The 72,089-nt window shown below is 37.4% G+C and overlaps 1 protein-coding gene across 1 annotated transcript; it reads right to left on the bottom strand.

The window, feature by feature from the left end:
• Nucleotides 1-28,647: 28,647 nt before the first annotated feature.
• On the bottom strand, nucleotides 28,648-32,096 carry LOC140866777 (endo-1,4-beta-xylanase 5-like). Its single transcript, XM_073271824.1, has 6 exons — nucleotides 32,024-32,096; nucleotides 31,674-31,720; nucleotides 31,317-31,539; nucleotides 30,504-30,667; nucleotides 29,145-30,023; nucleotides 28,648-29,061 (listed from the first exon to the last, which is right to left on the bottom strand). The coding sequence occupies exons 1-6, from the start codon at nucleotides 32,079-32,081 to the stop codon at nucleotides 28,696-28,698; spliced, it is 1,737 nt and encodes a 578-aa protein (XP_073127925.1). The 5' UTR covers nucleotides 32,082-32,096; the 3' UTR covers nucleotides 28,648-28,695.
• Between the last annotated feature and the right edge of the window lie 39,993 nt (nucleotides 32,097-72,089).

Raw genomic sequence — 72,089 nt, 5'->3', positions numbered from 1 at the left:
GACCACTGCGGAGGAGCTGGATAAGGCACAACAGTAGGCGGATAATTCTGGGCAAGAGCGGCAGTGAAGTCATGCATATATGTCATGTGTGCTCGCATCATCTTCCACTGCTTCTTCATCTGAGCAAGCACGGCCGTAGAATCATCACGAGTAGAATACTTAGGGGCCGGATGTGTCGGTAGTGACATAGGTGCTTCCAAATGGGAAGCTGCTGGCTCAAAGTGTGGTAATGGCTCAGAGTCCTGTGGTGGTTCAGCTGCCTGTTCAGAAGTACTAGCCATTTTTTTCTTCGTGTCCCATCTCAGTGCACCAGTAATTCTTATAGGACCTCGAATTGGATGCTGGTTTCCATGGATTGCAACACAGCACCCATGTTGGCCATGCACGTCTCCAAGCTGTCAAGGCGAGACTCAGTTCTTGCCATCCTCTTACCTGATTCCTGCACAAAGGTACTAACCACATCCTCCAAAGACAACTTACCATCACCCTTATTAGTATTTTTAGCATAAGAAAAATTTTCATGATTTCGAAAGCTAGGATGGTAAGTATTAGGGACAGGATTACCTCTGAAAGCTCCATAAACTCTTTGATTTATGTACTGGGCTTGTTCATGATAGTGAGATTCCTCCATAGCACTCCGCACACCTGCTGGTTCTGCAACACTCACTTTATTCAATGCAGCTACCTGTGTAGTCAGTGCCGATAATTAAGCAGTGATGGACGTGAGAGGATCCACTGCATACACTCCAGCTGGCTTTTTGACTCCCATACGCTCAGATGGCCATTGAAAGCTATTGACCGTCATCTGCTCTAACATATCATAAGCCTGAACATGATCCTTCGCAAATATAGTACCTCCAGCAGCAGAATCGACATTCATCCTTGTAGGCGCATTCAGTCCATTGTAAAACCACTCGATCTGTTCCCAATCTGCAAAATTGTGGTTAGGACAACGTCTTAATAATTCTTAATTTATACCTTTCCCACGCCTCGTATAACTGTTCAGTGTCCATCTGCCGGAAGGTGCTGATCTCGATCTTCAGTTGGGTGGTTTTGGCAGGTGGAAAATATTTTGCAAGAAATTGTTTTGCCATCCCCTCCCATGTAGTGATTCTTCCAAGTGGCAGTGACTGCAACCAACTTCTGGCTTGATCCCTGAGAGAAAACGGAAACAAGCGTAAGCGAATAATATCCTCAGACACACCATTTATTTTTACCGTATCCGTTATCTCCAAGAAGGTGTGTAGGTGTAGGTGAGGATCAGCAGTGGCGCTCCCATTAAATTGGTTCTGTTGAACCATGTTGATCAAGGACGGCTTTAGCTCAAAATTGTTTGCATTGATAGTTCCACGAGCGATTCCAGAATAGTGAGCCTGGATCGTCGGCCGAAAGTGATCTCTAATTGGCACTAGGGGAGCATGATTTGCTTCTTGTTCAGCCATTCTTTCAATTTCTTCTCTTCTAGCTCGTCTTAAAGCACGTGCAGTGCGCTCGATCTCCGGATCAAACAGTAGAAAATTAGCACTTTGAGATCGTCGCATAAACTGCAATTAAAAGATAAGAAGAAATTAATTAGTAACTAAAAAAAAAAACTCTAAATTAAAATCTAGACTAATTGGTAACAAGACTAAAAATAATCAAAATTTACTCCCCGACAACGGCGCCAAAAACTTGTTGTAAATATTACTCGCAAGCGTACGAGTGTCAAGTTTTAATATAGTGAATAATTCAGATATCGATACCACATGGAGTAAAATGAAAATCTTAGTGCTTGTAATTAAAATAGTCCAAACTTTATCTAAAAAATTAATAATCAAGAATTTTGCAATAAAAATAAATAATCAATGAAGTTTCGATAGCACACACACAACTTTCAGGAATAATCAATCAGAGAAAATGGTCTAGAGGTATAGATTTCACCTGGTTTCAACAACAATCAATCCTAATTAATTAATCTTCATGAATTTCAAAGAATTAATAGCCAAGAACACTTACGTGTATTATTCCCTCTCCTGAGTGCCGAATAAAATATATCAACTACAATTCAATTCCAATATCCCTATTAAGAATCTACTTGCAGTGATCAATTCAAAACTATGTTCTCTTTAAAAGCTCTGTTAAAATTATACACTCTCCCGAGCGAAATAAATAATTAACAGTGTATTTTCTATTTGTCTTATTCAAAATCTCCTCTCCCGAGTGCCAGATTTCAAATAAATATTACAAATCAATTATTGATCAGATAATTGAAAAGACAATCAATTCTAGAAAAAATAATTAATTTAGAAGAAACTTAATTCAATAAAATCAAGAATTCATGAAGGTGTCTACACCAGGTTCCATCCGACCTCTAGACTCTAAAAATTTAGTTCATAATAAAATTATGAAAACAATAAATCATAAATCCAAACATATTCAGAATTAAATAAATAAAAGATTAAAAAAACAAATCCGTCCTCGATGCCGTGTCCGGACTATCAAACTCCGTCTTTTTTCTTCAGTTAAGCTCCAAAAATCCTTTAAGAATATCTCTCGATCAAACCCTCTGATTCCTGTGTAATTGTTGTGGCGGCTCCCCTCCTAAATCAGATGAAAAAATTCCCTTTTATAGTGTCTCACAAAGCCCACTCAAAAGTCCAAGAAATTATAAAAATTTCCTTCCGATTAAAATTTCCAAACTCAGACTTCGCGACAAGCGCCCGCTCCACAATCCATGCGCCCGCGTATAACCTTCTGATCTCGATTCTTTCTCTCGCTTTCCACACTTGCGCGTTAGCTCTTCACTTAGCGCTAAAGACAAGCGCTGACTTCTTCAAATCAAGGCCCAATAACAAAAGCCCAATTTACACTTCCTTGTCTGATCGTTGTTTTCTTTTCTTCTCTTCTTTTCTTCTATTCTTATAATTCCTCATTTTTCTTCTTCAATTTCTTCTTTTTCACATAAAATCAATAATTCTCTGTAACCACAAAAACACTAAAATACCCACATAAATCTGCTCGGAACAAAAAATTAATAATTAAAATCATATATAAATTAAGTGTATAAAATACACTTATCAGCCCAATTATATCATATGGGGCATGCAATCTCGCTGTAAGGCCCAATTATATCATATCGGACATGCAATCTCGCTGTAAGGCCCAATTATATCATATCGGACATGCAATCTCGCTGTAAGGCCCAATTATATCATATCGGGCATGCAATCTATCTGTAAGGCCCAATTATATCATATCGGGCATGCAATCTCGCTCTAAGGTCCAATTATATCATATCGGGCATGCAATCTAGCAATAAGACCCAATTTATGGTTCAACACTTTATAAAGCCCAGGCAGGTCTGGCACTCAAAGTTCACTTCAGTGGTATTCAAAACTCAGACAGGTCTGTCACTCAAAGCCCACGCCAGTGGCCCACATCAGTGGTATTCAAAGCCCAGACAGGTCTGGCACTCAAAGCCCACGCCAGTGGCCCACATCAGTGGTATTCAAAGCCCAGACAGGTATGACACTCAAAGCCCACGTCAGTGGCCCACATCAGTGGTATTCAAAGCCCAGGAAGGTCTGGAACTCAAAGCCCACGTCAGTGGCCCACATCAGTGGTATTCAAAGCCCGGGTAGGTCCGACGTCAAAAGCCCATATCAGTGACATCAAAAGCCCACATTAGTGGCATCAAAAAGTCCACTTCAGTGGCCCACATCAGTGGTATCAAAATCCCGGGCAGGTCCGGCGTCAAAAGCCCACATCAGTGGCATCAAAAGCCCACATTAGTGGCATCAAAAAGTCCACTTCAATGGCCCACATCAGTGGTATCAAAAGCCCGGGCATGTCCGGCGTCAAAAGCCCACATAAGTGGAATATTTGAAAGCTTATCTCTATCTCGTGAATATTTGAAAGCCCGGGCAGGTCCGGTGTCAAAAGCCCACATCAGTGGCCCACATCAGAGGTATTCAAAGCTCAGGCAGGTCTTCATCCATTGGTCCCTTTGTAAGCTTATCTCTATCTCGTGAATATTTGAAAATATTCAGACTTATCTCATATATATCAGAGTCCTACTTGAACTAGAAAATAATACTTGCGGCCCATTAGAAATAGCCTAGGTCAGCCCATAATGACCAGCCATGGTCAAAGTCCAACAGAACCCGAACTGATCTGGACCTTGACATATTGGGCCATATCGGGTAGATCCACTATAAACGGGCTCGGGTTGAAATATTTTCTCGGGGTAACAATAGTACCTCCTTAACTGGACTAAAAGAAGAATGAGTTTAGACCAAGAATGTAGACCGGACCCCGAACTACCTGTGCCTCCCTTGGACGGCCCATATTTGAATCTGTGTGATATGTTTTCAACTAACGGTCTAGATGAAGGTTTGATTAGAACCGAGCTCGAATAAAGAGTAATATACGAAAACCTGATGAAACCGAGCTCAAATAAAGAGCTAAAGATAACAATTGATGTTGCAGAGTAGATCGGACTATTAAGATAACCACGAGTTGCGTGGGATTACATGATGCCGAGCTTGGTCGGGCTTTGGATAATACCACTGACGTGGATTTATGACGCTGCTGATGTGGACTTTTTTATGCCACTAATGTGGGCTTTTGATACCACTGATGTGGGCTTTTGATGCCGAACCTGCCCGGGCTTTTGATACCACTGATGTGGGCCACTGAAGTGGACTTTTTGATGCCACTAATGTGGGCTTTTGATGTCACTGATATGGGCTTTTGACGTCGGACCTACCCGGGCTTTTGATACCACTGATGTGGGCCACTGAAGTGGACTTTTTGATGCCACTAATGTGGGCTTTTGATGCCACTAATGTGGGCTTTTTGACGCTGGACCTGCCCGGGCTTTTGATACCACTGATGTGGGTCACTGAAGTGGAATTTGAGTGTCAGATATGCTTGGGATTTGAATATCACTGATGTGGGCCACTGACGTGGGCTTTGAGTGCCAGACCTGCTTGGGCTTTGAATACCACTGATGTGGGCTTTGAGTGCCATACCTGTCTGGGCTTTGAATACCACTGATTTGGGCCACTGGCGTGGGCTTTGAGTGTCAGGCCTGTCTGGGCTTTGAATACCACTGATGTGGGCTTTGAGTGACAGACCTGCCTGGGCTTTGAATACCACTGACGTGGGCCACTGAAGTGGACTTTGAGTGCCAGACCTGCCTGGGTTTTATAAAGTGTTGAACCATAAATTGGGTCTTATTGCTAGATTGCATGCCCAATATGATATAATTGTGCCTTAGAGCGAGATTGCATGCTCAATATGATATAATTGGGCCTTACAGATAGATTGCATGTTCGATATGATATAATTGGGCCTTACAGCGAGATTGCATGCCCGATATGATATAATTGAGCCTTATAGCGAGATTGCATGTCATATATCTGTAAAAAGATCCAAACAAAAATACAAGGCAATAGAAGTCCAATACATTTAATAACAAGAAAAAAAAAACATATAATTTTGATACTTGGAGATGCATCAGAATATTATTTAAAAAATAATAATAAATTTCAAAATAAAACTTTGATAATTTAATTCCAACATAAAAATAATTGAAATACTTATCTCTCGTTCAAGGGTTTTTCCACGATTTGCATTTGGTGAGTCCTTGTTAAAATATGTGTCTCACGGCCATAATGTTTTGGTCTTTCCCATTGCCTTTCTTCCACCAATTTGATGAGTCAATGTCATTAATTAAATTAAAAGAACTTGAATACTTTAAAATTTCCATATGGAATCTCCTGGTCTTTTCCACTTTGGATAACCCAAATTAAATTTCTTCTTGATTTTGATTGGGCTGCAGAGAGTCCATTGCAAACCTCGGAAAATAGATTAATCGGCAATATTATGAGGGAGAGACCGAGAAGATCACGATTGAGGAGTGCAGGCATCGGATGGTGGGCTTCTTCGAAGCGGTCGAACGGCGGAGGATCAATCATCCGATACTTTTATTTCTAACACCCATCAATCTTGCGGAATATGAGATATAATAACACATAAAAGGCCTCGAACTTGAATAGTTCGATATTCCCTATATCTCGAGACGACGATGGCTCCAATTATAACCCAACAAAAAACTCTTTTTTTTTCGTAAATCAAAAATCAATACGAGCTTCATTCAACATGAAGAAACAAATTGCCCCTTTTTTCCGTTTTTCTTTCAACCGTAGAAAATAATCATGGGAACAAATTGCCCCTATTTTTAAAAAAATTCTTATTACACAAAAAAAAAATGATTGTGATAACGAACCAATTATAACATTTAAAAGAAGAATAGAATCACCATAGTACCTGCTCGAGACAAAGAACAAGAAAGAAGAACAAACACTTTTTCAAGATTTTCACCATAGATAGGACCTTAACAATTTTTTTTCGCTATTTTTATCGACATTGCCATGCAGAATTTATAGTATTAATTATTTCCTGTAAAATTAACTGTAATAATTAATCTGTCCCAAAGATTTAATTCCAAAATTAATTTGTGGAAATTTAAATTGACTGTAGGCATGCACTTAAATACATAAAATGATTCATTCGAAATAATTACGTGATGTTTAAATTAAATTTGATGCCCCTAAAAAATATATACGAGTCTAATCCGACCGAGCCCAATAATCCATATTTTTGGAAATATACTTTGAGGCCGTTCTAGTCTTATTTTATGAGAAGCCCAGGAAGGACCCAATATCTAGAACCTTCCAGTACTCTCGGATACATGAAGATCTGCAACAGATAAGAACAATATCTTATGAATTCAAGATTTGATATGATTTCAGACTCATCAATTAGAGTCCTACTCTAACACATGTTCTACCTTGACAAGGTAACCTACCCTTCCAAGCCCCTATAAATACAGGTATGGTTCATGGTTTATGGAGGATCTATTTGATTCACTTCTTGTTCACACCCTCACGCACGCATATTCTCTTGTTTTTACTTTTTGTCAAGCTCTTTCACTTTCGAGCACTGACTTAAGCATCGGAGGGGTCACGCCGAAACACCTTCGGCGCCCCCTAATTTAGTTTCTGTCTGTGCAGAGCTTCGTCGTGCCCGACCCGACCCGATTTATTGAAGATTTGAAGATCCACTCTACCAGACCGAACCCGGAGGAAAAAATCGACATCATCAATTGGCGCCGTCCATGGAAATTTGAAGAAACAGAATTAAGATGTGAGAATGGAACGAAAAAAGGAGGATTCAAATAAAAAAAAAAATTTGCAACAAAGCTTTTGTTGATCTAAGATGGAGATAAACATTATCACGAGAACAATATTCAAACATCTTAAACTTTCTGGGCAACACCGCGGTCGATCCTCCATGGCTATTTCCTTTCTGCCGCTGCACTCAACATTTACTGCACCTCCCACGAACGAACCCGAAACAAAGTCCCCAAACTACATATTATCCCGGCTTCACAATAAAGATGAAGATCAATTTTGAGGATTTCCAACCTTCAAAACCCCCAAACCAAACTCCACCCACATCTTTTCCCCATAGAGCCCACGTAGTTGCTCCTTGACAATGGGTTGCCTTCACTATTATGTTCACTGTCGAGGAATATGGTCCGACCATCCCATGAATATGCTTCACTAAGGGATTATCGACCACCATCATCTATGCCTTGTGCGCTTACACAAGCTCCGAGTTGCGCCGCCACCGGCCCGACTACTACAACTATATTTAGCTGCTCGATAATTCTCCTTCTGACGAATGCATCATCTCGCGCACCTTTTGTACCATGCCATCCGACCCTTGTGCTTCTGTACTATCAATCGTTGCATCTGTCTTCAATACCTCGCCGAGGAAGTCGGGTTCGTGCAATCGAACTTGTTTTGGGTTCTACACCAGCCTTCGCCCCTTTTTGCCATTTGAGTTTCTGGGAATCTGAGTACTAAAACCACCACTGTTCTTGAGCGTGAAACAGTATCTTGGGTTTTGAACGTTTCGTGTTCGCTTTCAATCTTGGAAGGATTTGATTGATATCTTCTTACACCGTTTGAAAACATTCTCCAACGGTTGTTCTTCTTCAAGAGATAAGTTTCGGTTCTTTATCTTGATTTATATACCAGCGCTCAAGTTTAGATAATTCTCGGCATATATTTCTCTTCGCACGAATTTTCTTGAATCGTTTGTTATATTTTCTTATGCGATCATGCTTATGACCAGATTAATATGATTATTGGTTCATGTTTAGATTTCAAATTGGTTTGTGTGTCTTGATAGGGCTCGATTGTTTCACCCCGTTTCCAGTTATATCGCACATGTTCGATGAATTCCTTGAGCCAACGTTTTCTATGCATACTTTACTATATGCTTCCTGTGAGTTTCAAGCTTCAACTGAGTTTAGTCATTAGACGAGGAAGAATTAATCTACATTCATGCTTCTCAACATTCCTATCCCTATCACATACTACTGTTTCGCATAGGTTAATTGGCGAACATTTTTTTTTCTTTTGACAAAACACAGGTGAAATCGTAAGAATCGGCCAAATCTGTTGATCATCTCATAACACCTGATTTATTTTCTTAAAAGTGTTTAGTCCGTACAATTTGACTTTGAGATAGATTACTATTCAAGATTTAACTCCAAGCTTTTTATCATCTTGTTTAAATATCTGAGTGAGGTAGTATTTTAAGCTTGAATCACATGCTCCATACCGATGTTTTTTATGTGTCCTTCCTTGTACAGAAAGAATGAAATAAGCTCTACATGTTTACCAAATTACTCGGAATTAGCAAAATTCACCCCTACATGTATTACACATGTTTTTGTCTAAAATAAAAATACAAATTGTCTCATGCCATCTCCATTACCTTGGGCAAACGAGAATGAGCAAAATCATGGTATCACTGTCATGAGCTTACCATATAGATTTACATTAGTATAAATCAAGAATTTATTTAATTTCATGGTGGATTTTTCACCTAGACATGCACCTTGGTTACTTTTTGTTTTGTTTTCTCTTTTTCCTTTTCCGTAATGGGTTATGTATTTTTATATAATTATGCACACTATAAGTGCTCATGTTAATTATTTGTTTATTCGTATTGATCCATGATAGTAATATTATCTCGAACCACATAAGCTCAATTTTTAAATCCTTGATAGATGGCTTTATCACTTTCGATTTCATCAATCATTAGTTTTCCACTTACTAGGATATTTTATTGGCATATCTTATGTGGCAGGTTTCAAAAGTTCTAGATTTCACCATTTCATGAATTTGGATATTATAATTTTTTCTTGATATGTTAATGTCATACATTCAAAATATTAGTGTTTTGGATTCCTTCTGCAATGGTTTTGTCGTTTAATGCAGAACTCAAAATATGTTACGCTTGGCTACATGGATTTTGCGTGGACTTAGCCCATGTCACTTTTACCATCGAGTATCTTAGCTTGATACTTTGTGGCAATTTAGTCAAGCCTATTCAACAACTCCTCAAGAAAAAAAAAAAAGAAAGATAAGTTTTCTAATTATTTTTAGCAAAACTATTTTTGTTGTGACAAATTTTGAGATATCTCATAATAAATTTTTATGTAGAGTCATGTGTTTAATTAACTTAATATTATATTATGTTTCTATTGCTTGGTATTTTTGTTTGGCTTATTTAACAGAAATCGCCATGCAATCTAGCAAAAAGGCACAATCCATGACTCAACACTTTATAAGTTCGGGCAGGGCCGGCATCATAAACCCACTCCGGTGGTGCGAAACCAAAATCCTCTCCGGGGGTGTTAAACCAAAATCCTCTCCGGGGGTGCTAAACCCAAACCCACTCCGGTGGTACTCAAAAGCCCGACCAGCTCGGCACTCACCACGCCACTCGTGGTCAAATCAAAGCCCGATCAGTTCGGCACCCACCACGCCACTCGTGGTCAAATCAAAGCCCGATCAGTTCGGCACCCACCACGCCATTCGTGGTCAGAATCCAAGCCCGACCAGCTCGGCACACACCACGCCATTCGTGGTCAGAATCCAAGCCCGACCAGCTCGGCACACACCACGCCATTCGTGGTCAGAATCCAAGCCCGATCAGTTCGGCACCCACCACGCCATTCGTGGTCAAATCAAAGCCCGATCAGTTCGGCACTCACCACGCCATTCGTGGTCAAATCAAAGCCCGATCAGTTCGGCACTCACCACGCCATTCGTGGTCAAATCAAAGCCCGACTAGCTCGGCAATATGTAAAACCATGTCACTCATGGTTATCTCAAAAGCCCGACTAGCTCGGAAATATGTAAACCCACGCCACTCGTGGTTATCTCAAAAGCCCGATTAGCTCGGCAATATGTAAACTCACGCCACTCGTGGTTATCTCAAAAGCCCGATTAGCTCGGCAATATGTAAACTCACGCCACTCGTGGTTATCTCAAAATCTCGACCAAGCTCGACACCTACCACACCACTCGTGGCCTCCATCAAAAGCCCATCCGGTTGGGAAATGTTACTTGTACTTGGTTAATACAAGAGTTCTTACATGGGCTCGGGATCCGACTAGACCACATGGTCTAAACTTCATACTTTTTTTAGACCAGTAGTGGGAGGTACTATTGATGCCCCTAAAAAATATATACGAGTCTAATCCGACCGAGCCCAATAATACATATTTTTGGAAATATACTTTGAGGCCGTTCTAGTCTTATTTTATGAGAAGCCCAGGAAGGGCCCAATATCTAGAACCTTCCAGTACTCTCGGACACATGAAGATCTGCAACAAATAAGAACAATATCTTATGAATCCAAGATTTGATATGATTTCAGACTCATCAATTAGAGTCCTACTCTAACACATATTCTACCTTGACAAGGTAACCTACCCTTCCAAGCCCCTATAAATACAGGTATGGTTCATGGTTTATGGAGGATCTATTTGATTCACTTCTTGTTCACACCCTCACGCACGCATATTCTCTTGTTTTTACTTTTTGTCAAGCTCTTTCACTTTCGAGCACTGACTTAGGCATCGGAGGGGTCACGCCGAAACACCTTCGGCGCCCCCTAATTTAGTTTTTGTCTGTGCAGAGCTTCGTCGTGCCCGACCCAACCCGATTTATTGAAGATTTGAAGATCCACTCTACCAGACCGAACCCGGAGGAAAAAATCGACATCATCAAAATTTATCACAAATAAATAAAAATCCGTAATTAGTATGAGAGAATTATATGAGTCAATATAAATGTTAGGATCAAAACATTTAGCACAGAAAAAAATAAAAAGAAATATACGAGTCCATATAAATTAAATGTTATATGGATCAAAAGATTTTTGGCCTTGCATGTTTAAAAAAACACTCACTCTCAAAATATTTTAATTTGAATGACAGTCGTGGTCAGCAACATGGATAAATGAAAGGACGGTTTGAAAATTGATGATACGTAAAATATCATAATATATTTCATTATATTTTAAAGAGATATTTCATAATATTATACGAAGATCAAGGATCTAGTTGCTTTATATATATATTATACTTACAATTTACAAATTTTCTATAATGACTTAAACTCTAACTATAAACCTTTTCATTTAATTAAAGTTGATGCTCTTAAGTCTTATATCAACTAACTTCTAATTGATTTGGTGAAGTTTTATTTAAAATTGGCTGTTCGATGAATTACAGCAGCAACGAGAAAATTTCTTCATTGGAGCCACTGTCTTCCTCTCTCATGTTCTCTGAAATAAAATATGGTATTATTGATCAACCGGCGTTCAACCACCTCGAAGAAACCCGAAATTCGATGATTGCGCTCGTATGTCCGGTCCGGTATAGAAAGAGCAGCACAAGCTATGTTATCAACCTTCTAGTATAATTATAGATACCGTTTGGTATCATGGATAAGATGTACGATAAATGAATAAAAACACGATGAAATGTGAATAAGCAAGACATAGATATGAATAACATTTTGTTTTGTATGTTTTTTATTTTGTAGGATTATTGTGTTTATTCTCTTAATTATCATTGTCCATTTCATACAATTTTACTTATATGACATTCATCCTCCTTAATATCATGTGTTGAAAGTTATTTGTCATCAAATCTACAACGTTAGTTTTACTTACAACTCGCAAGGTAAATAAACAATACACACAGTCACACACATACTTCCTACTTCATATAGTAAATTGATAAAACTTGAAACACAAAATAATAAGTGAGATGCAATTAAAAATTGGCTAAAAGGAGAACGAATGTTAGCACCTACCTGCGAAAACTCGGCCACTCCGGCTCGGGCTCCTAACTTTCATCTCATGTACCAAACGGTATCACATGAGAAAATTGGTGTGAAATATCATGTGAATAATTTCATGGCATATTCCTACAGTGATGTGTTAATGGTGTAGCGATGACGCTGAATATTATTTTTCTATCCCATTAAATAATTATTATTTTTAAGCATAATAAAATTACACATAACTATAACAAATTAAAAATAAACACAATTAAATTTAAAACTTATTTAAAATAGAAAAACACACGAAATAACAAAAAAAGTGAAATAAAAAAATATAGAAGAAATATAAAAGATTACAACCAATTAAAATACAATGAAATAGGAACGAATGAAATTAAATTTTTTTCGAATATTTTGTTCCTACATCTTCATGTAGAACTGAACTTTAGATCCTATCGTTGACATCTTTCTACATAAATATGATTGTTTGTAGTTTTCCAAAAGTTTAAAAAAAAATCAGATTTTTTTAATTTTTTTTTCGGGTTTTAATAAAAAAATTAAGACTATGGTTATTTATTTTTCCCATTTTTTTTTAAAAAAAATTAACTCAAGACAAACAGAAAAATATGGCCGTCGAAATTTTTCAAAAAAATTTAATGTTTGGTAGGTTTCACCGTGCGGACCCACCAGAAGACTTCCGTGTGCAAGATACTCAGTCCCTTGAATAGGCAAAGAAACAAAATTACAACAATATAATGAAATTGAACACACAATCGACGGGATTTGAGTATTGACCCGAGACTTTGCTTATCTCGGACAAAAAAACTACTTACTTCTACCTAAATAAATTAGAAAAATACTACTTAAATCTACCTAAACAAATTAAAAAACTACTCGCAATCAGCAGAAATCGAACCTGAGAGTAATTGGCCTCAAGTCCTCACCCTTAACCATTGGGCTCAGAGCTTGGCTGCATGGTCGATTCTTGCATACATTGAACCCCGTGGCTTTCCGCCCATTGATTTCTTGGACCGGGCTCTTCCTCGAAATCGATTGAATAATTTGTATTTTTTATTATTAGTCTATCAAACAACAACAATAAAACATGTCATAATCTTAGTCGTGTACTCATTTAGAGTTCATAAATAATTCGAACAAGTTGTGTAACAAATAAATTCTATATCGCTAATAGAATTCGTAAGAAAATTATTTCTCGAATATCAAATAGGGTGAATGAGAAATTAATTAATTTACTAATTCAATTTTATCATGTTGGAGATATATATATATATATATATATATAGATATATGTAATTGAGGCGCCATTTTGTTCCAAGATACACGGCCGAATGACCGTGTGTAGATGAATTGGTGGAATCTCAAAGATTGCATCATTTTGTGAAAATATATGTTTTTTCATCAAAGTTTTTCAACATCTATAAATTGGGTCATTCACATTTGCATTTCACACACCATCTCTTCTTATTCTCGATCTCTTGTTTAATTTTCCTGCGAATTCATAAGTTTTTATTGGGGTTTTCTAAGCTTTTTGCGTTAAATTCGATCTTTAGAATTAAATCGAGAACTGTTTTGAATTTTAAGCAAAACACTTATATGCAAATTTTGTAACACATAAAATATTGGATTTGAATTTTTAAGTTGAACGATTAAAATTCAAATTCATAGAGTTCTATACATTTCAAAGTCCGCGTGACTTTAAAATTTGTAGCGTTACTATTTTAAAGTCGATAGTTATTGTATCTTGGGAAGCGTATTGCCAATATCCGTAAGCACCAGGAAGGGACAATAATGTTTTAAGGAAAAAGAGTCAAACTTTTGCCTCGACTATTTTTCCTTAGTCATTTTTTTCACTCGCATATAGTCCATTTATCCCAAAATTAGTATATATTTAATATTTTACCCAAAAATTATGGCTCTTTCCTACTATTGAATCAATTGAGCTTTGATATTGATAATTCAATATATTGGCTAGATTGCATTAGACATTATAGAATAAATTGCCCAAGGGTAGCTTCACAGCTCGAAATATATTTCACTATTTTTTATTATATAAATTGGCAGTTGAAGACGCGGTGTCAGTTTGTTAATAAAACAGGCAGTGTTGTACTTGGTGTTATAACACCAGAGACAACACAGTGCAGCGAAAATTAGAGCGTAAATAAATAACACAAATAAATAATTTTGCACAAGTATAAAAACTTGTGCAGATGCCTTATGGGTAAATATCACTAGAAAAGATAATATCAGTCTTACAAATCAATACTAGTGATTTTACGAAAAATCAATAAATCATAAACTTCTCAACAAGTTTAGAAATAAAACTTGCATCTTAAATAATCAGAGTGTAAAACAAATCAGATGCAACTCCTGAAGCCTAAATTTGAAGAAACAGAAAAGATCTTCGAACAATACTATGCACTAAGTGTTGTCTCCGATATCTTCAACACCAACGACAACACGAGTAAAATAGTAATGGTGACTACAAAACTTGGCTTTAGAAACCTTCAACTTCATGAATGGAATTCTTCAGTAGATGCTCTGGAAGTCGACGTCTGAAACTCTCTTAACTTGTGCGTGAAAATTCCCTTTAAATAAATTTGAATCCAATGTAAGTTGATTTTCATGAATAGAGTCCTACATGAATAAGTAAACAATTGTAAGTATGAATAAAATTCTATTAATCATATCAAATCATATCTTGATAATATCATATAAAATATAACTCTAAATTTTCTTATCAAGATATATTTGAACATGGTAAATATAATTATCATATATTTCGAATTATACACAATATATTTACCAAATATTTTAACTTGTCTAGAAAGCAAAATCAAATAATATGAGATATTCACAAGGACGAGAATTTCAAGGAATAAAAATTTCTTTCAATCCCCCAATTTTTGCTTTCTGAACAAAACTTAGCACAAGCAAGAATAAACATAAACTCCCTCTGAGTTTAAAATACTTATTCCCCTGAATTAGTATGTCTTCCCCTAAAATGTTATCCCTCTTGTTGGTAACACTGAGGATAACATTAACATTCACACTTAGGGATTCTCATTTGAGCACAAGTGGGGTAGAAGGGTTGGTATATATATATATATATATATATATAGGTTATTAAAGCACACAACTAGAGCAAAACAAAAACACAATTATATTACTCATAAACTCAAAGACTAAGACATAAAGGAGATAATGAAAGAAAATTGGTTTGACACTTGATCAAAATTGATCACTGTCAGAGCCTTTCTAAGCATCTACAAATTCAGCATCATCTTCATCATCTTCATTAGTCCCAAATGGACCAGGTTGTGCACTATCTCCCCTCTTTTTGGCTAGAAATGCCAAGTTGATGTCTACAATCAGCTGACAAAGTGTTGTAACATGTAATATCTTCCTATGTTTGGGCAATATTTTCCTTAGCACGAGCCATCAGCAACTGGAGAGTAGTCATCAAAAATTCCATATGGGATGGAGTAGGCACAGTTTCTTCAGTGTTGTCACCCGTGTTTTAATAGTCCGACTCCTTTTTACTAGATTAATTAAGTAAAAATATTTAAGCATGTATTAAGGGCTTAATTTGGAATTAATTGGACAATTTTTTGGAAATTTGGTCAATGTGAGTTCGGAGCGTCCGAACCATAATCGGAGGATCCAAACCTCTTCGGAGGCATGACCAAGGATCGGAGGCTACGGAAGGATCGGACCGTCCGAACTCAGTTAGGCCATGCAAGGGTTGAGGTGTCAAGACTGGCCAAACACGTAGTAGTTTGGAGAGTTCAAAGTCAAGATCGGAGCGTCCGAACTGTGCATGCAATGACGTGATCCGCATGCAGAGATCATAGCATCCGAACCCTCCGATCGGAGCATCTGAACTCCGCCTATAAATAGGCCATCCGAGGCCTCATTTCCTCACAAAAAATTCCCAACTTACCTCGGTTCTTAGAGTTTTCTAAGTGTTTTGAGGGTGTTTACAACCTTCCTAGGCTTGGTCCGGGAGTGAACGAGGTGCTCAGAGGTTGTAACGGAGAGGTGCCCAAGTTCTGGGGCAGTCGTCATCAGAGGGCTGACGATGGACGCAGGTATAGCTCTGTCTCCTTAGAGTAAATATGGAGTATACTATAGCTTAGTTAAGACTTGTAGAATAAGGTGATAATGCATAAGTACTTTGCATTGTAGTACGGACGATAGGCTTGAACTTAGAGCTGGTCTAACTTGCCTAGTGTATAAGGTACGGAATTATTATTTGAGATATCCAGATTGAGTATGCATTTGACGTCCCGTATTTTAAACATTTAATGAAAATAGTTGCGAAAAAAGGGGAGAAAAATTTTCATAACTTAAAACAATGCAGGGAGTCCATCACACTAAATTCAAAAGAATTTAAAAATCTAAATCTATAACAATAAAAATCGTGACTGAACGTTCACGAAGTCAAAAAAATACCGATGCAAGCCTACAACAAATACCTTCTAAAATACGACACCTCAAAATCTACTACTAATATTTAAATGGGATAAGGGAATGTGAGTTCAATTTGTTACGCCTTAAACGCATACAAATCTCGTGTGATGATATTAATGTTTTTAATGCATTAACAAGTCTCATAATATTATGTTTTGATGATTACAAAACTCGGTTAATTGTTACTAACCATTTAAAGTGAGATTTTGCAGATTAGATATATTGACAAATAAATTATTGGAAGTTATTTTGAAGCTATCAATGTATTTATGAAGTCTCATATTGCTCATATAATGAACACAATGTTATGTGGATGCCATGAAACATTGTTATGAGGATATGAAGAAAGGGACAAGAAGAAGCCAAAGTATGGAGCAGCAACTTCCAAAACTTACTGGGCATTTTCTATGCATTGAAATCCTATCTCCACCAGTCATACTCTTGATGAGGAATTTTTACATGTACTGTCCAAATTTCATATCAATCCAACGGCTAGATATGGAGCTATGATTTTTTCACAAAGGTTTCACAGTACCTATTTCTGCAGAACATGAAGCGAAGGATGAAGAATCAACTTCTGAAAATTACTGGACGTTCTTGAGACATCCAAATCAAATCTCCACCTATCCAATTCAAATATAGGATGTTTTAAAACCTATGTCCAAATTTCAGATCAATCCAACAGATGAATATGGAGATATAAATTTTTCAAATTTGTTGCACAGAACAAGTTCGAACACTTGATGAAGCGACTTTCGAAAATTACTGGAAATGTTTTACTCTTTAAAATAAAATCTAAACCGTTCAGAATGGAGATCCAGATGTTTTAAAGCTTCGGTTTAAATTTCAGATCAATCCAATGGTTAGTTTATGAGATAAGATTTTTCCACAAAATCCGCTTAGTGCTGGGAAAAAGTGGGCAGCGGCGCCAAACACTTTTTGTCACTCCTTGACTTCTCAACACATGCTCCATGCACACAAATCAGATTCAAATCTTTGCCAACTATAAATAAAGGTCATCCAAAGTCATTTGGAGACATCCCAACTCATCTCTTCTCTCCTTTGCAAGCAATTTCTCACTATCAAAGTGTTTGTGTGATATATTTGAGAGTGTTTGTAAAAATAGTTTATGAGTTGGTTGTGCTATTGTTGTAAACACTTGAGTGTGAAGCCAAGTGTGTTGTGCTATCGTTGTAAGCATTTGAGTGTGAAGCCAAGTGTTTGTGTTGAGGCTATCCTTGGAGCCCTTAAGTCCAAGAGTATCGAGTTGTATCGGCGCGGTGATCGTGTCAAGTTTTACGGCTATCCTTGGAGCCATCAAGGCCAAGAAGTTGAAGTGCTAGTGAATCCTTGGTTAATCGATCTTAACCAAGAAGGGGAGACGTAGACGATTTATCGTTGAACTTCCATAAACATATCCTATCTCATTTATCGCTTTATTTCTTTTACGCATTTATTTATCGCATTTATTTTTGATTGCTTTAAGTCTTCCGCTTGCGTATTTGCATAATCGCTTTAAATTGCTAAAGTTTCCAATAGAACCTAAATCCCCCCCCCCCCCCATTAGGTTCTAACAAGTGGTATCAAAGCCACACTTTTGAAAAATATTTCAAAAAGGCTCTATGGCAAATCTAGCGAGCGATTATGCTCAAGGGCAATCAATCAATCGTCCTTCTCTTTTCAACGGCATAAACTACGGATATTGGAAAAATCGAATGTCCCTATATATTCAATCCGTAGATTATGATCTTTGGAAAGTTACGGTAAAAGGTCCCTACAAACCAATGAAAGAGGTTGAAGGGATTAAAATTCCTAAGGGAATGGATGACTTTACCAAGGAGGACATGCAATTAATTTCTCAAAATGCTAAATCTATGAATATTTTGCATTGTTCTTTAGATATGAACGAGTACAACCAAATATCAATGTGCTCCTCCGCTAAAGAAATATGGGATATATTGGAGATATGCCACGAGGGAACCAACCAGGTCAAGGAAACAAAGATTGAACTCCTAGAGCTCAAACATGAGACATTTGAGATGGAAGCCTATGAAGATAGCGATGAGGAGGAAGCCAACATATGTCTCATGGCCAAGGATGATGACATCGCCTCCGACGATGATGATGAGGTACCATCTTACGATGAATTACTACAAGCTTATAATTAAGCTTATGTTTGACATGGCTAAATCACTTAGAAAAGAAAATAGAAACCTCAAAAATGAATTAGAATCTAAGGAGCATGAAAACCTAAGATTAAAGGATGACATAGCTACCTTAGAAAAATCATTTTATAAATTCAATGTTAGTAGTAACAAGTTGAATAATTTACTAAGCATGCAAAAATGTAGCTTTGATAAGGGTGTAATAGGGTATGATAAGAAATCAATAGATTTTACTAGCCTTATTGCTAAAGCCAAAATGAGATCACCCCCTACATGCTCTTATTGCTGTAAAATTGGTCATGCTAGATATAAATGTAGATCTTTAAGATTTCAATATGATCAAAAGAGTTATATGAAATGGAGGTCTAAGAGTACTTAACAACTCATCAGTTGTCATTATGAGATTATGATCTAAGGGAGTTCATTATAGACCGGTTTAAACTGCCTTGACTTGCGACTGGTCTTCCTGATGAACGCTGCTCTGTCCAAGAAAATAGGTTTTTAAAGAAGTCATAGCCCTACCTACTACTGGGAGCACTCTTAGAAAGTGGCGATGATGTTGCTATGAGAGACTGAACTCTTAGAAGTTTATTTTGTATCTCTCTTTTCTAAAACTGTGGACCCAAAAGAACTAAAGGGTACCAAAATCAATTCTTGCAGGGAAATAGGAAAACTGTTCTTCCTAGCATATGGTATCTAAAAAGTGGATGTTCTAGACATATGACTGGGAAAAAAGATCTACTCCAATCCGTCAAACCAAAGGAGAAGGGAACTCTCACCTTTGGAGACAACAGCAAAGGAGTAATTGAAGGAATCGGCTCATTAGGTATATCTAAATCCTGCTTGATTGATGATGTACTCCTAGTTAAAGGACTTAAGCATAACCTACTAAGAATAAGTCAATTGTGCGATCGAGGTTATGAAGTCAAATTCACTCCCCAACACTGCACTATATGACTCACATCTGAAAATCCATAAATTTCAAAGGATATAGAAGTGAAAATGTATACAAGGTTTCTTTAAATAATTTATCTTTATCAAATATTAAAAACCTTGTATCCTTGAATGTTGATGACAACATTCTTTGGCATAGACGACTAGGTCATGTTGGTCCTAGTACCATAGAAAAACTTTTTAAACTTGATTTAGTTGATGGTATGCCAAAACTCAATTTAAAATTAGATTATGTTTGTGATGCGTGTCAATTTGGAAAACATACAAGAGAATATTTTAAAAGCAAAAATTTTGTATCAACTTCTATGCCCCTTGAACTTCTTCACCTAGATCTATGTGGTCCCTCGAGGAACGCTAGCCTAGGAGGGAAGCTTTATGCATTTGTCATTGTGGATGATTTCTCACGATTCATATGGACATTGTTTTTAGCCCACAAAAATGATTCCATTGATTATTTTAAAACTTTTGTCAAACGTGTTGAGAATGAGAAAAATCTTTCTATCAAACAGATCCGTAGTGACCACGGAACTGAGTTTTAAAATCAGAGTTTTACAAATTTTTGTGAAGAGAAAGGCATCGGTCACAATTTTTCTTGTCCTAGGACTTCTCAACAAAACGGGGTCGTTGAGAGGAAAAATAGGACACTTGTGGAGATTGCGAGGACCATGATATGTGAGCATTCTCTACCAAAATATTTTTGGGCTGAAGCAATGAACACTGCCTGCTACATTATCAATCGTGTATCAATAAGGTCAATTCTCAAGAAAACTCCATATGAATTATGGAGAGGGAGAAAGCCTAACATTTCATACTTTCGGGCTTTTGGATCAAAATGCTACATTCATAATAATGGTAAGGACAACCTTGGAAAATTTGATGCCAAATCCGACAAAGGTATTTTTCTTGGGTATTCTACTGCGAGTAAGGCTTTTAGAGTATTTAATAAATGCACTTTACTTGTTGAAGAATCAATGCATGTTGTATTTGATGAATCTATGTCTATAGTTTCTCGTAATACTAACGATGATGTAGAATTACTCAAAGAAGAGATTACCTCCTCAAGCTTAAATGAAATAGATGTTTCTGTTAAGGAAATACCACTTTCGAAGGATTGGACGCTTCACAAAGATCATCCTATAGATTTTATCATTGGAAGTTCTTCGAAAGGAGTAACTACTCGATTTTTTCTTAATAATATCTGCAATCATATTTCTTTTGTTTCGCATATTGAACCTAAGTGTATTGATGATACTTTATTAGATGATTCATGGATAATTGCTATGCAAGATGAATTAAATGAATTCAAGCGTAATGATGTTTGGAATCTTGTTCCTAGGCCGCATGATAGATCTATTATTGGTACTAAATGGGTCTTTAGGAATAAACTTGATGAGCATGGTACTATCACTAGAAATAAAGCTAGGCTTGTAGCAAAAGGATATAGTCAAGAAGAAGGCATTGATTATGATAAGACATATGCTCATGTTGCCCGACTTGAATCTATTCGCATGTTGCTTGCTTTTGTCTACTCTAGAAATTTCAAGTTATTTCAAACGGATGTTAAGAGTGCCTTTCTTAATGGTGAATTGAAAGAAGAAGTTTATATTGAACAACCTGATGGCTTTGTTGATGCATTATTGCCTGATCATGTGTTTAGACTTAACAAAGCATTGTATGGTTTGAAACAAGCTCCTCGAGCTTGGTATGAAAAACTTTCAACTTTCCTTCTCTCAAATGGTTTTTCGAGAGGAAAGATTGACATTACTTTATTTACCAAAAATGTCAAAGATGATTTATTGATTGTGCAAATTTATGTTGATGACATAATTTTTGGTTCTACTAACGAAACTCTCTGTCAAGATTTTTCCAAGCTTATGCAGGAACACTTTGAGATGAGCATGATGGGGGAACTTAACTATTTCCTCGGATTGCAAATCAAACAGTGCAAGGATAGGTTCTTTGTGAACCAAAGCAAATACATCAAGGAGATTCTGAAGAAATTTGGGATTGAGAACACAAAATCATCATCCACACCGATGAGCACAGCAATCAGACTCGACAAGGATGAAAATGGTAAATCTGTAGATCAATCTTCCTTTCGTAGTATGATTGGCTCCTTATTATATGCTACTGCTAGTAGACCGGACATTATGTTTAGTGTTTGCTTGTGTGCACGATTTCAATCATGTCCAAAAGAATCACATTTGTTCGCCTTAAAATGCATTTTCAAATATCTTTCAAATACTTCAAATCTCGGCTTGTGGTATTCGAAAAATTCTTTCTTTGATTTAAAATCTTACTGTGATGCCGACTTTGGTGGATATAAGGTGGACAGGAAAAGCACTAGTGGAACCTGTTTCTTTTTAGGAAACTGTTTAGTTTCTTGATTTTCCAAAAAGCAAAATTGTGTTGCGTTGTCAACGACCGAAGCCGAATATATGGCTGCCGGTAGTTGTTATGCGCAAATTCTTTGGATGAAGCATCAATTGCTTGACTATGGTGTATCTTTTTCAAAAATTCCTATTTTTTGTGGCAATACTAGCGCCATATGTCTTACAAAGAATCCAATTCAGCATTCGCGAACCAAACATATTGACATTCGTCATCATTTTATTCGTGACCACATCGAACGAAATGAAGTTGAACTTCAATATGTTGACACGACAAATCAAATTGCCAATATTTTTACAAAACCACTAGATGAAAATACTTTTATCCGTTTGCGTGGTGAACTTGGCATGATTGAGTTGTAATCGCTTGTAGAAATATTTTAAATGTAATGACATATTAAGGGGGAGCTTAATAACAAATTCGAGCAACTAAATTTTGGATAATACAAATTAATTGTATTTATTCAAAATTATAAAGCTCACATTTTGTGTGAAATTTATGTGTTGCATTTTAGAAATCATATTTCAATTCTCTTGTTTTGCATTTACTTTTTCAGTCTTTTTTATTATCACAAAAAGGGGGAGAGTTAGTTTGGTTAAATACTTTAACTAAGGGAGAGAATTAGTTATTAGATGCTATAACTAAGGGGGAGAATTAGATGCTTAAATGAAGATATAATGGGGAGAATAAAATTGGTTATTTGATAAACAAACTCTTCTTAACTAATTGTTTAATTTAGGGAGAGTTTTATTCATGCAATTTTATTGTGCAAATTTAAATTGTTTATTTAACATTGTACATTTATTTTTTCTATTTAACCAAGTTTTGTGATCATCAAAAAGGGGGAGATTGTTACGCCTTAAATGCATACAAATCTCGTGTGATGAGATTAATGTTTTTAATGCATTAACAAGTCTCATAATATTATATTTTGATGATTACAAAACTCGGTTAATTGTTACTAACCATTTAAAGTGAGATTTTGCAGATTAGATTTATTGACAAATAAATTATTGGAAGTTATTTTGAAGCTATCAATGTATTTATGAAGTCTCATATTGCTCATATAATGAACACAATGTTATGTGGATGCCATGAAACATTGTTCTGAGGATATAAGGAAAGGGACAAGAAGAAGCCAAAGTATGGAGCAGCAACTTCCAAATATTACTGGGCATTTTTTATACATTGAAATCCTATCTCCACCGGTCATAATCTTGATGAGGAATTTTTACATGTATTGTCCAAATTTCATATCAATCCAACGGCTAGATATGGAGCTATGATTTTTCCACAAAGGTTGCATAGTACCTATTTCTGCAGAACATGAAGCGAAGGATGAAGAATCAAATTCTGAAAATTACTGGACGTTATTGAGACATCTAAATCAAATCTCCACCAATCAGATTCAAATATAGGATGTTTGAAAACCTATGTCGAAATTTTAGATCAATCCAACGGATGGATATGAAGATATAAATTTTTCAAATTTGTTGCACAGAACAAGTTCGAAAACTTGATGAAGCGACTTTCGAAAATTACTGGAAATGTTTTACTCTTTAAAATCAAATCTCCACCGTTCGGAATGAAGATCCAGATGTTTTAAAGTTTCGGTTTAAATTTCAGATCAATCCAATGGTTAGTTTATGAGATATGATTTTTCCACAAAATCCGCTCAGTGCTGGGAAAAAGTAGGCAGCGGCGCCGAACACTTTTTCTCACTCCTTGACTTCTCAACACATGCTCCATGCACTCAAATCAGATTCAAATATTTGCCAACTATAAATAGAGGCCATCCAAGATCATTTGGAGACCTCCCAACTCATCTCTTCTCTCCTTTGCAAGCAATTTCTCACTATCAAAGTGTTTGTGTGATATATTTGAGAGTGTTTGTAAAAAAAGTTTGTGAGTTGGTTGTGCTATTGTTGTAAACACTTGAGTGTGAAGCCAAGTGTATTGTGCTATCGTTGTAAGCACTTGAGTGTGAAGCCAAGTGTTTGTGTTGAGGCTATCCTTGGAGCCCTTAAGGCCAAGAGTATCGAGTTGTATCGGCGCGGTGATCGTGTCAAGTTTTACGGCTATCTTTGGAGCCATCAAGGCCTAGAAGTTGAAGTGCTAGTGAATCCTTGGTTAATCGATCTTAACCAAGAAGGGGAGACGTAGACGATTTATCGTCGAACTTCCATAAACATATCCTATCTCATTTATCGCTTTATTTCTTTTACGCATTTATTTACCGCATTTATTTTTGATTGCTTTAAGTCTTCCGCTTGCGTATTTGCATAATCGCTTTAAATTGATAAAATTGCCAATAGAACCTAAATATCCCCCCATTAGGTTCTAACACAATTGATTAACTATATACATAAAAATACATTTGAAAATAATCGAGGAACCCACACAACGATATCAAACTGAAATAAACATTAAAAACATTAAAACTTGGAATACTTAAAATTCATCCTCAAAAGGGCGACAATGAAAATAATAAATCTTTACTTTTAAACATCCTGCACAAAATATTGTAACAACATGATATAAATAAATAAATGTAAATCTTTTTTCTTTAAATACATCAGAGCTTCTGAACTGTCGTGTCATGCAATGCCTTCGCCACTTCGACCATTCAGCCAATCTACCAAAGCCTTTAAATCAAATCTTCTAATCCAACTGCACCATTCAAGTATAGTGAGTCTAAATTAAGACTCAGCAATATTAAAAATATGCATATTGATAACGTAATAGCTTCAAAATACTTTAAACTTAAAATGACTTGAACATACATAATAAGATACCTTGAACTTGAAGGATTTTAATGTAAACATCATGGAACTTTAAACTTAAAATTTTTAACATGAACTTCAAAACACTTAAAAGATGCAAGGAAATTAAACATGGACATCAACTTACTTAACTTTAAATCTTGAGAATAGACTTCATGCATCTTCTCAAAACTTTACCATTTCATTCTAAAATAATCATTTGCACTTAACATCTAATGAAAATCATGCAACTTGGACAAATATTAAATCATGAACATAAACCATGAACATAAAATAAAAACTTATCATTTTGGGGTGATGAATTATGTGAAATTGTGGCAACCATCATAATGGGCACATTCATCTTTATTTCCCGTTGATCAACAAACATATGTCACTAAGTCTCATAACATTCGTTCATTTATTTTCGGAGGTCCCTCCGGAGATCATCCCGGAGTACCTAACCTATACATTGAGTCGTATTTGGAAGGTTCTTCGGAGCCCAAACCAGAGTACCAGTCCCGTATTGTCACCAAAAAAGACACATAAAACATCAAAATATCTTCATGCATCAACATATCATATCTTTATGCTTCATCATAACATTATTTATTCATGCTTCATCATCTTTCATATCATTTTCATATCATCATATCACTATAACATATCATTCATTATGAAGCATCATTGAAAAATCGTAATTTCCATCATAACTTTCATTTCATGATCTGAAGACATTTCTTAGTACTTTATGCATGATAAAGATTTCATGTAAATATTGAACATAAATTTTATGATCAAACATAGACATATACATGCACATGACATAATCGGTCCACGTAAGTTGTTCTTTTCGTTCTTGACGTAAAACTTGAACTTCTTCTAATAAAACATCTTAATAACACTTAAAAGAGCTTAAAAGTACATAAACATCAATTTAGGACATGAAATTTGAAATTTTAAAAGTTGGGACATAACTATTTTTGCCTAGGCGGTAAAATATTCCTGCCTAGGCGCCTGCCAGGGCGCTGCTCTACGCGGGTATGGTTGTTTGCATGAGTTAAAACATTATTTTGCACTATGAATTGAAAAGTGGTAAACAAAAACGTTGTAGCCCTTGATCTTGGCTTTCCAATGCTGAAAACCTCACCTTAATTAGATATTTCAGTAAAATGTTATGCGCATTCTCCCGAGATGTGTCATTGCCAGAAATTCAAACCACTTGACTCACTTTGGGGAAGTTTTGGCCAATCTTCCAAAATGATTTTGAAAAAAAGTCAAAACATAAAAGTTGTAGATAAATGAGGTAGCTTTCAAATAAAATTAGCCTCATATCATTTGGATTAGTACACTAGTCTTAATTATCAAAATGGTAACAAGTGCCGCTAATCCGGGACAATCCCGCATATGCAACATTTCAAAGCTTTAACTCAAACTAACTCAATACTTCAAAATGTGGTATTTTCTACTACTCTAGCTATATAGTTTAAATAAAACATCCCTTGAAACTTCAAGAACACATAAAAAATTAAAAGAAACATGTATCTCTTGAATCAAATTCAAGAACTTGACGAGAACGACTTATACTTCACGATTTCATACTATCACATAACATGCTCTTCAAACCCTTAAAAATCAAAACTTCATGCTCTTGAAATTCTTGAAAATCATGCATACATATCTCAACATGCATCTGTTCATATCAAAATAATTATATCTTTAATGGTGGTTTCAAAACCTTTAAAATTTGTACTTGTCTTTGATCTTTGAAGAACAAAATCAACATGGACTTGTAGAGATCTAGCTTTACTTAACCAAAATCGAGACATGCTAAAAATGTAGCTGAAGGAAGATGAAATCCAAGAGATTGTTTAGCTGCTCCTAAGATCAAAATAAAACCTTTAAATGATGAGGAGACACCAAAAACCAAAGACAAAATCAAAGAAGAATTGCAGCAGAAATCAAGTGCAGAGGCAGCTTACAAGAAGGCTTCGATCTAGACTGAAACTTTCACCAAAAATAGCGATTCATAGCTCAAATCAAAGTACGGATGTAAGGAAGATAACCCTTCAAATGAATTGAAGTTTGGACACCGTATGAAGAAGTTATGAGCATAATACAACAGCTGCTCATAGGATGGCAAGTTGGAGGAGTTTGGATATTGTGAAGGGAGAGAAGAACGTGGAAGAAGAGGAATGAATGGAAGAAAATAATAAATGATTAAAGTGGACAAAAATTAAATATGGAGATCCATCATTTGGTGAGGAAAATAATCGGTGGTTGGAAGAGGAGTATTGTTTCATTAATAATGACTTGGAAATTTTGGAGGTCTTGAACTTGAATTTTTATAAATAAGGAGGAAAAGATGATGAAAGAGGAACCGTAGGGAATCAATGAAAGAGACGCAAGACAAAAATATCAAACGTGAACTTCAGAGGATAATTCAAAAGAGCTTTCAAATAAAATTTACATAGAATTCGAAGATTCTGAAGAAATTTTGCAGTCGTCTTTGTTGTTGTCCTCGTGCTGTCGTTGGTGTTGAAGACATCGGAGACAACACTGTGGGAACTGTGTTGTGTTGTTCGAAGATATTTGTTGTTTTTCAAATTTAGGCTACGAGAGTTGCATCTGATTTGTTTTATACTTTGATTATTTAGGATGCAAGTTTTATTTCTCAACTTGTTGAGAAATTTAGGATTTATTGATTTTTTTCATAAAATCACTAGTATTGCTTTGTAAGACTAATCTTAATGTTTTTAGTGATATTTAGCCCTAAGGCACCTGAACGAGTTTTTTTATACTCGTACAAAATTAATTTCTTGTGTTATTTATTTTTGTTTATTTTACGTATTTATTTTCCGCTGCACTGTATTGTCTTTGATGTTGTAACAATACAGACAACACCGACTCTTGTTTTTTTTTTTTTACCTACAATTACAATATGATTCCTGTTAGCTTGGTTTGAAAAATATTTTTAAATTGCGGTTATGCAAAGTATATGTACGATTTTGGATAGTTCCGCTCGATTTCGGGTGGTAACGCGTATTTTATGAAGAAAGAGTGATCAACAATTTATATAAAAAAATATATAAATTAACAGTTAATTAAATAGAAGCGAAAGATAAGAATATCGTTCAAATGAAAATATGTCTAAATTACGTAAAAATAAAAATTAGATAAAGCAATAATTGAACCACGCAAGCTTGTGCTTCAAAACAATATTTTTGTTTATTTTACGTACTTATTTCACAAAAAATTTCAAGTTTTCAACAAAGTTTCAAAGAGAAGAGATGCTTTGGTTGAGAAAATATAATGAATTATTTGACCATCGGTGAAGTACGTAGTGAAATGAAATTAAGATTTATTTAATAGTTAATTTTATTCATATACTTATTTTGAATTTGTAAAGAGTTTTAGGATTAAAAAAAATCAGTCTCCAAATGTTTTAAATGTGCATGAATAATTGATGGTAGGGTAACGAAATTAATAAAAATATGAAATAATATCATTAATTATTAATTAATACATTGTGTAAAATTGATTCAAATTCGAACAAAAAATATCTCTAAATCCAATAAAATTGGGTTTTACTTATTAGTTGTTTAATGTTAAATATAGAAAATAAAAAAAATACAACTCATAAATATTAAATTGTAAAATACTAAACAGTGTCGTCGGTGTTTTTTATTCAAATTACTCATCGGTGCTTGTTTACACTCTTTTAATGTATCACACGCTAAATCTAATCTCATACACCAATCCGCCGGCTGCTTCTTCTTCTTGGGCCTCGTTTGGCGCCACGCTAAACTTATGGGTTTTTACTCCCAGGGGATGGCTGATTTCTGCTTCATATTCACCGTGAAACAAGGACGTTTCAAACACGCCTCTCGCGTCCGTGGTTTCTTGAACACCATCTGCTTGGGTCAATGTCCGAATGAACCTGTCGACAACATCGCCGGTGGCTAAATTCTTGAAGTTGTTGTCTGTCAAACACATGGTGTAGCATCCGCCAGGACTCCATGCGGACCAAAATATTATGCCTCGTACTGCGGCGTGCGCATGAATTTCCCGTAGAATCTGATCCAAGTAACTTGCCTGTTCAAATGTTAGAATCATATTTAATTAATGGTGGGATTTGCTCAAATGAGAATTCTTGATAAATTATACACTACATTTACCTGGTTCGGCCCGGGCTTAACATCCAACTCTGTAACCCACATGGGCAATCTAGCGGAGGCTAGCGTATCGAGCGAAGACCTTATATATGGCAAATTGGCATATGTGAAATGGCCCTGAAGCCCGATCCCCAAAGGGCCATGGTACCCCTGTCGCCGCATCTCCGAGATCTTCTGCAGATATTTCGGCGGCGAGGCCGCTGGATCACGACTCTCCTCGATTGTGTTGTACTCGTTCAAGAAAGGCATGGCCTTGGGGTCGATACGGTTCGCCTGCTGGTAAAAATTGGTTGATGCATTGTTTCCAAGCTTACTCTCGAAGAACGAATTGTGTAAGTTCTCGTTCATCACGTCCCAGTGAATGAGTTGGCCCCTGTACTTCCCCACCACAGAATGTATCCTCCTCTCTGAAGCTGCACGCAAGTCATTCGGCGAGAGTCCTTTGACCCACCCAGGCTGGTAAGTTGGGTCGGCCCAGAAGACATTGTGTCCACGAACCGTGATCCCGTGGGATCGGGCCAATCGGAGCATGGAATCCGCGAGTGAGTAGTCTTCGGCGCCAGGGGATCGCTCGGTTGATATCCATTTCAACTCGTTTTCGAACACGCTGTATTTGAACTTCGCTGTGAACCAGTTCTGGTACGCGGAGTTTTGGAGAATGTTTTGGTTAATGGCACATCCCAATGGGAATCTCATTCCGTTCTGTTTGATGGAGACTGTGGCATTTGAAGTGGGTCGGCCATGTTTATCCAAAACTTGGAATTTCACTGATTTCTTGCGCATCTTTTGGACGCTTTGATCTTGGTGGGATTTCCATTCTTCATGTGTAAATGGTTGGAGTGAGATGCTATCTGCCCGTATATCTACTTCTGCATTGTCGCTCTGCATATTTTTTGAGGGGGTAAATTGCATATATTGCCTTTATGAAATCCCGTGTTAGTTAATAACCCCATGTGAAAAAATTTTAAGCTAATAACCCCTGTGATTCTAGATTTGTAGCATACACACCCCTTCTGGCTAAAAAATGACGAAAATGCCCTTGACTTTTATGAACTATTTAATTTATCATTTATTTTATGTAGGGGTATTTTCGTCATTTTTTAGCTGAGAATGATGTGTATGCTACAAATCTAGAATCACAGGGGTTATTAGCTTAAAAAGTTTTTACAGGAGGTTATTAGCTAACACGGAATTTCACAAGAATGATATATGCAATTTTCCTTTTTTCTGAGGTGAACAACATATAAGATGATTTATATATTTCACAAAAGAACATCTTTGTAAACATAAAAACTAGAGATGGACAAACGTGTTTGTTTTCAAATGAGACGAGGTAGGTAGTATAATGAAGAGGGAACTAACCTGAAAGTAGAGGTCGGCAGGGCTGGAAGCGTTGACGACGAGACCGCCCTTGAGCATGGACCAGCACCCCTTGCGTGCGATGACCCAACCCGCAGTTTCATAGCTATCCTTTGTTTTGAACATGGCGGCTATGTGCGCTTCTCCATGGCTCACTTGCAGCCATGCTAAAAGCACATGCAAGAGCAAATAATTGAAATTGCTAAGAATTGAAAGATATATAGGAACCATAACACTGAATTCCAACAGCATAATGATCGAAATCTTAGGGCCAAAATTTTATAAATAATTAATATTCAGCTAAACATGGGATTTTTTTCAGGAAAAATTGCATATATCACCCATGTGAAATCCCGAGTTTTCTAATAACTTCCTATGAAATTTTTTTAAGCTAATAACCCCCTGTGATTCTAGATTTGTAGCATACACACTCTTTTCAGTTAAAAATTGACAAAAATACTCTTACTTAAATAAATAATTAAATTAATTTTGTTTTATAATATTATATTTAATTGAGTAAAATAATCAAATTTTATTTAAATAACTATGAAAATTATATATAATTATTTTATCATAATATTTGTCATACATGAGCAATATTTTAATATTAAATTGTCTTATAACATTAAGGACATTTTAGTCATTTTTTAGTCAGAAGGGGATGTATGCTACAGATTTAGAATCATAAGAGGCTTTTAGCTCAAAAAAATTTCATAGAAAGTTATCAACAAACACACGATTTCACATGGATGATATATGCAATTTTTCCTTTTTTTATATATTTATAAGTGCAATTATCGATCCAAATACGAATACCTGAAAATGTGTAAAGTTTTTCCTTCTCCAAGTGAAATCTCTGCGAGAAGCTATGAAATGACCGACTTCTATTCGAAGCAACGATGTATTTGTTGCCATCTTCTGATTGTCGATGCTCAATTTTCGAGTCCCCGAATCGAGTCCATCCCTCCAACCCTCTGTTTATCTCGGGATTCCTCACTATCCCTCCACCATATTGTGGAGCAAGAGGATTTTTCATACACTATAAAATTTGTATGGTTGCAACAGGAAAAAAATAACATGATTTTACATATTCAATCAAATTAATATGATACTTCGAGTCTATAATAAATAAAAGAAAATTCCTTGAACATCTGAGTAATTGAGTTTTTTTACCTCATTCGTGAAGATGTAATCATAAGGCACTGCATGGATTTTTAGACCTATACATGATGACAAAAGTTATTATTACCAGTATAACCGCTTTATTTTAGCATCATCGAAATTTTCTCATGTGACAGTAATTTAATGTTTGAGATAATTTCTAAGAAGTACTTTTTATTTTTTTTAATAAAATTTTGAAATTTTATGAAAATTATTGTTGCTCGATGATGGTAGGTTTTTTTTTTCTCTTAAAGTTGATAACATAAAATCATATTTTTAAAAAAATATTCTCGCTCCAAAAAATATATATTGTGATAACGAACCAATTATAGCATAAACGAAGAATAGAATCATCATATTACCCTGCTCGAGATAAAGAACAAGAAAGAAGAACAAACAATTCTTCAAGATTTTCGCCATAGATAGATAGGACCTTAACAATTTTTTTTCCTCTAATTTTATCGACAATGCCATGCAGGATTTATAGTGTTAGTTATTCCCTGTAAATTAACTGTTATAATTATCAATACCCATAGATTTAATTCCAGAATTAATTTGTGGAAATTTAAATTGACTTTAGGCACTTAAATACATAAAATGATTCATTCGAAATAATTACGTGATGCTTAATTAGATTTAGCACAAAAATAGAAATTCGTAATTAGTATGAGGAAATTATGCGTCATAAGTCAATATATGTAATTGTGTGCAATATTTGTTTTTGTTAGGTAGAGCAATCGAATCATTGCTTGAACTACTAGTCGTGCATTTTAAAAAATTTTAGTTGCATCATTATCACTAGTTATAACTTTTGGCAAAGCGGCAAGGGATCGGTTCTACAATTGGTATCAAAGTCAAGAGTCATGGCTAGGTTCGATTTCAATTGATTGCAAGGAGTGCAATTATTGAGAGGGAGATTGTAGACGTTGAGTGCAATAATTGTCCTTACTTGGTAGAGCGATCGAACTGGGCTAGCTGTTGTGCGGTTTAAAAGATTTGAGTTGCATCATCACCAGCTATAGATTTTGTTAGAACGGCAAAAGCTCGATCCTAAAATATATATATAATTTATTAGGAATCAAAAGATTTAATTAGCACGAAAAAATAAATAAATTCGTAATTAGTGTGAGGAAATTATACGAGTCCATATAAATGTTAGGATCAAAATATTTTTGGCATTGTTTACAAAAACATTCCCTCTCAAATTATTTTAAGGAAAAATAAGTTTTTTGGTCCATTAACTTGTCTATGTTTTGATTTTGGTCAATTAACTTTTTCGATGTGGATTTTGGTACACTAACTTTGCATTTTCAGTGTTTTTTGGTCCAACTGCATACGTGTTAATTTCTGATTGGTCCAAAATGATGACGTGGACCAATCAAAAGATGACACGTATGCAGTTGGACCAAAAAACACTTAAAATGCAAAGTTAGTGTACCAAAACCCATATCGAAAAAGTTAATGGACCAAAACTCAAATAAGTTAAAGTTACTGAACCAAGAAACTTATTTTTTTTATTTTAATTTGAATGAATTATCGGATCAACAACGTGAATTGGAAGAACAGTTTGAAAATTGATGATATGGTAAAATATCATAATATTTTTATTATATTTTAGTGAGATATTTCATAATATTGCATGAATATACATGACCTAGTTGTTTTATACTATAAATAAGTTGATATATATTACTAAAAAATTCTATAATGACCAAACTCTTTAACTATAAATATTTTTTATTGAATTAAAGTTGAGGCTCTTAGTTATAACTTCTAATTAATTTAGTGATATTTTATTTAAAATTACAATTATATGTTAGAGTTTTTCACAAAATCATGTTTTTATACGTCAATGAACATGATAATCAAAATACAAAAGAAAATCGAGCATTATCTCCAGCCATTGAATGATTTGTAAGTATTCTCCTTTCCTCCTGATTTGAAACCTTCTAAAAACACCAACCCTTCAGCAGATGGTATTTGTGTTCTTATGGGATGTGTTCTTAGGGACCTCATACATCGCTATTTATAGGCATTTTTGATACCATCAATTAGATGATCGGGAGAACGATAGTCAAAAAGATTGGTTGCATACGCATCTCAAAAGTCAAAAGTAAAAATACACATGTCTCTTCCGTCTAAAATATCACACTACGGTTGTCGCTCTGTCCTCCTTTTGTTTTGATGTCTCATGATAATATGATTTGTTAAATTCAAATCTTTCTTTCATTCTCCCACTTGACACATATACAAGGCAATATATAAGAAAACAAAATACATGAATCACGACGATAAGCATCTGATAACAAGTATTATCTTCCATGAATCACAATGTATTATGTCTCTCAAGCTTGTACAACTTAATGAATAAATATTATGTTTAATTTATTCGGGGTCCAACTTTATTGATATTTTTCGAAGAATATGTACACAACATCAATAAAGCATGTCATAATCTATTATAGGCAAAAACTATATGAGACAGTCTTACAGGTTAATAATGTGAGATGAATCTCATATTTGAGTTATACATAAAAAAATATTCATTTTATCTCAAAAACATTATTTTTTATTGTGAATATAAATTGAATTGATACATTTTATGAATAAAAATATATAAAACCGTGTCGCAAAGATCTACTCGTCTTATTATTACTCTTTCTCACTATTGAATCAATTGGGCTTTAATAATTCAATGATAGCCATTACATCAGATTTTCGAGACTAAATTGTCCCAAGGGTAATTAATTGACCTGACAGCTCGACAAATGTTTGATTTTCTTATTATATAAATTGGCAGTTTGTACGTAGAATTATCGAGGAATGAAAATATGGCGTAACAAAAGTGAACTACATCATTCATTATTTTTTTTATAAAAAAAAAAAGCATTATAAAAAATAGCTAAATTAGTGTATGTAATTGAATAATTATTTTAATAAATATATTTAGCAGAATCTGAAAATTTTCTAATTGTAATATAATATTTATATCTTGCGCAATAGTTATTTAACTCGAAAAATTGTAATGTAGACAAAAACTTCTATTAGATCGTTTCACATATATATTTTGTAAAATAGATCTCCGATTTATGAAAATATTTAATTTTTTATGTCAAAAATATTATTTTCACTGCATGTATGATCGGATCGGGTTTTCTCACAAACATATATACATCAAACCTTATCACAAGAGAACTAATCTTTAATATACGTGTACCAATACATGCATAAAAATATGCACGTTCATATATACAAGATGCTAATATATATAGAAGCTTAATATCGTGAATTGTATTACTTGATTGCACACCATTTCGGTAGGGTTTCACAAAAGGAACCGTACCTTTTGTTTTCATTTGAAAGTTAAATAGTTTTGTTCATGATAATCTCATTTTTGTTAAAGAGTAGGGTATAAAAATCATTTCCGTTCATGATGAATTTTCCATTATTTTCATAATTTTTTTTGCGCTAGCTCAAGTCTCAAACTCTCTCCCACATATATCATCGATCATACGCATTCGCGTCTGAGTGGTACTATAGTATAGACATATTGGAGCTTTCGGAAGCACGTTTTTGTTTATATTAATGCTTCCACTTCAAGATTTTTTTGACGTTTATGACGGTTTAAACGTCAAAAAACTGTAGTAACCTAGATTTCATTTTAAAATAATAATATAAGAAACCGGATTAAGGGTTCATATTTAACCAAATCCAAGGCTTAATTGGGCTTCAAGAGCACGAATTGGACTTCCAAGCATGGACATGATCCGGAACTCCGAACCCAGATCGGAAGCTCCGAACCCTACAGATCTGAAGCACGGGAATGGAGCCAATTTACTTCGGAACTAAGGCAGGATCAGAAGCTCCGATCTCCAGCTGCCAACAATGCTCTATGAATAAGCCACAAATTTTGACAAGTTTCAGACGTAGAGGAAATCGAAAGCTTCGATCGACACGCGTCACGCATGCAGAGATCGAAAGTTCGGAACGGAGGCTCCGATCGTGGCTGGGAGTTTGGCCTATAAATAGGGGTCTTCGGAGTTCATTTCTGAATACGAATTCCCAAGTTTCCTTCTTAAGTTATATAAGTGTGAGGAATATACTTGAGGGTCCTATCGATTAATAGAGAGGTTCTGGAATAACAAGGTGTTGTTATAGTCATTCAGAACAAGCGACTCCAAAGGGCTGACTACGGACGAAGGTATGGTCCGTAAATCTTATTAAGGTTTGGGAGTATTTATTAGCTTAGTTAAGGTTGAACTTGTGTAGTGATACGGTGAACTTTTGATTATAGTTTTGGAACCTAGGTCCTACTAGACTTGAACTAGCCTAGAGGTACGTAAACATTGACTGAGATTGCAAGCGAGTATATATGTTTATATGATGCATTTACTTGACATTATTATGTGGCATGATGTATCTTTTACTGCTTTCTATATTCATATGTCATGTGCACATAGATGTTGAGCCTATACCTTGTTATACCCTGATTATAGAGCCGCTCAACTCTATACTTATATATAGTCGATCATTGGGAGTACCGCGACTGCAGAGACAAGGATGTATGTTTACTCCGATGTACTAGACGAGTGTGGTTGTACCCAGAGGTTGGTCCGTGAGGTTGCAGCACTCATGTGGCGCCTGTACTGAGCATGCCTTATCAGATGTCGACGACCCGTTACCAGTCATCACGATTGCATGCATCATGTACATATGTTTACTCATGTTTATGTAATGGGCATTAGTCCCTCACGTCCTAGTTGTTATCTTGGACACCCCATTCCACGGGGCAGATCGTATGATGGACGGGGCTGGGAGTTCGAGGCAGGGCTAGGGAGCCGGTGCTCATAGTATATCTTATACAGGTGGATTCGTGTAGCTATATAATGTTTTAGACAGTTTTATTTAAGTGTTTTCGATATGGTTATATCACTACTAAGTATTAAGCTTTGAACAATTGTACTAAGTTTGTTATGTAAATTATGGTTTATGTTTCCGCATGTTTTACTCTGTTAAGTGCTTATGTTTTAATTAATATTAATGCATGTCATAGTTGCCAGTTAGTAGGTGATCCAATACAGGATCACTTCATTTGTGGTATCAAAGCAAGCATAGATTTTGGGATTAGTACTACTTGGGATTTAGACTAGTCTTGAGTAATTATTTGCGCATTTGGGATTTTAATGTGCAAATCTTTTTCAGATATGGCTGATAGAGGAAATGAGAGCAATGGCAGTGTTGTACAGGCAGGTGGTAATCATCATCGCCATCACCATGAGGGTAGACGTCGCTATACGATCAATAAATTTCTGCAAGTAGGACCGAAACCCTTTATGGGAGGCGAGAATCTTGATGAAGCAAGGAATTGGATGGCCAAGATCGAAAGTGTTTTTCGTGCTTTCGAGTATACTGAAGAGCAGAATATGGAAGTTCTTGAGTTTGTTCCTGATGGATGTGCACGGTTATGGTGGGATGCAAAGACAGCTCAGGCACGTACTGAGAGAGGTCGTGTGACTTGGGAGGATTTTCGTCAGCAGTTCCAGAAACTTTATTTTCCTCCAGTTGTTCGCCAGGCACGATCTATGGAGTTGCTTACGCTGAGGCAGGGATCCATGAATATTGATGAATATCAGCAGCGATTCATTGATCTGCTAACTTACAGTCCCCATATCAATGAAAGTGATGCGTCCAAGTATGATCTATTTCTTCAAGCGCCCAACCAGGATATTTATTCACAAGTGGTTGTTTGTGATGATCCGACATCATATGAAACTCTTGTTAATCGGTGTTGTCAAGTGGATAACAGCAACAGGCGGGCACAGCTGATGATGTCGATTCATCCTGGTGGATTTCATGGGCCTAGGGCTCAATCTGTTGTGCAGTCAGGGTCTACTTATTCCTCTACAACTACTACTTATGGATCTTGAGGTATGTTTTGATTTGGGAAGAAGAAAAAAAATGATCGTTGTAATCACTGTGGAGGGAAGCATCCTACAGCAACTTGCCGGAAGGAATCAGGTGCTTGTTTTATTTGCGGCGATCAAGGGCATCTACGAAGGGATTATCCTACTCATATGGGAGCTGCTAGTGGATCGGGATCACATGTTGGATCTCAGGCTTTTATTCATCCACGTCAGCCGCCAGCACAACCTAGTTCTTCCAGTTTTCGCCCACGCACTCAAGAGGGGGGGGGGGGGGGTATTTGCTCTTTCTCAGGAGCAGGCTACAGAGGGAAGCGATCACATGTTGGCAGGTACCTTCTTGTTATGTGGTATTCCTGCACTTGTTTTAATTGATATTGGAGCATCGCATTTCTTTATTTCTAGTCGTTTTGTTAAGAGACATAGATTACCTCATGTATCATTAGACTTGGATTTAGTTGTATCTACTTCAGTAGAGCATGAGGTAGTAACTAAGCTTCTATTTATGGGTTGCCTTCTGGAGTTTGAAGGTCATGTGTTGTCTGCTAATCTGATGCTTCTAGCGATGACATATTTTGATTGTATTTTGGGAATAGACATGCTGACTTTGTATCACGCTACTATGGATTATTATCAGCGTCTGGTACAGTTTCATCAGGATGAGGGTGATAGCTGTTATTTTTATGGTGAGGGAGCATGACCTCCGATGCCACTTGTGTTGGCTCTGAAGGCATGTCATGCCTTAGAGTCAGGTGGGGAGAGCTACCTCATTTATGCAGTTGATATGTAAAACGACCCTAACTCTCTAAATGTAAATAAGTATGCGGAATTTTTTTTTTTTTATACTTACTAAGTAAAAATATGTACATACATGCCCATACATATATGCACAGAATAAATAGATTTAAAAATAAATAACTTAAATAAAAATGCAACCTTTACTAAATTAAATATCTGAGTCAAACATTTAATAAAATACTAACATAAGCAAAATAAATAAAATTTGCATGCACTAAAAATGTTTAAATAAAATGAGTAATAATATCCACCACTGAAAATAAATAAAATGTATGACATGATAAAAATATTCAAAACATGACGTAGACTCAGACAACGGTCACGGGGTTACTGCATGCCCGCTCATAGGTCCTCGCCGCCGGTGGGTACTACGTCCTCCTCTACGTACTCACCTGCACCATATCAGTGTAGTGAGCCTAGAGGCCCAACATGCTAACATAACAAGGGTTTAAAATAATTTAAATTACTTTAATACTAATACATAACATATACATGAATGAGCATGCTTAAAAATATCATGAACTTAACATAAACTTAAATTAAACTTGAATATCATAATAATACATAAACATTATTGAGCAAAGTATTTTCTAACATCGAAAGGTCGTATCCATAGTGTAACCATACATACATTAAATACTGATCAGCATGGTAAACCAACGTACGTGGCGGTGACGAATAACCTCTTAAATTGGCAGTAAACTGCCCTTCAATAGTTCACATATGGGGACGAATCCCCCTTAAATTGTCACACTACTTCAACTTCCAACATAAAATTATTTTTTTTTGCTCAACCTTAAACATTAAATCATGCATAAAAATTATTTCATGAATGCATGTACTTAAATAAAATGTGTGTCCTTCATATATATTTAATTTAATTTCATACTAACATATAAATATTAAAAATAACTTCCATGCATAAAAATAATTAAATATATATTCAGGACACATGCAATTTCTCATGGGTTGTACTGAACTGCTGGCCCTAACACTCAAGCCCAATTCCTTAATTTCTGGCCCATTAACACTGAGACTGGCCCATTAACATACTTAAGCCCATTAACACATTTCTAAGCCCAATAAAATTTCCTGGCCCAATAACACTCTATTCTGGCCCAATAGGCCCAAAAGCCCAACGACTGGCCCAATAATTTCCATGGGCTCTAAAGCCCATAAAAATTAGTGGACTAACTTAAATTAATTATTTAAGCCCACTAAGAAAAATTTAATATAGCCCATTAATTTAATTAAACTAATTAGCCCAATTAAACACTTAGACTTATTAATTAACTTAAAAATAAAATACCCGAGCCCAACTAACTTAACCCGGACCCGGACCCAACTAACATAACCCAAGACCCACTGACTTGACCCGGACCACCAACCCGACCCGGACCCATCACTGAAACCCTAACCCGATCACACCCTATTCCCGATTCTGCTGCGGCCGTGAGCAGCAGCCACTCCTTGGCTGCTGTCGGCCTGCTCCGGCCGCCCCTGGCCGGATCGCCGTCGCCCAGACGTAGCCCACGTCTGGGCGGTTCGAACCTAGTCCTTGACCCAGCCCCATGCAACCCACATAACCGAACCCGAGCCCCCTTCCACGAAGCCCTATTCTGCGCATCCAAAGGACCCGACCTGCAACAGCTGGTTTCCTGGGCTCGTTTGGCTCGAGCCACTCGAGCCATTCGAGTCTAGGCAACCCTCACACATCCTAAATCCCTTCGACCAGCAGTGGTACGAACCATGGCTAAAAAAATCATGAATATGATCAAGAATCACAAGAACAAACGCATAAAACCATAATAAATCTCATTTTTCTGAAAATTCTTGAAGGAAACTGATGCTCGCGCACACACACACACATGAACACTGATATGGCACATTAAAATGAAAAGAGACATGCCTTGCACCGTTAAAAGAAGAAAAGTAGGCGCGTGGAACGATTCCGGGACGACGGGGCGACGACAACTTGACTTGGAGCTTCAAAAACGTGGCTATGGAGTCCTAGGGGGTGATGGCCGATGAAGAAGATGATGAAGATGGTGGGGTGGCGGCTGAGTGATGGTAGTGGGGTGTGGGGTTGGGTAGGTTAGATTAATCTAGGTTTTTAAAATAAATAATTAAAATTAGTTAGATAGATAATATAATTTAATTAGATAGGTAATATACATAAAATATAAAATTTTAAACTCTTAAAAATACAAAATAATCAAATATAAAACATAAATCCCGAAATATAAAATTAAGGGAATTTTAAAGATAATAAAAAGTCATTATTTTGGCTTATTTTGAATAAAAACGGACTCCTAAAAATATATAAAATTAAATACTGATAATTTTGAGGAAATAAAACTCAAAATAATATTTTTGGGCTCTTAAAAGGCTCATGAAATACATTAGATAGAAAGTTGTCATCTCGTCCGTCCACGGTCCCGTCTACGCGATAAAATAATTTAAATACCAAAAATCATAAAAATCTCAAATTATGGGTTAAATGCTTGAAAATAAATCTTAAAACATGCACAAATAATTCACATAATAATTTAACCCATAAATCTAAAATTTTAAATAAATAAATTTCCTAATTATGCATGCGAATTTACGTATTAAAATATCGGGTGTTACAATATGTCCACGAGTATTCAGGGTATTGATCAATTACATGTGGTCAGCAAATTTCATGATGTATTCCCTTATGAGATTCTTGGTTTTCTTCCGGTTAAAGAAGTTGAATTTGGTATTGATTTGGTATCAGGAACAATACCTATATCCCGAGCACCTTATCGTCTGGCTCCGTCAGAGATGAGGGCATTGAAATAGCAGTTGCAGGATTTGCTTGATAAGGGATATATTCGTCCGAGTTTTTTTTCGTGGGTAGAACCTGTTTTATTTGTCAAGAAGAAGGATGGATCGATGCGATTATGCATTGAATACAGACAGTTGAATCGTGTCACCATCAAGAATAAGTATCTGTTGCCACGCATTGATGATTTGTTCGATAAATTGCAGGGTACTTATGTTCATTCAAATATAGATCTGAGATCAGGATACCATCATATGCGGGTACGAGACTCAGATATTGCTACGACTGCTTTCAGAACCAGATACAAACATTATGAATTTTTGGTAATGCCATTCGGTTTGACGAATGCACCGACAGTTTTTATGAATATGATGAATCAAGTATTTCGAGAATACCTGGACAGATTTTTCATTGTCTTCATTGATGATATTATTGTTTATTCTCATGACAGAGAGGAGCAAGCACAACATCTGAGAATTTTTTTACAGACGTTAAGGGAAAAGCAGTTGTATGTGAAGCTAATCAAGTGCGAGTTTTGGCTTGATCGGGTAATGTTTCTAGGTCATGTAATTTCAAGTGAAGGAATATCTGTGGATCTAAGAAAGATTTAGGTAGTGCTGAACTGGTCTCGTCCGACGACGGTTGCTGAGATCCGACGTTTCTTGGGTCTAGCTGGTTATTACCGTCGGTTTATCGAAAATTTTGCACATTTGACCTGGCCTTTGACACAGCTTACACGGAAAGATTTTTCCTTCACATGGTCCTAGGATTGTGAGGAATCATTTCACGAGCTTCATAGACGTCTTACTACTGCACCTGTGCTAGATCTACCTTCTAGATTAGGAGGTTATGTTATTTACATTGATGTCTCTGGTCAGGGGTTAGGATGTGTTTTGACACAGCGCGGACATGTTATTGCCTATTCTTTTCGACAGCTGAAGACACATGAGAAGAATTATCCAGTGCATGATCTCGAATTAGCTGTCATTGTATTTGCGCTCAAGATTTGGAGACATTATTTATATTGCGAGAAGTTTGAGATATTCATGGATCACAAGAGTCTGAAATATTTATTCACTCAAGTGGATTTGAATGCGACAGAAACTTTGGATGGACATACTGAAAGATTATGACTGCGAGATTAAGTATCATCCAGGTTCTGCCAATCTTGCTGTTGATGCCTTGAGTCGGAAGGTTAGACTTTTCGCACTTCAGACTAGTTAATTATCTCATATGATTCAGGAGTGATGTTCACTGAGTTTCACACTCAAGCCCAAGAAAGGAAGAGATGAGATTCGTTTGTATACTGTTTTATCTGAGCCAGCATTGTATTCTCGGATTAGAGATGCTCAGATGTCTAATGTTAAGACTCAGCGTTTGGCACATCTAGCCAATGGAGATGATACATCTGGATTCCATTATCAGGCAGATGGTTTATTATGTTTATCGAGTCGAGTGGTTGTACCTGATGATGCGGAGCTCAGGAATTATATTCTATCTCAAGCTCACAGGAGTCGATTGTCAGTTCATCGTGGCAGTATGAAAATGTATAAGGACTTGGGAATTTGATTTTGGTGAAAGGGGATGAAACGGAGTGTGTATCAGTTTGTTTCTAGATGTATTTGAAAGAGTGGGTGCCCGGTTAGCCAACTTGTGGCTAAGGGCTTTTATGAATCTATGTATAAACAATCTTTGTTTAATATGATTTATATTTATTAATGGCATTTTCTTTATCTTTCTTCATATTGTTATATTGTGATATACTATTGTTGTTTTGATAAAGACCTTGAATATACTATAGTGTAAGTAAGATGAGAGAGTGAATAAAGATAAATCACTATTATGAAACACATCTTATAGTCACTGTATATTCTAAACAGTTCCTAGTCAATTGAGTCGTCCGCTAATAAGGATAAGGATCGCTCGAGATTGAGACTAGCATTTATGATGCCAAGTACCATATTTCATTGGTAATGGACATGGAGATGTTCAAAGCATGCAAATGGATATTCATATGATGAATGATCGAACTACCCTATTCAGACTTTCCAAGTGGTTATTATTATTTGAGTGGATAAGTCCGCGGTTTTGGTTGTACACCATTAGTCCTTACTACTTGAAACATCATTGAGACTCTATATGCTAGTACTGTACTTTGACTCATTTACCGACTCTATTGGGGTCATCAGGTGTCGGGATTGGGTACAGTTACGACACATATAGGAGTCGATGCTTTGTTGTCAAGAATTCACCACATACTTGCGAATGTGGATATCCTATGCGATCTGAGGAGATATTAGTGTGACGAATCTCTGGCCAGAGTACATGATGTGTTTTAGGTTACTCGGTTTTCCTAGTAACACATGCGATGTCACTATTTGATCTCCAAGATGTAATGCATAGTTATCGAATCTCGAACGACTCTCGATGCACCAATGGTTGTTGATTCGATCAGGATATATGGATGAAGGGACCATACTGTACGCTAACCAAAATCTACTGGTTCTTGCAGGCACTATCAGTGATACATAGGGAATCATGGGGCGATGTTGCTAGGCGCTCTTACCATGATTCGATGGGTAAGTCGGAAATTGTTGTTCCGAGTCACAAGGAGTTGTGAGCCCACGGCTAGCTGTATCCCTAAACCATTGAGGGTCACGCAAGTAATGGATTACTAAACCCCGTTGAGATAGTTAAATTTAAAGAGTTAAATTTAATGAAAGAGAAGTTGGACTTCTTAACTAAAAGGGAGTGGAATTTCCTAAAATGACATAGGGATGGACATTTTTGGAAATCACTGAATTCGGATTCAAAAAAATTATCTTGACTTTAAAAGATGCAGAAATGGTTTCTGTGCACATTGGTAAAATCAGTTTATCAATCGGAGTCACGATGAATTTTATATTAATTTCTATAATAACAGGCTTGGATTGTTGGGCTTAAGTTATGGATTGTGGGTCCTAAGGAGTTAGAGTCCTAATATAATTATAACTTAATCTAGTCTAGAAATTATCTATAAATACATGTGTAGTGTTCGAAAATCATAAGCTTTCAGTCTTGCAATTTTTGAATTACACACATATATTTTCAAGAGTATTTTTCGAAAATCCTCTACTCCTTTTTGAGATAATTCAGTCTGTAATTTTTGTGAAATATTACATTCTGAATTGACAGATCAAATCTGTTTATTCTCTTCGATAAACATCTGATTGATTTCTAGTGCAATCAATCAAGAGGGTTTTAGTTTTCTATTCGTAGACTTAATTCCAAAGGTTGATCGTGATAGTCATCGGTTCCCGGGATTTACAAGAAGAGCAGATTAAATTCTGTTGGAGTCCATGTTGAATCCGACATTTTGGTGATAACAAACAACAACTCATTGTATAGGAATGTGCTACCAATCTTTTGTATTTCAGGAATCTACTACAACTCCTACCGCAACCGTCTAAACCCTTCAAGTTATCTACCGGAAGCTTTTCAACCGCCTTTGTCTCTCGATCGGTTGCAGTCACAAGCCTATCGACTGGTTATTCAAACCAGCAGAGGATAAATCTATCTACCGGAAGAATGCCAACTGCTTATCAAGATATCTCAAGACAAGTACTTGTGACAAGACGTTCATTGCAAAATCTTTTATGAAAAGCAGAACCGGCGTATCAGAAGATCTGTTGACTCTTGCATCGAGACAACAGGTTGCACTAAAATGGCAAAAATGCAGAATGGCTACAGATAAAGCATTCGACCGTTTATACCAGTTTTTGGACCCTGGAAGTTGTCTGCATTTAAAGAAGTGTACGATCTTCATGCAGAATCATCAATGCATTTATGAAGCATTAAATGTGCATTCAATGCAGCATCAGAACGTTCAAAAATAAAGACGTTGATGATTGACCTATATAAAGGGAAGATTGCTCAAGAAGTAAAAAGGGGAAGATAAGCAACACGAAAAATCTCAATCAACTCAATCACTTGAATACTATCAGAAGTCCTCATCTGATATACTGAAGCAATACTTGAGCACACTTACAAGATCATTCACTTGCTGCTCAAATAAACCCTCGCCTATAGTTTACATATCTGATCTTCAAGGATCATCCTAGGGTTTCCAAGCCTCTCGACCGCTCTACAGTTTGAGAAGCTCAACCGGACTGTATTCATTATTGAAGAGACTTGAAGCTACTCTGAAAGCTTCCACCAGTCTGATAAGAACTGAGAATCTTATCTGTGTAAATCTAGGAGTTTCGGATTAGGCATTGGATAAGTCCTAAGTCTGAAGTGGGTGTATTGCAAGACGTTGTAATAACCAAAGTCTTCTAGTGAATTCCTTCCTAAGTGGAAGAAGGGGAGACGTAGAAGGATTAAGCCTTCGAACTTCCATAAATCGTCCCTTAGTCTTTACTGCATATTCATCTTATATATTGCTCATACATCGTGTTATAACTTGCCTTTGCATCACTAAAACCTCTGAACTATTTCCGCACTATTTAATTTGTTCAAACCGTTTTAGAAGTTGAGAAAACAGATTAAGTGAACTAAACTTCACTTGATCATTTTTGAAAAGAAAGAAAATAAGTTTCAGAGTGTATTCACCCCCCCCCCCTCTACCCTCTGAACCGATCCCAACAAGTGGTATCAGAGCGGGTTCCTTTCTCAACTGCTGATCTAAAGTTTTAAAATCATGACTTCTTTCAACAAAATTCCTATGTTTTCTAAAGAAGATTATGATGACTGGAAAATTCGCATGCAGGCACATCTTGCAGCACAGGACGATGACATGCTATATGTCATAACAGACGGTCCTATCAAAATCATGAAGGTCAACCCAGCTCTAACCGATGGTGCAGGACAAATGATTGAGAAACCAAGAGCTGAGTGGACTACTGAGGACAAAAAGAAGGCCAATCTTGACAATGTGGCCCGGGACATCCTATACAAAACACTGGACAAAAACATGTTCAGCAAAATCAAGTCATGCTCCACAGCAAAGGAGATTTGGGAGAAGCTCACTCAGCTGTGTGAAGGAAATGACCAGACCAAGGAAAACAAGCTCACCATGGCCATTAAAAAATATGACAATGCCAAAATGAAGCCAGGGGAAACCATGGCTGAATTTGATGAACGGTTCAGTAGTATCATTTGTGATCTTATTGCTTTAGGAAAAACTTATACTAACCGTGAAATTGCTGTGAAGGTTATGAGAGCTTTGCCCAAAGAATGGGAGATCAAGACAGTGGTCATGAGGGAGTCAAAAGACTTAAGCAAGGTTGAACTGCATGATCTCTTTGCAGATCTCAAAGCCTACGAGTTCGAGCTCAACATAAGGACAGAAGATGAACCATCTACCTCTCAACCAACCAAGGCCTTAACCTCAACGGTGATGCGTCCACCGGTCGAGGAAGCTCCAAAGAGATCAGCTGAGCAAATCAGCAACGAAGCCATGACACTCTTTGTCAAGAAATTTGGTAGATTTATGCGTAAAAACAATTCTAAATTTAAAAATTATCATAAATCGGACCATACAGACGATGGTCCTACTTGTTTTAACTGTGGCAAGCCAGGCCACTTCATTGCAGATTGCACCAAGCCTAAGAGCAATGATCAGAAGCAAGTCTTCGAAAGAAGAAGGGGCAAGGAGGACAAGAGGACGTTTAGAAAAGGAAGAGACCAAAGGGTTCTAGTAGCAGACGAAAGCAAAAGCAAGTGGGCTGAGTCTGACTCTGACAACCCCAATACCGGAAGCTCTTCAGATGACAGCGATGATGAAAAGGTGGAATGCCTTATGGCTGACATCGAAGAAGAAGCTGAGGAGGTATTTGACTTTGGTTCACCTGAATTTACTCACAGTGATCTAGTTACTGCTTTACACGAAATGGCTAATGAATACAAAGCATTATCCAAGGAATTCGAGGAGGTAAAGGCAGAAAGAGCTGACCTAAAAGATAAGTCAAGCGAATCAAGCTGCATGCAGTGAAAAGAGCTTGATGGTCTTAAGGTCAAGCTAAGTCTGCTGGCTACTGAGAATGACACCTTGAAAAGAGTGTTCCAAGCAACTTTGACTGAGAACAAAAAACTACTTGAAACAATTAAGGCTTGGAATAAATCTTCTGTAACCATTGACAAGATTCAAGAAATCCAAAGACCGGCACATGACAAAACCGGTCTAGGGTTTGGAACAAATGCACAGTCTATGGAATCTTGTATTCAGTCAAGCCTGGACAAAGGCAATCTTAACAAAATAAGATTTGTCAGGTCCAGCACGATATATGAACATGATGAGTGCAGCTTTGACAAAAATCAGAAAGTATCTAACGAACGAAGCTCTAAGCATAGAGGGCTGGGATATGTGGATCCCCAGATCTCTAATCAAAGAGGAACTTGGGTCAAACCAAAACCTAATGAAAGAAGAAAGGGAAACCAATATAATTTCAAAAGGCCATGGAATGAGTCTAAATACTCTAAGAGAAGATGGTCAAAGGAGAAACCTTACCAGTACTTTAATTGCAGGCCAGTTCAAAAGAGGTACAGACTAACTGATAAAAATCAAAAAGGCAAGCAGCACACAGCAACCTCACAAGCACACACATTTACTGCTTATCGACCGCACAGATTTCTGGACACACACACGGGAAAACCTGTAAGGGTGTTCCAGGTGTGGGTCTCGAAAGGGCTAATCCGACCTGGACCCTACTAGATATGGGTACCAAAAGTTCTTCACTTTTTGCAGGTACTAAAAGTCCAAACGGGCGAGAAGACCACTTCTATCAAGGACACTACCTGGTACTTAGATAGTGGTTGCTCACGGCACATGACAGGGAATCCAGAACTTCTAACAGAAGTTGTGCTGTGCAAAGGACCAAAGATCAGCTGTGGAGACAACTCCAAAGGTAAAACCGTGGGTAAGGGTAAGATTATCCATGGTAACATCATTATTAAAGATGTGTTTCTTGTTGACAAACTGTGCTATAATTTGATAAGTATTAGTCAACTATGTGACAATGATCATTCGGTCGAGTTTCACAAACACACTTGCATCATCAAAAATGACAAAGGTGAGACTTTTATGACCGGTGTAAGAGACCTAAACACCTACAAGGTAAACTGGTCTTGCTCACATATTTCTTCACCTACTTGTCTTACTGCTCATCATGATAAACATTGGTTGTGGCATAAGCGGTTAAATCATCTAAATTTTAAGTCCATTTCTAACTTGAGGAAGCATGATTTGGTTTCTGGTCTGCCTGAAGGAGATTTTATAAAAGACAAAGTTTGTCCTGCTTGTCAACTAGGAAAGCAGGTGAGAGCAACCTTTAAAAATAAAGGGTGTATGTCTTCTTCCAAATGCTTAGATTTACTTCACATGGACCTATTTGGTCCTATACCAGTAAGAAGCATAGGGGGAATGAGATATGCTCTTGTTGTTTTAGATGACTTTTCTCGATTTACTTGGGTCATCTTTCTCTCTTCAAAAGATCAAACTGCACCTCACCTGATTAAGCTTTTTAAACGCTTGCAAAATGAACAATCTACGGTGATAGATAGAATCAGGAGTGATAGAGGGACTGAATTTTTAAACACCGCTCTTATGACTTATCTAGATGATCAGGGAATCAAGCATGAGTTGTCAGCTGCTAGATCTCCACAGCAAAATGGGGTGGCTGAAAGAAGGAACCGTACTTTAAAAGAAGCAGCCAGAACTATGATTGCTGATTCAAATGTTTCTCAAAGGCTTTGGGCAGAAGCAGTTAACACAGCTTGCTATACTCAAAACAGATCTATGATTAATAAACGATTTAACAAAACTCCATATGAGATCTGGAATGGCACAAAACCTGATATTTCATACTTCAAAATTTTTGGGTGCAAATGCTTTATCCACAACAATGGCAAAAATCATTTGACGGCCTTCGATGCCAAAGCAGACGAAGGAACTTTTATTGGTTACTCAGCCGTTAGCAGAGCTTATCGAGTGTTCAATCAAAGATCACTAACGGTCGAGGAAACCATTCATGTTGTTTTTGATGAATCTACTCTTTGTACAGAACAAACTCAAGGGAGCATAAATGATCTGAGTCATAGACTGGAAAACACAAATCTACAGGAAGAGAGTGACAGTGATCCATATCCTCCAAAGAAGGATGATCTAGTTCCCTCTACCGTGTGTGATCAAACAAGGCCAGAAGAGGATCCACCGGTTGATAAAGATCCTCCTGCCAATGATGATCCAGTAAACGAGGACGTTCGTCAACCAATTGATGACAACCCTTTAGGGAATTATTTTAGGTGGAACAAAGATCATCCACCTGGGTTGGTCATAGGTGACCCTTCTGCTCCTCGAAAAACACGTGGTCAAATGATTAATGAATTCTTGCATGCAGCTTTCATATCTCAGGTAGAGCCCAAGAAGATAGATGAAGCTCTATCAGATGCCAGCTGGATTGAAGCTATGCAAGAAGAGTTGAATCAATTCACCCGCAACAATGTTTGGCATCTAGTTCCTCGACCGGAAAATCAAAATGTGATTGGAACTAGATGGGTGTTTCGTAACAAGCTCGATGAACATGGCACTGTTGTGCGTAACAAAGCTCGACTTGTTGCACAAGGATTCAGACAAGAAGAAGGCATAGACTTTGAGGAATCCTTCGCGCCAGTTGCAAGACTAGAAGCAATCCGCATCTTTCTTGCCTATGCAGCTTTCAAGGACTTTAAAGTTTATCAAATGGATGTCAAGTCTGCATTCCTCAATAGTCTACTTCAAGAAGAGGTGTACGTTGAACAACCACCAGGTTTTGTCAATCCTACTCATCCTCAATATATCTATAAACTTGACAAAGCCCTCTATGGATTAAAACAAACACCGCGTGCATGGTATGATACATTACTAAAATTTTTACTGGAACATGATTTCCAAATTGGAACGGTCGATAAGACCTTGTTTAAATTTGTAAAAGGTGATCATGTGTTACTAGTACAAATTTATGTTGATGACATTATATTTGGGTCAACTAACCCCAGTTGTGCTCAAAGTTCTCTAAGATGATGCAGGAGAAATTTGAAATGAGCATGATGGGCGAGCTCAATTTCTTTCTTGGATTGCAAGTGAAGCAACTTGAAACTGGAATATTTATCAATCAATCCAAGTATGCCAAGTAATTGGTAAAGAAGTTTGGAATGGAACAGTGCTCAACTGTATCTACCCCCATGAGTACATCAATCAAGCTTGATAAAGATGAAGGGGGAATCCCGGTCGAGGTAACAATGTATCGAGGCCTTATTGGCTCATTGCTTTATTTGACTGCCAGTCGACCGGATATCATGTATTCAGTTTGTTTATGTGCTAGATTTCAAGCAGCACCTAAGCAATCTCATTTCATTGCCGCCAAACGAATAATTAAATATATTAAAGGAACTACTAATGTGGGTCTTTGGTATCCCAAAGATTCAAATCTTAATCTTATTGGCTATTCAGATGCAGATTATGCAGGTTGTAGAATTGATCGCAAAAGTACAAGTGGTACATGTCAATTCCTTGGAGATAGACTAATTTCGTGGTCAAGTAAGAAGCAGACATCAATTGCTACCTCGACCGCCGAAGCAGAATACCTTGCTGCTGGCAGCTGTTGTGCTCAAATACTCTGGATTCAACAGCAGCTTAATGATTATGGAATCCGGTCGAGTGAAGCTCCAATCTACTGTGACAATACAAGTGCCATAGCCATCACTCACAATCTAGTGATGCACTCTAGGACAAAGAACATTGATGTCAGGCATCACTTTATCCGAGATCATGTCTTAAAGAAGGAAATCAGGCTGGAATACATCTCTACCGATCAGCAAGCAGCAGACATATTCACCAAGCCTTTACCGGATGCTAAGTTTTCATATTTTTGAAATATTCTTGGCTTAGTAGATCCAAGTTAGTATGCATGTTTTTAGGGGAAATGATTGCTAGTATGACATTAATAGCTTAGCTGTTACATTGCCATAAATGTTGGCATATCATCCGCCTTTAGCTAGTCTCTGACAGGCTCCGTACTAGCAGCTTTGTGCTTTGAACCAAATGACATTAATTGGGCGCGGTGATTATACTCTTCAAAACTTTTTGAATTTCAAAAATACTTTTCATGACGTCACCCTATGGCCCATAGGTTCCTATATATACTTCTTTACACTCGTATATCAACCTTTCACCGTTGCTAAAGCTTTCATATTGCATTAAAAGTTCTATCGTATTACTATCAAGCTTTTGCTTACTCTCTGCTCGAGTTCTTTTCTACAGCTATCATGTCGATCCAGAAGACTTGCCTTGCAATCAACTTTGATTCCGTTATTGAGGCAAACAATGCAGGAATCACGGAGGTCTTCACCATGCTTGAAGCCTCTGGACTGAAGAAGTTTTTGGGAAGCAGCGCCATCTGCGATCTGCCTGTCTTGAAGGAGTTCTTTGCAACCGCTCAAATCGAGCATGGGACTGTCAAATGCCTGATCTGGACAGTCCTACTCCTTCAATCAAAAGTTCTTCGCCAGCACATTTGATCTGCCCTCCAGGGGTTTGACAAAATGCGCGGATCTTCCAGATGGTAACTGCTCATACTGGTTGAAGGAATTCTCAACCACTGATGCTCCGATCAAACTGTCGGCTCAGAAGACATCTCTTAAAGCTCCATTTAGGCTATTGACCAACATCGTGGCCAAGAATCTTCTTGCCAAGGCTGGATCATACGACAAGGTGACGATGGAGAAATTCCAATACATGGCTTGTATCGCCTCCAAAATCAACATCAACTGGTCAGACATATTGTTCACTACTTTATGTGAAATGATCAGGGGAAAAGGGCAATCCGAGGGATTTGCTCTGCAAATTTGCCACATCTTGAGCGTCCTTGGAGTAGACTTCTCCAAGACTGAGCCTCTGCATCCCACCAAATGGCTCAACAAGTCTACAATCTTCAAGTTTCTGAACAAGAAAGAGGTTGCGGTCGACACTCTGCCTTCAACCGCAAGTGTTGTTGCTGTCACTCAACCGCTTTCAACAGTCCCGGTAGCGGCCAAACCAGCCCATACCAAGAAATCTGCCAAGCGTCAACTTATCATAGAGTCTGACTCTGAAGAAGAATCACGTCAGAACATTCCACTGATTCAAGCCTTCAGCAAGTCATCTCCTTCTGTCTCCAAAGCAGCTGTGCCATCCACGCCTGCAGGCGAGAAGAAGAGGCAGCACAAAAAGTTAAAGTCCCATTCTGGACTTTCTTCTACCGTTCCAACACCAATTCTGCCAACGGTCGAGACTACTACCACTACTGCTACTACTGCTCCACGTCCTACCAAGGGTGTGATAATCAGGGAAGGTGCCTCATCAACTCCAAAGGTCACTCTCGCTGATCCCAAGGACAAAGGGAAAGGTGTGATGATCTACTCACCTAAGGCTCAACCAGCAGCTACTGTAGAGCTCAACTTGATCATCTCTCACGTTCTCCGCACTGTCAAGCGTCACCTACAGCGCTTTGACAGATGGCATCATTCCCGTACTCACCTGACGCTTGCTCAAATATTTCCTAAGTGGAAAGCTCTGAACGTTATTGAGCAGAAGATGCTTCTTTTTGCTGACACTGAAGACATCGTGGAGGCTCTGGGAAGAAGACAGCTCATCGACTTGAAGCTTCGAGGAAGCCTGTTATCTCTGTTGATTAATGAGCGTGTCAAGAACTTCAAATCCAAGAGTCCTACCGCCGCCGATGACTTTGTGATTTTGACTGGACTACAGAATAGTCTACGTCAAATCACTCAACTACTTCAGCACTTCCAAGTTCTTAACAACGTAAAGACGACAGCTTCAGCAGCTTGTTTACAGGCTTATGGACTGGAAGCACAGGTGATGATGAAGACTTTTCTTACCCAAGATCAGGGTGAAGAAGACGTCTCTGCTATTACTCTTTCAGATGGGATTCTGACCGGTCTCATCACTGCTGACCTGTTTCAGTCATCCGCTCTAGGATTGATTGTGGGAGCATCTTCATCGGTCGACCCCGCCTCAACCACAGTCCAAGCAGTAATTCAACCGGAAGCAGCTGTGACTGCTCACTCATCTCCAGCGGCGACCGCTCACACCTCTTCCAGTCGTCTACAAGATTCTTTCGAAGTGCTTGAACAAGAAATTTCTGTCACCTCTGTGACAGAGGCTCCTTGCAGCAGTGAAGCAGCAGTGCCCCCAACAGAGATACCAAGCACTATTGTATCACTTGCACCTCCAGAACAGCCAGTGACTGATGCTGACCCAGCACTTCAACCGTCTCCATCTACTGAAAAGTTTGTGGAAGATCTCCTAATGGATAAACCGAGTGCTGATCCTGCTACTCCACCAACCATCTTGGCTGCAGTCGAGACCCCTACATCTCCAACTGTACCACTATTGGAAGGTCCATCAGCTAGCTCACCAGCCAGATCACCAGCACCACATCATCTTGAGTCTGGCCCGGTTTCACCAAGGAATGACACACAGAGTCAAATGCTTCAGACTGATGACTCATTAATTGAAGCCATGGCAGCAGCTCTGGATCACACTTTGATAAATAGGCTTCATGAGCTCATGCAAACAGTTCGATCCTTTTCACAAGACATCACAAACACATCCTCATGGGTTGACAATTCACGCCAGACGATGATTCGGTATTTTGAGACCGTGTCTCGAGACCTTGCTCATCTGTCCAAAGAGATCACTGCCCATCATCGCACTCAAATCAAAACGCTCTCTACCGTCTCCGAACAAGTTGTCAGATCCGAAAACCGCCTTCATAGGCAGTTGAATGATCGGATGGACACTATGCAAGCTACTCTACTTGCTCAACTAGATGCAAAAATTGATACTATGCAAGCCTGCCTTGGCACTCAACTCACTGAGATCATCCTTCGACTCAACCAAGGTGATGCCAAAAAGGGGGAAGAAGAGCAACGAAGAGCAGCAGAGGCAAGAAGACGTGAAGAAGAATCCAGAAGAAAGGAAGAAGCCGACAGAAGAAGAAGAGAAGGCGATAGGTCAGGAGGAGCCAGTTGGTTCAAAAGATGAACAACTTGTCTCTTCTTTACTTATCGCAGATGTATCTCATTTTGTTTTTCTTCAGTCGGTGTAATAAGAATGCTTATTGTAATTAATGAAATTCATTCTCTCAATGAAGTTCATTTTAATGCTTTCATATTGTTTTTGGAGCACTTAAGTTTTGTCATCACCAAAAAGGGGGAAATTGTTGAATCCGACATTTTGGTGATAACAAACAACAACTCATTGTATAGGAATGTGCTACCAATCTTTTGTATTTCAGGAATCTACTACAACTCCTACCGCAACCGTCTAAACCCTTCAAGTTATCTACCGGAAGCTTTTCAACCGCCTTTGTCTCTCGACCGGTTGCAGTCACAAGCCTATCGACTGGTTATTCAAACCAGCAGAGGATAAATCTATCTACCGGAAGAATGCCAACTGCTTATCAAGATATCTCAAGACAAGTACTTGTGACAAGACGTTCATTGCAAAATCTTTTATCAAAAGCAGAACCGGCGTATCAGAAGATCTGTTGACTCTTGCATCGAGACAACAGATTGCACTAAAATGGCAAAAACGCAGAATGGCTACAGATAAAGCATTCGACCGTTTATACCAGTTTTTGGACCCTGGAAGTTGTCTGCATTTAAAGAAGTGTACGATCTTCATGCAGAATCATCAATGCATTTATGAAGCATTAAATGTGCATTCAATGCAGCATCAGAACGTTCAAAAATAAAGACGTTGATGATTGACCTATATAAAGGGAAGATTGCTCAAGAAGTAAAAAGGGGAAGATAAGCAACACGAAAAATCTCAATCAACTCAATCACTTGAATACTATCAGAAGTCCTCATCTGATATACTGAAGCAATACTTGAGCACACTTACAAGATCATTCACTTGCTGCTCAAATAAACCCTCGCCTACAGTTTACATATCTGATCTTCAAGGATCATCCTAGGGTTTCCAAGCCTCTCGACCGCTCTGCAGTTTGAGAAGCTCAACCGGACTGTATTCATTATTGAAGAGACTTGAAGCTACTCTGAAAGCTTCCACCAGTCTGATAAGAACTGAGAATCTTATCTGTGTAAATCTAGGAGTTTCGGATTAGGCATTGGATAAGTCCTAAGTCTGAAGTGGGTGTATTGCAAGACGTTGTAATAACCAAAGTCTTCTAGTGAATTCCTTCCTAAGTGGAAGAAGGGGAGACGTAGAAGGATTAAGCCTTCGAACTTCCATAAATCGTCCCTTAGTCTTTACTGCATATTCATCTTATATATTGCTCATACATCGTGTTATAACTTGCCTTTGCATCACTAAAACCTCTGAACTATTTCCGCACTATTTAAGTTGTTCAAACCGTTTTAGAAGTTGAGAAAACAGATTAAGTGAACTAAACTTCACTTGATCATTTTTAAAAAGAAAGAAAATAAGTTTCAGAGTGTATTCACCCCCCCTCTACCCTCTGAACCGATCCCAACAGTCCATAATCAAGCCTTTGCTTGAATAGGTAAAAATATTTAATTGTGTGTTTATTATTTTACTTGCAACAATTTTAATCGTTAGGATTTGATACCCACGATATGGAATCGTTTCATATCGAAAAATAAAATTTTTTAAACTTCCGCTGCTCCGGATATCACATCCGTGTGATCAAAGAACGCATGTTCTAACAGTGGTATCAGAGACAGGTTGTAATCTTTGATCAAACGATTAAAATTAATCGATTGTACAAAATTTTTAGCCTCGATTTTTTGAAACAAAACGAAAAATTTTTAAAATTAAATTTGAAACAAGGGCAATCGGACAGCGAGCGTCGCTGCCCGGGGCAGCGCTTGGCACTGCCCAAGGGCAGCGATTTGATCGCTGCCCACCTCCACGTGGGCAGCCCTGTCCCACGTGGAGGCGGGGCTGCCCGGGAATGTCCCGGGCAGTTCGGAAATTTTAAAATTTGATTTTTTGGATTTTTTGAAATTTTTGAAATTTTAGTTTTTGGTCCGATCAAAAATTGTTTTTGATTGGTCCACGAGGCATCGGATCAAATTGTTTGAGTCCAAAATTTTTAAAATTGATTTTTGGATAAATTTGAATTTTTGGAAAATTTATAAATTTTATCCGTTAAATTAGATTTTATAAAATTAATTATTTTGGTACAATTGATGATAAGATATGATCTTATGATAGGATAAGATAAAATTTGATTTTATCTTTTTAATTATGATGTCATTGCATGTTATCCAATTATTTAATTATTGAATTAATTATTGGATAAAATGATGATCGATTGTCATAACCAATATTATAGGTGTATGATAGGTTGTTTACATTTGGTTTTATTGTTGTTGGGTTTTATTAATGGGCTTGGTTTATGGCCCAATTTGAATTGTTATTTGTAATAAAAAGTTGGTCTGGTTTATGGCCCGTTCCCACCCTTAAATATGTATCCCCTACTTGTCATCGAAATTTATTATAAATTTATTAGACTTAGTGGGAGATAAAGATTTGAAGACAAAGGTGGGCCCAGCAGACAATAAAGACCGAAGAAATGTAAATTGGAAGCTCAATGTAATAGGATTGCATTGCATACTTGCATATCACCTAGGATTGGACTTAGACTCGTGATTGGCAACCACGGGTCGATTAGTGATTGGGATCGATCATCCTTTAAATAATATATGATATTATTGTTGTATGCATGTTTAGACTAAATTGTATGAATCCCGCAAGCATACAAATATTGCATGATGAGACAATTTTCAAAATTAAAAATCCCTCATTTTAAATATGATTTAAAATTGATATCAAGATAAATAAAAGGGAATTTAAATATTGTTTAAATGTTCCTACCTTCCATCAACGATCAATGTATGAGATGCTACCCGCGGGCACGGTCCGGCTCATATTATTGAGGGGGCCCGTTCGTCGGAAAGCTGTACATTGGATCGACACATGTTGTAAGTTGGGTGGAACTCCCATGGGATTGACTCATATTATTGGGGATCCACATGGCGACCGCCCATCACAACTTAATATTGATGGGTCATCTTGACATGTCACATTAAACGGCGTCATATTATTGGGCCCTTATTGGACATGAGGTAAAAACATGGGGGTTGCTTTGGAAGCAATTGGGCTCTACCTTTTGAAAATTATGGTTGGCTGATATTATTCGGGACTATAGTTTGTCAATTGGACTCCATGTTCCCAATAAGGAAACAAGTTTTCCGTTTTCAATAGAGGGTAGTGAAATCATTAAAATAGTGGGAGTGAAATTCATAAAATTAAATCTCGCCATATTTTATGTCTTAGTAAATTAATTAAACAATCACTGATTATTGTCTGTTTCTTTTCAGTATTTCATTACAATGAATTCGCGAAATCCACTATACTCAATTCTCGAACAAAACAAATTGACTGGCGCAAACTATACGGAATGGTTCCGTAAATTAAAGATTGTTCTAAACTCGGAGAAAATTTTCTACGTGTTAGAAAAGAATCCTCCAAAGGAAGCATCGGCTAATATAAGCCCGAAAGAATTGGCAAAACTTGATCAATGGTGGGACCCTGATATCAAGGCTAAATGCTATATGCAAGCTTCAATGTCTGATGAACTCCAGAGGAGATTTTAGGATGCCGAGAATGCTGCTGATATACACATGCACCTCAAGGAACTTTTTGGAACTCAGTCAAGGTTGGAGAGGTATGTCACCGTCAAAGAGCTCATGACATGCCGCATGCGAGATGGGACTTCGGTCCGTGAGCATGGGGTACACATGATTGGGCTCATTGAAAAATTGGTAACACTCGATTTGACTTTGTAGCATGAACTAAACGCGGACTTGTTACTCCTTTCTCTTCCTTCGTCGTTTGACGGATTTGTGATGAACTTCAATATGAACAAGATAGAGGCCACCCTTGAAGAGATGGTCAATATGCTTGTGTCTTATGAGGCCACATTAAAGAAGGATAAACCGGTACTCTTGGTTGGCTCCTCTTCTTACTCCAAGAAGGGGCCAAGTGGAAAGGGTAAGAAACGTTCTTCCCCACCCAAGAAAATTGTACCACAGAAGAAGGGAAAGACAAAAGCTTCAAACGTGAACATATCTGGAGATATTTGCCATCACTGCAAAAAACCCGGTCATTGGAAACGTAACTACAAGGAATACCTCGAGCAGTTGCGAACTGCAAAGGGTATGTTTTACATTGAAATAAATGTTTCACTTAATACTAATTTTTGGGTATTGGATACCGAATGTGGATCTCACATTTGCAATGATTTGAAGGTGATGACAAGTAGTCGTAAGATTAGGATGGGTGAGACCCAGCTGAGGCTCGAAAATGGTTCCAGAGTTGAAGCCAAAGCAGTGGGAGACGTTTATTTAGTTTTGCAGAACAATTTTAAGTTATTATTGAGAGATGTTTTATTTGTACCAGATTTAGTTAAAAACATTATTTCTGTTTCTATGCTTGATAGAGTTGGTTTTTCTTGTAATTTTGTAAATGAGATTTGCAATATTTACAAGAATGAATGTTTGATTGGAAATAAACAACTTGAAAATGATCTATATAACTTAAAATTAAAAGACGTTCCAATTCATTATGTTGATAAACCGGTAACAACAAATAAAAGAAAAAACGATAGTCAAAACCTGGCAAACCTTTGGCATGCTAGGCTAGGTCATATTTTCTCAAGGAGGATGAACAAGATAGTGGAAGAGGGCATGTTTGATATGTCTGATATTAACTCTCTACCTACTTGTGAGTCCTGCATAAAAGGAAAAATGACTAAATCTCCTTTCAAAGGGAAGCCTGAGCGTAGTCAAAACCTGTTGGATTTGATCCATACAGATGTTTGTGGACCGTTTAGTATCGGTGCTAAATTTGGTCACACCTACTTCATTACCTTTACTGATGATTATTCTAGGTATGGGTATTTATATTTAATGAAATATAAGTATGAATCATTTGAAAAGTTCAAAGAATTCAAGGCTGAAGTAGAAAACAAACAAGGTATAAGTATTAAAGCACTTCGATCGGATCGAGGTGGAGAATACTTAAGTACCGAGTTTTTGAACTATCTAAAAGAGAATGGGATTCTCTCTCAGTGGACTCCTCCTATGACACCTCAGCTGAATGGTGTCTCGGAGCGTCGTAATCGAACTTTGTTGGACATGGTTCGATCTATGATGAGCTTCACTGAGCTCCCACCTTCGTTTTGGGGCTATGCGCTTGAAACGGCGGTATTGTTGTTGAACAATGTCCACACTAAAGCAGTAGATAAAACTTCATACGAGTTATGGAATGGCAAAGCTCCTAAGTATTCGTACTTGAGGATTTGGGGATGTCCTGCTTACGTGAAGCAGACAGTGAGAGATAAGTTGGATAGTCGATCCACCTTATGTTATTTTGTAGGATATCCGAAGAATTCAATCGGATATTATTTCTATCATCCTACTGAAACAAAAGTATTTGTTTCAAGGAATGCCACCTTCATGGAGAAGAAGTTCTTATTAGATAAGAAAGGCAAGATGATGGAACTCGAAAAAATTCGAGAAGAACCCGAGATACAAAATAACGATCCCATAACTCAAGAACCTTCAGTGGACATGCCTACACCTAGGAGATCCGAGAGGACTTCTAGACCTTCTATTCGATATGGTCTTCTTCTTGAAGGGGATCAAAGTGAACCCGACATTGGATGTGATCCAAGAAACTTCAAAGAAGCAATTTCTGATGCGGATTCGAATTTATGGCTTGACGCTATGCAGTCGAAAATAGACTCGATGCATACAAACCAAGTTTGGTCTTTAGTAGATCCTCCAGATGGAATTGTTCCAATAGGGTGTAAATGGATCTACAAGAGAAAACTTGGGCCTGATGGCAAGGTACTAACCTACAAGGCACGATTGGTAGCAAAAGGTTATACTCAAAGACAAGGGGTTGACTATGATGAAATCTTTTCACCAGTCACAATGTTCAAGTCCATAAGAATTCTTATTGCCATAGCAGCATGGTATGACTATGAGATATGACAAATGGATGTGAAGACTGCATTTCTTAATGGAAATATTAAGGAAGAAATCTATATGATGCAGCCCAAGAGATTCACATCCATGGAAAGCAAGCATAAGGTATGCAAGCTTCAGAGATCAATTTATGGTCTCAAACAAGCATCAAGAAGTTGGAACCAGAAATTTGATGAAACAATAAAGGACTTTGGTTTCATCAAAAACCTGAAGGAACCGTGCGTGTACAAGAAAGTAGTTAAGGATGCGGTGACGTTCTTAGTGCTTTATGTTGATGACATCCTACTCATTGGGAATGACGTAGGGATGTTGCAGTCAACAAAGATATGGTTATCAAGTAGATTCTCGATGAAGGATTTGGGTGAGGCCTCCTATATTCTAGGGATACAGATCTATAGAGATAGATCTAAGAGAATGATAGGACTCACTCAAGCAACCTACATCGACACCATATTGAAAAGGTTTTCTATGGATGAGTCCAAGAGAGGATATCTACCTATGTGTCATGGAGTTTCTCTATCCAAGTCTATGTGTCCCAAGACTGATGAAGAGATAGAGAAAATGACACACATACCATATGCGTCAGCCATAGGTAGTATTATGTATGGGATGATATCTACCAGACCGGATGTAGCCTTTGCTCTGAGTGTCACGAGCAGATATCAGGCCAACCCCGGTCAAATGCATTGGAAAGCCGTGAAGGATATTCTTAAGTACTTGAGAAGGACTAAGAATATATTCATGGTTTATGGAGGAAGAGAATTGAAATTGGAAGGCTATACCGACTCTAGCTTCCAAAGCGACGTGGATGACTCGAAGTCAACCTCTGGATTTGTATTCATGCTCAATGGCGGTGATGTCTCTTGGAATAGTTCCAAGCAGGACATCACAGCGGATTCCACCACTGAGGCAGAATACAATGCAGCATCAGCTGCTGCTAAAGAGGCCGTTTGGATGAGGAATTTCGTCCAAGAGTTGGGCGTAATTCCTGAAGCTGTTGGCCCAGTTCCGGTGTACTGCGACAACACTGGTGCCATTGCTCAGGCAAAGGAACCAAGGTCTCATCAAAGATCCAAACACGTACTGAGGAAATACCACATCATCCGGCAGATTGTGGAAAGAGGAGACATCACTGTCGAGAGAGTGACATCTACAGACAATATCGCTGATCCACTTACTAAGCCCTTGCCAGGACCATTGTTTGACAAACATCGCAAAGCAATGGGATTATGTAGTATGACTAGTTGGCTTTAGGGCAAGTGGGAGATTGAAAGAGTGGGTGCCCGGTTAGCCAACTTGTGGCTAAGGGCTTTTATGACTCTATGTATAAACAATCTTTGTTTAATATGATTTACATTTATTAATGGCATTTTCTTTATCTTTCTTCATATTGTTATATTGTGATATACTATTGTTGTTTTGATAAAGACCTTGAATATACTATAGTGTAAGTAAGATGAGATAGTGAATAAAGAGAGGTCACTATTATGAAACACATCTTATAGTCACTGTATATTCTAAACAGTTCCTAGTCAATTGAGTTGTCCGCTAATAAGGATAAGGATCGCTCGAGATTGAGACTAGCATTTGTGATGCCAAGTACCATGTTTCATTGGTAATGGACATGGAGATGTTCAAAGCATGCAAATGGATATTCATATGACGAATCTCTGGCCAGAGTACATGATGTGTTTTAGGTTACTCGGTTTTTCTAGTAACACATGCGATGTCACTATTTGATCTCCAAGATGTAATGCATAGTTATCAAATCTCGAACGACTCTCGATGCACCAATGGTTGTTGATTCGATCAGGATATATGGATGAAGGGACCATACTGTACGCTAACCAAAATCTACTGGTTCTTGCAGGCACTATCAGTGATACCTAGGGAATCATGGGGCGATGTTGCTAGGTGCTCTTACCATGATTCGATGGGTAAGCCGGAAATTGTTGTTCCGAGTCACAAGGAGTTGTGATCCCACGGCTAGCTGTATCCCTGAACCATTGAGGGTCACACAAGTAATGGATTACTAAACCCCATTGAGATAGTTAAATTTAAAGAGTTAAATTTAATGAAAGAGAAGTTGGACTTCTTAACTAAAAGGGAGTGGAATTTCCTAAAATGACATAGGGATGGGCATTTTTGGAAATCACTGAATTCGGATTCAGAAAAATTATCTTGACTTTAAAAGATGCAAAAATGGTTTCTGTGCACATTGGTAAAATCAGTTTATCAATCGGAGTCACGATGAATTTTATATTAATTTCTATAATAACAGGCTTGGCTTGTTGGGCTTAAGTTATGGATTGTGGGCCCTAAGGAGTTAGAGTCCTAATACAATTATAACTTAATCTAGTCTAGAAATTATCTATAAATACATGTGTAGTGTTCGAAAATCATAAGCTTTCAGTCTTGCAATTTTTGAATTACACACATATATTTTCAAGAGGATTTTTCAAAAATCCTCTACTCCTTTTTGAGATAATTCAGTCTGTAATTTTTGTGAAATATTACATTCTGAATTGACAGATCAAATCTGTTTATTCTCTTCAATAAACATCTGATTGATTTCTAGTGCAATCAATCAAGAGGGTTTTAGTTTTCTATTCGTGGACTTAATTCCGGAGGTTGATCGTGATAGTCATCATTTCCCGGGATTTACAAGAAGAGCAAATTAAATTCTGTTGGAGTCCATAATCAAGCCTTTGCTTGAATAGGTAAAAATATTTAATTGTGTGTTTATTATTTTACTTACAACAATTTTAATCGTTAGGATTTGATACCCACGATATGGAATCGTTTCATATCGAAAAATAAAATTTTTTAAACTTTCGCTGCTCCAGGTATCACATCCGTGTGATCAGAGAACGCGTGTTCCAACAGTCTTGTTTTTGAACATGTCAAAGCTGAACACCAACGACTAGGTGGTTTGCTGCAGAATCTTGAGATTCCCGGATGGAAGTAGGAGCATGTGACTATGGATTCTGTCACCCACTTTCCTATGATAGCATGCCAGTGTGATGCTATCTGGGTTGTTGTTGACCGTTTGACGAAATTAGCACACTTTATTCCTTGTAATAGAGAATATTCTTATGATCGCATGACATGTTTATACATCCAGGAGATAGTGCGATTACATGGAATTTCGGTGAGCATAGTTAGTGATAGGGATCCGCGGTTTACCTCACGTTTTTTGGGTAGTTTTCAGTAGGCATTGGGTACCACTCTGAGTCTGAGCACTGCCTATTATCCGGAGACTGACGGCCAGTCAGAATGGATGATACGTACACTTAAAGATATGTTGCGTGATTCTACGATGTATTTTGGCTTGACTTTGCAAGATCATTTACCTTTGATCGAATTTGCCTACAATAACAGTTATCACCGTAGTATTGATATGGCACCCTTCGAGTCATTATATGGTCGCCGATGTCGTACTCCACTATTCTAGGATGAGGTGGGAGAACGACAGATAGAGGGTCTCGAATTGGTGCAGCAAATTGTAGACAGGGTAGATTTGTTCAAGAGGAGGATTAAAGCAGCTCAGGACAGACAAGCTAGTTATGCTAATATTCACTGCAAGTCACTTCAATTCAAGCCAGGTGAATATGTATCCCTTCGAGTGTCACATTTTAGAAAGGTGATGAGGTTTGGTTTGAAAGACAAGTTATCACCTCGATATATTGGGCCTTTCCAGATACTGGGGAAGATTGGAGATGTTGATTATCGTTTGGCGTTACCGCCATATCTTTTCAGTATACATGATGTCTTTCACGTGTCGTTACTTCGACAGTATATATCTGATAAGTCACGTATTATACAGCCTCCTAACGTTCAGCTAGAACCAGATCTGTCATATGTCGAACGACCACTCCGCATTCTTGACAGGAAGGTGAAGGTGTTGTGGAACAAGACTATACCACTTGTGATGGTGAAGTGGCAATGCCGAGGCATGGAAGAAGCAACTTGGGAAACGTAAAGTCTTATGCGAGCTGAGTTGTTTGCGTTGTATTATTGAATAACATGTATCAATGTATTTACAGTTTGATGTAATAAAACATGGTTTGATGTTTCATATTATTATTATCTTGATTCTTACCTTAGAGTTTATTTCCCGGACGAAATATCTAAAGGTGGGGAGAATGTAGAAACCCAGATTCCGTGTTAAGATAATAATATAAGAAACCGGATTAAGGTTTCATATTTAACCAAATCAAGGGCTTAATTGGGATTTAAGAGCACGAATTGGACTTCCAAGCATGGACAGGATCGGAAGCTCCGAACTCTGCAGATCGGAAGCACCGAAATGGAGCTAATTTACTTCGGAACTAAGGCAGGATCGGAAGCTCCGATCTCCAGCTGCCAACAATGCTCGATGACTAAGCCACGAATTTTTAAAAGTGTCAGATGTAGAGCAGATCGGAAGCTCCGATCGACACGCGTCACGGATGTAGAGATCGGAAGCTTCGATCTTCCGATCTCAGAACGGAGGCTCCGATCGTGGCCAGGAGTTTGACCTATAAATAGGGGTCTTCGGAGTTCATTTTTTAATACGAATTCCTGAGTTTCTTCTTCATCTCCAGTTATATAAGTGTGAGGCATACACTTGAGGGCCCTATCGGTTAATAGAGAGGTTCTGGAATAACAAGGTGTTGTTATAGTCATCCAGAACAAGCGACTCCAAAGGGCTGACTACGGACGAAGGTATGGTCCGGGAATCTTATTAATTTTTGGGAGTATTTATTAACTTAGTGAAGACTTATAGAACTTGTGTTTGATTATTGGCTTGGAACCTAGGTCCTACTAGACTTGAACTAGCCTAGAGGTACATAAACATTAACTGAGATTGTCAACGAGTATACATGTTTATATGCTGCATTTACTTGGCATTATTATGTGGCATGATGTATGTTTTATTGTTTTCTATATTCATATGTCATGTGCACATACATGTTGAGCCTATACCATGTTATACCCTGATTATAAAGCCGCTCAGCTCTATACTTGTATATAGTCGGTCATTGGGAGTACCGCGACGGTGGGGACTGGGATTTTTGTTTACTCCGTTGTACTAGATGAGTGTGGTTGTAACCAGAGGTTGATCCGCGAGGTTGCAGCACTCATATGGCGTCTGTACTGAGCATGACTTATCAGATGACCCGTTATCAGTCATCACGATTGCATGCATCATATACATATGTTTACTCATGTTTATGTACTGGGGCGTTAGTCACTCACGTCCTAGTTGTTATCTTGGACACCCCATTTCACAGGGCAGATCGCAGGATGGACGGGGTTGGGAGTTCGAGGCAGGGCTAGGGAGCTGGAGCTCATAGAACATCTTATACAGATGGATTCGTATAGCTGTATAATGTTTTAGACAATTTTTATTTAAGTCTTTTCGGTATGGTTGTATCACTACTAAGTATTAAGCTTTGAACTAGTGTACTAAGTTTGTTATGTAAATTATGGGTTATGTTTTCGCATGTTTTACTCTGTTAAGTGCTTATGTTTTAATTAAGATTAATGCATGTCATAGTTGCCAGTTAGTAGGTGATTCAATGCAGGATCACTAAAAAAACCGTCAAAAATTGATATTAGCGACACTTTTGCAACGGTTTAGGTAAGCATCGCATATGATATGATATTATCGCAAACAAATGCGACGGTTGTTCGCAAAGCGTCGCGCTTTAGAATAAAGTGTGGAAAAATTTAGTGTCGCAAATGTTTTACTTTTTATTTTTAAAAAATTTTATTTATATTTGTAAGCTGAAATTTGAAATTAATTCCCAAAAAATTCTGAAACTCGAATTTAAATTTTTTATAATATTTAAACACCCAATTAATGAATAATCAACACTAAATTTCAATAAACCCAATATAAAAAAATCTAGAATTTTCTAAATTATGCCAAATAAATTCTGAAAAATTAGCAATACCTCCGATTAGTTCCAATATGACACCTACAAACAATAACATACCAAATATCAAAAGTTGGAAGTCAATTGAATCGAAATCACAAAAAATTCGAAACCCTAGTTCGAAATTTTACCTCCAAATCTTCGAATCAATGTCCAAATGACCTAAACAACCTTCACCTAGTCAGGGCATTGATCAGCGGAAGGATATAGGCAGAGTGGGGACCTCAGGTTGCTAATCTCATCTTAGGGCAATTAATGAACAATTAACATTCATTAAACATCAATTAAGAAACCAAGAGAAAAGTAAAATTTTTTTTTTTTTAAAAAAATTTTAGTGTCTCGCTCGATCGGTGAAAAACACCCGATCGAGCGAGTACAATTGCTCAGCTCTCAGATGGAAGTATAATTTGGCCTCGCTCGATCCGTCAACTTCTGCGGATCGAGCGAGCCAAAAACTCAAAATATTCTGTCCGCAAATTACAGGGCTCGCTCGATCCGTCAACTTCTGCGGATCGAGCGGCCTCCAATTTTCAAAAAATCTGCAGATCACATTTTGCTGTCAAAACTTGGTGTGATCCAATCCAATCACCAAACTCGAAGTTCCAAATCATGCATATAAACATAACCAAGGTCTCAAGCATCTATACATGCATTTATTACATTGAACAAGTCGCTAAAGAACGATAAACGACATCAATTATTTCATACTTCATACATGTAGTTCAAAACAAACTAGACCAAGGTTCCTTGCTTCTAGAGTTCAAGACATCATCTACAACCCGAGTCCTCACGTGCTAGACTCTCTCCCAGCTGTCAATGACGTCGATGACTAGCTCTTGCCCCATCTGTTGTCATGCACACATACAAAACAAGACAACAGCCGGATAAACTCTGGTGAGAAAACATTCTCAGTATAACCAACATATAGAAAGCGTTAAATAAATCATCTTGACTCTATTTAAACTCGACTCAACAAATAGAGTACGTAAACGCTTTACATACAAATTGATTCACATAACTTCAAAGCCATCAAGATTCACAACTGATCTTGACATGGATATCCATCTAACGAGTTCGTAACCGACTTGCAAATAAGGTTAACAGCAACCTTGGCATAGAATCAATTCAATATAGCATCATATCAACTCGAATATAAAGATCCACTACCTGAGATAGATCGACAACATCACAATCAAATCAAAAACATAAACAAGTATGTGGTTTTTGCGGGCCAACTCAAGATTAGTCGTTCTTGAGGATCAAAGTCCCTACTTCGCGATGTCGTCATTATACCTTCGTTTATCTCGGTTCTGAACTCTTCAATCTGAAATATAACAACCAAAATACTCATATCAAACTTCATTCAAGATTATCATTTCAGAAACGAATCAAAACCATTAACCGATCGTCAATCAAACTCATTTCAAACCTCAACTCTTTCTTCTTCGGTTTAATTCGGCGTCTTGAATCGTTGGCCTTCAAACTCGACTGAAATTGAAGAATAAAAATGCTATAACATTCACATCATCAAGATAACAACTTCAGCTCAGATATAGGCTATCAAAACGATCCAAAAACTCAAATCGACGGCGTAGCGATTCAAAATCGGTAACCGACGTAATCCCGAAATCATTTCTTTTATTCAAACCATGTGTACGTGCTCTCAATCAAGAAAATCAGCTGATATAATCTTCAAAACCTCAGCACAAACAGCCATAACAATCATAAAACATGCTAGCATCAAGATTCAACATAATAACATAAGCTCTTCATCCGGTTTCGAAAATAGAAACGATACAAACTCAAAAACATGATCAATGATTCAAAATCTGATATCTGCCCTTTATTGATTTCAAAATCCATATAACACAACATAAAACTTACACGAGATCGAAGCCCTCGTCGTAAGGATTCCAGAACACTTTACGGAATCGAAATCGGACAACCGGAACAAAAGTTATGGCAAATCGAACTTCATGAAATCAAGAAACAAGAAGATGAACTCGGCTCTGTACAAGTTTTCTGAATTGAATATTCAAAGAACACGTATTCATGCTGAGTAATAACTCTAAAATCAGATAGCTTCAATAGAAATTGCAATTTAGTCCCTCAATTCTTCAATAATTGCAATTTGGTCCTCGACCCCTATTTTAATTCAATTTCAATCCTAAATAATTTAAGAATATTAGAATTTAAATCAAAACTCTAAATATCCCCAAATTAAATATACTTGGATTAAAATCAAATTAAATTCGGATTAATTTCTAATTAATCTCGGGCCTTACATTTCTCCCCCACTAAGACATGAGTTCGTCCTCGAATTTATAAACAGTATAGATATGCAACTGCATGCTCATAAGAATAAAGAATAACTGAAAACTGAATAAGAACTCACATCAGTGAAATAGATAAGGAAATCGTTGCTTCATATCTTCTTCGACTTCCCACGTTGCTTCTTCAACTCCGTGTCTACTCCATTGAATCTTCACCAATGGAATAGTCTTCGTTCGGAGTTGCTTTGTCTTCCTATCAAGAATCTGAATAGGTTGCTCGAAATAGCTAAGAGTATCATCCAACTCAGCTTCATCAGATCGAATCACATGAGACGCATCAGATATATACTTCCTCAACATTGATACATGAAAGACATCATGTATCCCAGATAAAGACATAGGAAGAGCGAGTCGATAAGCAAGATTGCCTATCTTCTCGAGAATTTCATACGGCCCAATATACTTCGGAGATAATTTTCCTCGTTTGCCAAATCGAACTATGCCCCTGAACGGTGAAATCTTCAGAAACACTCTATCTCCCTGATCAAAAGATAACGGCCGTCGTCGTATATTTGCATATCTGGTCTGTCTGTGCTGTGCTGTTCTCATTCTTTGCTGTATAAGTTTCACATTCTCAGTCATCTGTCTGATCATATCTGGCCCTAACTCAGGTACCTCAGAAACATCATCCCAATACAAAGGCGATCGACACTTCCTTCCATATAATGCTTCGAATGGTGCCATCTCTATACTCGTTTGATAACTGTTGTTATACGAAAATTCCACAAGTGGTATAGAATTTTGCCATGAAACTCCAAAATCAAGTACTACAGCTCTAAGCATATCCTCAAGCATCTGAATAGTTCGTTTGGATTGACCGTCAGTTTGAGGATGGTAAGCAGTACTCAAATGTAAGCGCGTACCTAGAGCTTCCTATAGGTTATGCCAAAAGTGCGAAGTAAACCTCGGATCTCGGTCAGATACTATCGACTTTGGCACACCGTGTAGTCTTACCACTTCTCGAATATAGAGATCCGCCATTTGATCATGACGATAAGTCATTCGGTAGGGAATAAAGCACGCATATTTCGTCAATGATCACCCAAATAGCATCACATCCTCGAGATGATCGTGGCAACTTCGTTACAAAGTCCATGGAAATGTGGTCCCATTTCCATTCAGGAATCGATAAACTCTGTAATAAGCCACCTGGTTTCTTTCTTTCAGCCTTCACCTGTTGGCAATTCAAACATTTAGATACAAATTCAGTCACATCAGACTTCATTTGTTTTCATCAGTACTGACTCTTCAAGTCGTTGTACATCTTTCTGCCTCCAGGGTGAACACTATAGCGACTGCAATGGGCTTCTTTCAAAATATTCTGTCTCAAATCTGCAATATTGGGAACAACTATTCGGTCATTCACATATAAGATATCATCATCACTAACCTTGTACTCAGACTGATGTCCTGATCGAATCATTTCAATCGATTTCTGCACATTCTGATCGGTTTTTTGTGCTTTTTTTATACGAATCAATAACTCTGGCACAACATTGATTGCATAAACTCTCATCGGATTTTTATCTGTCTCAAATACATATCCAAAACTACAACAATCTTCAATCAAATTAGATACACCTATCGTAGACAAGGATAAAGCACATACCTTTCTACTTAGGGCATCCGCTGCTGCATTAGATTTCCCCGGATAGTATTTGATTTCACAATCAAAATCCTTCAATAAATCAAGCCATCGTCGTTGTCTCATATTCAATTCATATTGTGAGAACAGATACTTCAGACTTTTGTGATCAGAAAGATTTCAAACTTCTCTCCATATAAGTAATGTCTCCAGATCTTCAATGCAAAGACAATTGCAGCCAATTCAAGATCATGAATCGGATACCTGACTTTATGTGGTTTCAGTTGTCGAGAAGCATACGCAACAACATGTCCTTTCTACATTAAAATACATCCCAAATCCTGGTGAGAAGCATCACAATAAACAACAAAATCACCAGTACCTGTAGGGATTATTAAAATCGGCGCTTTCGTCAATCTCTTCTTAAGTTCGATAAAACTCCTTTCACATGCTTCAGACCAAATAAATGGTGCATTCTTCTGTGTAAGCTGTGTAATAGGCTTCGCTATCGAGGAAAAATCTCGAATGAATCGACGGTAATAACCTGCCAAGCCCATAAAAATTCGAATTTCTGGCACAGATGTCGGTATCTGCCAACTGATCACAGCTTCAACCTTACTCGGATCCAATGAAATGCCATCTCCTGAAATTACATGACCAAGAAAAACAACTCGCTGCAACCAAAACTCACATTTGGATAACTTGGCATACAATTTCTCTTCTCTTAATATTCTCAATACAGTTCGGAGATGATCAGCATGTTCACACAGATTCTTAGAGTATATCAAAATATCATCGATAAAGATAATCACAAAATCATCTAAATATCTTTGAAATACTCTATTCATCAATCCCATAAAAACTGTCGGTGCATTCGTTAGACCAAAAGACATGACTATGAATTCGTAATGGCCATACCTGGTTCTAAACGCAGTCTTAGGAATATCCTCGTATCTAACCCTCAGTTGATGATATCCGGATCGGAGATCAATTTTCGAATATACCGACGAACCCTGCAATTGATAAAATAAATCATCGATACGAGGTAAAGGATAACGATTCTTTACCGTTGCTTTGTTCAATTGCCGGTAGTTTATACATAATCGCATTGATCCGTCTTTCTTTCGAACAAATAATATCGGAGCACCCCAAGGGGATACACTCGGTCTGATATATCCTTTGGCCAACAAATCTTCAAGTTGGTCCTTCAATTCTTTCAGTTCAATCGGTGTCATTCGGTAAGGTGCTTTCGATATCGGCTGTGTACCTGGCATCAATTCAAAACCGAAATCTACTTCTCTGTACGGTGGTAATCCTGGAATCTCATCAGGGAATACATCTGCAAACTCACTAACCACCGGTATATCAGTCAATTTCGGACTAGTCTTCAGTATATCGACTGCATAAATAAGGAATCCTTCCGCCCCTTTCTGTAACAAGTCAGTCATAGAAAGAACAGATATCAAAGGAATTCTGGCTCGTGATCCCTTACCATAAAATTTCCACTCATCAGTCATATCAGGTCTGAACTTCACAATCTTCTGAAAACAGTCCACTGTTGCTCTGTACTTGGTTAGCATATCGATACCGATTATGCAATCAAAATCAGATAAATCAAGAACGATACAGTCAAGCTCAACTTCATTACCTTCGTACTGTAGTACACAATTTTTAACAGACTTCACTGATACTATACCTTTTCCCAATGGTAAAGATATAGACACTACAGTAGTTAATGACTCAACAGGCAATGAATACAACGTAACAAATTGTTCAGATATGAAGGTATGCGACGCACCCGTATCGAATAAGACATATGCAAGATAACCATAAAGAAAACAGTTACCTACAATCACATCGTCCGGTGCTGCTTGTGCTTGCTCATCTGTTAATGCAAACACTCGTGCTTATTGCCTCGGAGGTTGATTCACTGTCTGACCTCCTCCTCTACTCGGTGCTGCAGGCTGTGGTTGAAAAGAGTGAACAGAAGATGTAG

The sequence above is a fragment of the Henckelia pumila genome, chromosome 4, assembly GCF_033568475.1.
Source record: "Henckelia pumila isolate YLH828 chromosome 4, ASM3356847v2, whole genome shotgun sequence".
In the NCBI taxonomy this organism is placed as follows: domain Eukaryota; kingdom Viridiplantae; phylum Streptophyta; class Magnoliopsida; order Lamiales; family Gesneriaceae; genus Henckelia; species Henckelia pumila.
This window is presented reverse-complemented; position numbering and strand designations above follow the sequence as displayed.

Coding starts and splice junctions, on each gene's coding strand:
- LOC140866777 (XM_073271824.1), bottom strand. CDS start 32,081: ATGGCGAAAATCTTGAAGAATTGTTTGTTCTTCTTTCTTGTTCTTTAT. Junction 30,668..31,316: donor AAAACTTTACACATTTTCAG/GTATTCGTATTT, acceptor ATGTGCTTTTAG/CATGGCTGCAAGTGAGCCAT. Junction 29,062..29,144: donor TTAAGCCCGGGCCGAACCAG/GTAAATGTAGTG, acceptor ACATTTGAACAG/GCAAGTTACTTGGATCAGAT.